This window comes from Nicotiana tabacum, chromosome 19 (assembly GCF_000715075.1).
Source record: "Nicotiana tabacum cultivar K326 chromosome 19, ASM71507v2, whole genome shotgun sequence".
Lineage (NCBI taxonomy): Eukaryota > Viridiplantae > Streptophyta > Magnoliopsida > Solanales > Solanaceae > Nicotiana > Nicotiana tabacum.
This window is the reverse complement of record NC_134098.1, coordinates 78915459-78967563: the sequence shown is the minus strand read 5'-3', so window position 1 is coordinate 78967563 and position 52105 is coordinate 78915459. Positions and strand designations below refer to the sequence as shown.

Genomic DNA, 52105 nt, shown 5'->3' with positions numbered 1-52105 from the left:
AAAAGAAAAATACTTTTTTGTGAAAAAAAATATGTTTGATTTTTCGGAGTATATAATGGTATGTCCATTACCCTTTAATCTAATACCCCTTTTATAAATCTTGTGTACTAAAATGTTAAATACTCATTTTATTAAATACTCTACTATAATTCGATATAATATTACCAATATACATAATTATGATACTTGATAGCTCAACATCAAATTAAAGAAATACTTTCAAAATGACACATAAGAATTGAATGTCAAATCATACTATTTTATAAGTATGAAGCCCCAATATAGAGATTGAATTACAGAAAAATCCTTCAAAAGTTAATTGACTATTATAACCTCTTATTAGATGTTAAATTTTAGATGCATTGCTACCGTGAGATGATCTCAATGTAAGCATTTTTACCTCTTAGCTAAGGACCTTTGGTTTACTTTGTCATCATGCTGTTTTCATCGACTAAGAAACCAATCAGCAACTTATATAAATCGACTTTTAAAAGAAGAAATAACCGAGGAAAGAAGTAAATTTGCAAGTTTAACGTGTAAGTTCATTGTCTCTTCTATGAGTGTTTAGGAAATTGTATATTAGTATTATTTATGTAATTTTTGATTAAGCAACATCGTCTACTGATATTTAGTATGAAATAGTATTTATTTTATATTTTTTCCGAAAATCATATAGACTCTTGTGCCATAAATGAAATATTACGCAGTAGAGTTTTTCTCCCTTCAACTTTCATTTCCTATTTAAATTTTCTTTTCATTTTCCTTTTCAGAATTTTTTATTTTCTGTTATGATAATTTGAGAATTAAGTAGGTTAATTTAATATGACAATTTTATAAATAAAATAATTAAAATATTAGTGTGATTTATTGAATTACTTTATTTATAAGGCACATACTGGCATCGAAGAGATAAGAAAACGAAGCAACTACATTGCAGGATATATGTATCCATTGAGGAATACTTTATACACTAGACTTATATATGTGAATTTCCAAAAAATTTATCATAATTCATATATCTATTGTCACGTCCAATGAGAGCGTGAGCATCCCACTATTCTTTCTTCTCGTAGGGGCATATTTTATTCCATTTTGTTGAAAATTTTGTTAGGTATTGTTCAATTAAACAAACGTTCTTTTATTGGAGGACAGTGTGTGGTAGATAAAATACATATAAATGTTAATATTATGATTTCTTGTTCCTTTTAAATATTAATAAATTATTATTGTTATATGTAAAATTATAAAAAATTTAGATACAAGTTATCTTGCTCGAATAGAATGGTATTTTAAAATTATAACAAGATATCTATATATATCTATATTCGTATCTACACATGTTACCTTACCAACATTATATATATGCCAAATTCAATTATCTTAACAACGTCACGTCAAATTCAACAAATATGAGTCTAGAGGATATTAATGAACTATTATTCCAACCTTACTATTTAGTAAATATTTTTATGTTTAGTATATTGTGCTTGCTAATCACAAAAGAAAGTAGGCAATCAAATAAACGTTTATTTGATTCAAACACATTGTTTGAATCAAAATAAGATACTTTTTTTAAACGTTTATTTTATAATTCAAACACATTGTCTACAAATATATGCGATTTTAAAAAAAAAATGAAGACTAAATTATATGGGATACACGCGCAAAGCGCGTGCCCATAAACTAGTATGGGTATACATGCAAAGTACGCACTCTAAAAGGACGCCCTTCGAAAAGTATTGATCGACATTTTTACCCTTCAAAAATAAAGTTCACATCAAACAATCTAGCTAATTGGGAACAATATTCTATCATTTTTAAAAATTATATTTTATAATATAATTTTATTTTATAACTCAAATACATTATTCAAAAATATTGTTGTAAAATTTTAAATTAATATTCATTAATATAAATATACGAGCAAAGCGCATACCCTAAGGTTAGTGTTACTAATACAAGATAAATTTTCATGTATAACTTGTCTAAAACTTAAGATATAATCATCATCATTATATCATCATACTATATTATAAGTATGAAGCTCAAGGTTGAATTACTAAAATATCCATCAAATGCTGAATGACCATTTTGCCATTCATTTAAACATTACTTCTATAATAATTTTGTATCATAATATAAACTGATCGTTCAGTAAATGTTAATATCCATAAAAATAAATTAAAATAATTGCCTTGGAATTTTAGTGCTTTGCTTTGAAACTCTTAATGTACTTATTAAGTTATTATGATGCATTTAAAATAAATTAATCATGGTACAATGAAGTCTTTACGTTTTTCAAAACAAGCCTTTTAAAATTTATGTAAATGTAACAAACATTTCAAAACTTTTACTAATATTCTTGGCTTCTAAACTATTTCAGGATCATTTTGATAAATATATGGAAATTTTCACAACTTGAAAGTACTTCGGTATAGGTATTTCACTCGTTCTGTTTCATTGTCTTGATTGAACAAACCGGAGAATTTGTGGGAGTTAACAATTTTTTTAGTTCCCCATCCGGTACCCGCATTGGAGCCTGACTATATTCAGATTCGCGCTGCGTAGGGCCCCATTCGGGAGGAAGCGCTCCCTACCAAGTATTTTTCCATATACAGGGCTTGAGCTCCCTACCAAGAATTTTTTCATACCTAGAACTCGAACTCGATACCTCTAATTAAGGGAAAGAACAAACCCATCCACTCCACCGCATCTTTTGGTGGTGTGGGAGTTAACATTAGCACAAGCAAAGAATAACATATAAGACAAGTTATTCTCTTTTCTCTAGATTCAATTTTTTTCCTTATTTTAAATTGTTGGTCGTCTGTTTCTTTTTAGTATATTAATACGATTGGAATAGGGGACCGAGGATTGCTTTGGATGCAGAAAGAGAGGAAAAACTGGGTAGAAGTGTGAGAGAGCTGATATGTATTCATATATTTACTGTTGCAAATATGGTCCTCTTTGCTGCATAGTATATGCATCTGGCAGGAGTGGTACAAGGACACTATTAGCGTCCATACAGACTAACCTTTTCCTCTAGTTTTACTAGCAAGACACTAAAATAGTTCAACACATTGAATCGAAAACTAATACTATATAATTGGTCCAAGTTACGCCAAAAAGTTTAGTAGTTCACTTATTAACATAACTACATTCAACTAAAAAAAGATATAGCTACATTGCCATGATAGTTTATACACAAAAAAGTGTATAGTTGAAAGATAACAGAATGTTTTTAGTTCATCACTCGTACAAAAGGATAAACTATCCAGAGCAGCAGTTGTACAAAGTTACTATTTTCCTTCCACTACAAAGGTTTAAGTTTGAATAATATTTGCCTCCTTTCCACTACAGAGTGTAATTGTGCAGTCAAAGCCTCAATAGGAAGCAGGGTATTGCACTGGCCTTTTCCCTTCTCCATCCCAATAAAGGGATACTGCTCACAGCTCACTATTGTGATGTGAAAGTAATTTCTCAAAGAAGATAACGTCACATTTTCAAGCAAAAAAAAAAACTGGAAGTATCATAAAAATAAACTTATCTCTTAAGCTAATCCAATAGAATAAATAATAACAAAAATGATGGATGGAATATTTGAGCACATCAGCAAGTTCATAACAAATATGAAGTAAAAAAAGGCAACTGACAAACACATTCAAATGCCAAAAAATATACTTCTCATCAATGTTTTCAAACATCATATTGAAAGTAACTTCACTTGGTTTTGCCTTAGGAACAATTCATTTGATGAAAAAGAGTAAATTCACCTTTTCCACTCTACGAAAGGATATAGTCAAGCCATTGAACGATTAAGTCATTCTGTTTTGCAATGTCTCAAGAATTTCTTAGTGTCTTTTGTATTCAGTCTCAAGATATATATAGACATAACTACTTCAGTGTAAATCAAAAAGGATGAAAATAAAACTTAAATTGTGTTGGCATATATATTTAAAAAATTACATTAGCTCGAAAATTTGAACCCAAGAAGGCTAAGATTTGACGATGTTCACAGTCTAAAGTTAGAGGTCTTGAAGGAAAGTCTTAAAAGTGAACAATAGGCTATAAGCTACCCCGAGAAAAATTATACTCCTATATATTATGAGCTTAATATATAGATTTTCTTTTAAAAGAAGTACCAATACCTTAGATGAACGCTTGAATTACCATTTCCACACTCCTTTGTCTATTTCTACTGGCTATGGATTGAGAAATGTGTTCCAGTTGATACATGCTACATTGCCATGAGAATGGTCTCTACCAAGGAAATATCATTGTTGCGATAAGGAAAAAGATAATTTCTGTTTACAGCATGTTTTGTGCTAAAAGAACAAAACAAAAAAAGTACTAAAAGAAATATCTTCCATTTTCTTTCAAAAGAACTATTTTCTAAATTAATTTTGAGCGTTCAGAAACATTTGCTTACGTTTTGGCAGTGTAATAGAATTCCATAAACATGCTGAAGCACCTGCTAATTCATGATTGTCATGAATCCTCTATACAAATTAGTTGTCATGCATGGGAAATGTAAGCAACCTGAAAGCTCAATCTTTTAAACTTAAAAGGTATACAACAAATGGATAACCTTACTGGAAGAGGAAGAGTAAAAGCCACGAAAAAGGTAAACAAAAATATCGATGCAATGACCCTGAAAAAAACAAATCGATAGGAAATAAAAACAAACCTGGTTGCGGAACTGCTTTTCTTCAATATTTTCTCTAAAACACTCCGAAAGTATTTCACTTCAATCTTGCTAAATGGAGAACTGCAATGAGCACAAGTACTACATAAAAAATATAGAAGAAGAATAATCATGTCAAGAGAGCAAATGGTAAAGTCCAATAACACTGCTCCAAGAACGGAACTTTGGCTCCAGTTCAAAGTACCATCTCACTCAACTAAAATTAGAAACAATTATGTATCTCAAGCATGCACCTACATATCTATTTCCAAACATACATGTGGAAATAGAAATAACAATGGCATGCATGTATAAAATCCAGCAAGAGCCTATCCAAGAGAATAGAAAAAATAACAAATATCCATCAAATTCTCATTACCAAGACACAAATGCAAAAATCAAAGAAAGAATCGAGAAACACTAAACCTATCAGAAATAAAGTACACCCATACCGTGTTCCTGTTAAGATGCAAAAATTATTAATTATTAGATGTTAGTGTGTTAAGTCAGTTAGTTGTCAGCTGGCAGTTAGTTATACTAGCCGGAGGTTAGTTAGTGGTTGTTATTTTCTTGTTAAAACTTCTTGTATATAAGTTCTCATTTTACAGAATGAAATTTGAGATTCTTGCTTCAATATTTCTCTTTTTCCTCTCAATATCATTGCTTCTGAGTTTCGAGAACATTCTATGGAATCTCCATTGAAGCTTAGTTCAAGCTCATTCACAGCAGAACACTCGAAATTGTTATGGTATCAGAGCCGGTGGGAATCTTTTCTCCGGTAAGTGTAATTCTGTATTTGATCGATCAATTCACTGATCCTATTTGTTTTTTTGTCACATGCAAACCTAAATTCGAGTCATTTTGGAATTCATTCGAACGATTCACTATTTTTCTTCGACTACAAATCTCAATTGCAGAATTGATAGTTTTGTTTTTCAATACTTAGCTCAATCGAGTCAGTTATGGCGATTTTAGATGAAAACGAACGATCTAATGATTTAGAGGCTGATTTACCAACTGGGAATGGTCAATCCAGTGTGGATCTGAGTAGTCCTTTGTACATGCACCCCTCAGACAATCCCGGTGCAATGTTAGTATCAGTTCCTTTTAATGGTGTTGGATACAGATCATGGAGGAGAAGTGTGGTGTGTGCACTTTCTGTGAAGAACAAGGTAGGTTTTATCAATGGAGAATGTAAGAAGCCAGATCCAGATTCTCAAAAACTTCGATTGTGGGAGAGATGTGATTATATGGTAACATCGTGGATTCTGAATTCATTATCTAAGGAAAATGCAGATAGCGTGGAATATGTGAATGATGCAACATAATTGTGGAAAGAATTGGAAGATCGATATGATCAGACCAATGGTACAAAGCTGTATCAAATTCAGAAGGATATTAATGATCTTTCCCAAGGATCTCTTGACATCACAGGGTACTATACTAAGATGAAGAAATTATGGGAAGAACCGAGTAACCTAAGTGCTAAGAATCAATGCACTTGTCATTGCACGTGTGGAGCAAAAGAGAGTATGCACAAGGCAGAACAAGATAGGCGATTAATACACTTTCTCATGGGACTTAATGAGGTCTACATTGTGGTGCGAGGCAGCATCTTGATGATATTCAATGGCACAAGCTTTTTCACTGTTGGTTCAAGAAGACAAACAGAGGAAAATTAGACCTAATAATCAGTTTGCCTTAGAATCAACTTCTCTGAATGCGAACACTTTCAAGCAGAACAATTATAGAACAAATTACTCTCTTAGCAATAACTACAATGGTACAAACAAGTCAAGACCAATGTGTGAGTATTGTAAGAGGTCGGGACACACTAAGGATAAGTACTACAAACTGCATGGATACCCTCAAAGTTATGGACAAAACTTCAAGAGTAACAATAGCTATAGTCAGCACACTTCAAATCAGAATTTCAAACCTAGTAGTGTAGTGGTTTCAATAGAACAAACAGGATAGTTGCTAATGTACATGGACCTCAATTAGATATGCCATCACATGATGAGTTTGATGTACAAAAGGACAATCAAAATGTCAACCTGATTCAAGAACAGTATGGGCAGATCATGAGCCTACTACAACATTTTCAGATAGGAAATGGAGGAGAAAGTACCAGCAATGTGAATTCAGCCTGTGTAACTGCCAACTTTGCAGGTATTGTTGCATGTACATCCTCAATTGATTTTAGTAAACTGTCATGTAATTGTTTCAAAAATAGAGCTGACTCATGGATATTGGATTCTGGAGCCTCAAATCACATGACCTTCAACAAATCCTTATTGACCAAAATTATAACCTTGCCATATCCTCTCCTTGTCATTCTTCCAAATGGATATAAAGTAAGGGTAACACAAATTGGTAGTGTGACACTCATACCTGATATCATCCTGGAAAAAGTGTTGTTTATACCCTCTTTCAAGTACAATTTAATCTCTGTTCATTCTCTAACAAAACATGAACGTCTAGTTGCCTTCTCTAACAATTCATGTCTGCTGCAGGCCCCTTCAATGAAGAGGCCTCTGGTGATTGGTAAAGCCATGGATGGCTTATACTTCCTATGTCAAAGATGTCTGCAGAACAAACAGTATGGTCCTACAGTCAAAGTTCCCTTTTTGTCAGCTTGTTGTTGTGCTTGCAACACACAGTGTCACCTTCACAGCAATGTAAATAAGCCATCACTCACAAATAAGTGTGTTCCTCTTTCACTTGTAAATAACTCATCTGCAAGCAATAAATGACAGTCTTTTTCTCTGAACTCTCTTGAACTTGTTAGAAATGATGTGAATGTCCTGTGGTATAATAGACTTGAGCATGTGCCTTTTGTTAAGATGAAAAACATTGTTTCAATACCTGCAAGCTTCTCATCCAAACAGCCCTTCCTTTGCTCCATTTGTCCCATGGCCAGACAAGAAAGACTTCCCTTTCCTCAAAAGACCAGTATTACCACCAAAGTGTTTGAATTGTTATATGTTGACTTGTGGGGACCTTACCATGTTACCACACACGACAACTATAGGTACTTCATTACCATAGTAGATGACTACAGTAGATCAACCTGGACTCAACTTCTGTCATGCAACAGTAATGCCCTTCAAACTATTAAGGCTTTTGTAATCTTAATAGAAAACCAATTCAACATTAGAATCAAAATCATTAGATCAGACAATGGGCTGGAGTTCACCAATACAAAAGCCAATCTCTTTTTCCAATCCAAGGGCATAGTACACCAAAGGACTTGTCCCTACACACCCCAGCAAAATGGTATAGTAGAAAGAAAGCACAAATACCTACTAGAAACTGCTAGAGCTCTTTTGTTCCAGTCAAAATTACCAACCAGATACTGGGGCGAGTGTATTATTTGTGCAACTTACATTATAAACAGACTACCTTCTAGCAGCCTAAACAATAGATGCCCTTATGAACTTCTATACAAAAGGAAGCCTAAGTACTCACAAATGAGAAGTTTTGGATGTTTGTGCTATCCTACAGTTCCTAAACCTCACAGAGACAAGTTTGAGCCAAGAACTACCCCTCATGTTTTTGTTGGTTACCCCTTTAACACAAAAGGATACAAGGTCTTGAATTTAGCCACCAAAAAGATACATATCTCCAGAGATGTCGCTTTCAATGAATATATTTTCCCTTTTGCTATGCATGATAACACCACTTCCTTCCCATCAGTCCTCAATTTCATTCCCTTTATTGACCATTTAGAAGTTGAGCCAAAACAACACACTAGTCAGCACAGGTCAAGTGTCACACAGCCTACAGGACCCTTGGAATCTTCTCCTGCCACTACTTCACATGACCAGCTCCCTACACACAGTAGCTCCCCACCAATGGACTCCTATTTTCACACACAAAACAACTCTACTACCAACAATCCTACACCACCAATGGACCTGTATTTTCACACACAGAATGATTCTGTTCCTAACAGTTCTGTACCACTTACATCACATGTTGGCCCTAGAAAATCACTTAGAGAACCTAAGACACCAGTACATTTGAAGGACTACATTCATTCTATTCCTAATCTCAAACCAATAGACAATGCACCCACATGCCATGCTAACTCTTTCTCACTCAATGCATTATTCTCAAATCACAATTCTATATCTACTGAGGCATTAACCCATGACAGTCAAGCTCTTGTGAGAAACATTTGTCATGACAGGTAACCAATTTCATATGAGGAAGTTGTCATCAATCCTGCCTGGCAGGAAGCAATGACTCAAGAATTTGATGCTTTGCACAGCAATCACACATGGGATCTAGTATCTTTGCCTCATGGCAAGAAAGCTATAGGGTGTAAGTGGGTATATAAGATTAAGCACAAGGCAGATGGAAGTGTTGAAAGGTTTAGAGCAAGGCTAGTTGTGAAGGGATACACACAAGAAGCTGGAATTGATTACACCGACATTCTCCCCTGTGGTAAAAATGACCACAGTGAGAGCTTTGATTGCAACTGCAGTAAAGAAGGGATGGTTCATATCCCAGCTTGATGTCAACAACGCATTCCTCCATTGTGATCTTCATGAGGAAGTGCATATGGAGGTCCCACCAGGATTAGAGGTCACTAAGGAAGGACTGGTTTACAAGTTAAACAAGTCCTTATATGGCCTCAAAAAGGCAAGCAGGCAGTGGTATGCCAAGCTGAGTGAGGCATTGTGCTCCAGAGGTTATACACATTCTATGCTTGACTATTCATTATTCCATAAGAAAGAAGGCACTAATGCAGTTTATGTGGCTGTTTATGTAGATGATATAGTTGTGACAGGGACTGATGTAGAAGAATTAGAAAGACTGAAGAGTTTTCTTCATGACAGTTTCAGAATCAAGGACCTTGGCAAATTGCATTATTTCCTGGGAATGGAAGTACTGTATAAGGCAGATGGTGTAGTAATATCACAAAGAAAATTTGCATTAGACTTATTAAAGGAATATGATTGTTTATCTCAGAGTGGCTTCTTTTCTCCCTTAGATCATTCTGTCATGTTGAAGGCCAAGGAAGGCACTCCATTACAAAATCCTACTTACTATAGAAAGCTGGTGGGAAAACTCAGTTTCCTAACCAATAACAGATTAGACATTGCCTATGGAGTTCAACACCTAAGTCAGTTTATGCAAGACCCCAGAGAACCTCATCTTAAGGCAGCCTTTCACTTGCTCAGATATCTGAGAACTGATCCAACATTGGGGATTTTCTTTTCCAAAGATGAAGACTATACTGTAAGAGCCTATTGTGACTCTGATTGGGCATCATGTCCAGATTCTAGAAAATATGTCAGTGGCTATATTGTCTTGCTAGGTCACAGTCCTGTTAGCTGGAAATCCAAAAAGCAAGAAGTTGTCTCACTATCATCTGCAGAGGCAGAGTACAGGTCATTGAGGAAAGTTGTAGGAGAACTAGTTTGGCTGAGCAGGTTATTTGAAGAGTTAACTGTTCCATTCCCTCATCTTATTGACGTCTACTGTGACAGCCAATCTGCATTTCATATAGCCAGGAATCCAGTTTTTCATGAACGAACTAAACACATCGAAGTTGATTGTCACTTTGTACAGGATAAACTTCAGGAAGGTCTCATTTCCTTGCACCATATCACCACCAGTGCTCAACTAGCAGACATACTGACCAAGGCCTTAACAGGCATCAAACATTCTGCTATATTGCACAAGTTGTCTGTGCTTCACTCACTTCCAACTTGAGGGGGGTGTTAAGATGCAAAAATTATTAGTTATTAGATGTTAGTGTGTTAAGTCAGTTAGTTGCCAGCTGGCAGTTAGTTATACTAGCTGGAGGTTAGTTAGTGGTTGTTATTTTCTTGTTAAAACGTCTTGTATATAAGTCCTCATTTTAAAGAATGAAATTTGAGATTCTTGCTTCAATATTTCTCTTCTTCCTCTCAATATCATTGCTTCTGAATTTCGAGAACATTCTATGGAATCTCCATTGAAGCTTGGTTCAAGCTCACTCACAGCAGAACACTCGAAATTGTTACAAATCGCACAAGTCTCTTTTCAATCGAATGCCCTCCACCCCCTCTCCCCTTCCCCCGCCGAAAGGACCCAAATTGCGCATATTTTCATTAAAATTTAAGGAGGAATTTAGGGCTCAAAATAGAGACTCCTGAAATTTCTAAAATCTAGCAACAAACAAAGAAAAGAAAAGAAAATGTAATAATTCTTACCAGAAACCATAGATTCAGTAGAGGCCGTATATAAACAGTAATCACTATAGAGCAATTCAAATAAAAACTAAGAAGTGAGGCATGGAAGAAGTAGGGGTTATTAAGAAAAGAAAAAAAGGTAAAAAACTCACACAAATTGAGAAACAGAGAAATGAAAACTTGGAACCAAATTGAAAAATGTGTAAGAAAACGAATTCAAGGTCTCACAAATAGCGATGATCAGTGATCATAGTAAGTGTTTCTAGATTGTACTATTGGAGAGTGGGAATAGAAAAATAGGCACTGAAAAGTGGAATACACGTGTTCAATGATAAATAGGATAAAGAAACTCAATTACCAATTTTACCCTAAATATAAAATTAATTAATGCTATTGGTCAAGGGTATAATAGACAAATAACCCATGTATTCATTTGATGAAATGGCCCGAGTCAGTGGCGGACCCAGGATTTTGTGCAAGCGGATTCAATCTTATAAGTACATAACTTTAGTCGTAAAATAGTAGTTGTCAAGTGGGTTCAATAAAATATTTATACAAAATTTACGCAGCTTTAATCCTAATTTATACATATACACAGTATTATTTTTTGACGAAACGGGTTCAACCCGCTTGCCATCACGTGCGTCAGCCACTGGCCCAAGTACATGGTACTATTCACATTGAATTTAGTACAATGACATATAGCAGTGTTCGTCCTACCCCAACTCCCATTTCTATATAGTAGACTAGTAAGGGAAACTCGTGCTATGCACGGGCCCAACATGACTAATATATGCAAATAAGTTATTTTAGCAGCATATGCAAAAGGTATCTGAAACTATTTTCTCCAATACATGTGATGGAGATCTTGATGGAGATCTTTGAGGATAAGAAGAGTTCGAATTTTTTCTCCTGTGGTAGAGTAACCTGCAAATATAAGGTTTCGAATGCCAAAGGATATAAAATTTGCTTGTTTGGATAAATGTAAAAGATAAAGTAGCAACACGAAAAGAATTCCCAGTTGAAACATCACTTAGACTGAAAAACTAAGTCAACATATATAACTGAGATTGTTTTCATCTTCTCAAACCAACGCAATCTTTATGAATTATGCAGCACTTCCTAGTATTTGTCTATTATCTCCTTGTCCTATTCTTTCTTTCAATATGGCTCCACCTTCTCCGTGCTTTTGTTTTGCAGCAGCACATCTCTTTACTACAACATTCCTATGCAGTCTATTACTATGTTGCTCTTCAAACTTGTAATGCATTGTCTAAAATTTCCAAATACCTGGTGCAACAAAAATATCCTATTAAACTCATGTGTAGCTTTGTCTAACTTCCTCTTTTTTCAAATAACTTTCTAACTACAGCAATAACATGAGGATTGAGATAAGTTGCCATCTCAACTAAAGCAGTCCATATAATATCACTATTGGGGCATTCACACGTCATTTTAGTCATGATTCCGTCAATTCTTCTTCTTTGCCATACTAAGCACTTCCTGAATTGTACTAATTGCATTCATCTTTTCTCTAGATTATAAAGAGACACCTACAGTGTAAGACAATGCTTTAAGACAGTTCAATATATATTTCCTATGCCTTCTCAAAATTACCAAGAACAACAACTTCTAAGATTACAGCCACCCAGTTATGATTTTCCTAGAAATAGTACAATAAGATCATTATGTTTTCTCCTAGGCAATGACAAATAAGACAACATATCGTCAAAATGAGTCTTGCAAGTTCTCTTTCTGATAAAGGCATATCAAATATACAAGAGCATCATGTCCCTCAAAATTAAGCACCTTTTTACTAATTACATTCCCACACTTTTCAAAAAATTATATTAAAATTTTTTCGGGAAGGTTCAGTGACAGGGACTATAGATTCCAGCAGGAGCAGCTTAGATGTAAGTATCGTTATTCTACATGATAACACAAAACTGTTAGTTTGGGTAAACAAAATACCAAGCCATTTTTTTAAGAATTTAAATTTATTAATAGATTCGAGTGTACCAGTCATTCACACCCTTGACACAGACATCAATTTTCAAACACAATATATGCCACATTGCAGGTAAAACTATTGCAGTTCACATTGCAAGTAAACTTTTGCGGTAGAGATGTTTTTTTTTTTTAAGATTTAAAACTGTGAGAACTATGTTACTTTAAGAAATAGTACATATTTGAAGAGGTTGTCAAGAAGTTGGTGTTATATTCGTAAAAATGCATTCCCCAAGTTCGAAACAGACTTGGAGTTGTTGATCTCTGTAGCACTTCAAAAGGAAAGTGTCTGATTAATATTATGATATGCATATTCTGAAATACAAAAAGAAAGAAATCTGGTAAGATACTTCAAATAAAGTAACGCATTGCTATTTTCGTGCAATTGTGAATGTGAAGTGAGTTCAGACAATGCTCAACATATAGCAAGAGATATATCGCTACCTATACATACGCCCACTTATCATTTATAGATGTAGGTTGCTCAATTTCTGGAGTATGTGCCTGCTTCATCTGCAATCTAGAATAATGAACACTTGACGACACCTCAGTCAACTATTTAATTGCATGTGGATCAATTATAAATTTTAAACTATGCATTTAAATTACCAGCAATCAGGAGACATACTAATTTTTTTTAAAAAGATAAATAAGAATATCATAAGATTATTATCTAAGAGGTCAATGATATAGATTAAAATCTCATTTCAAATTTAACACATAATTGAAAAGGTTCGCAAGCTTGAGCAGTGCACCTAGACTGTTACCTGTACTATGTACAATGATACAAAAAGTTAAATGTGATAGTTTAATACACATCACATCTTTTTTATGCCATCTCATTACAGTCGGTGGCGGATCCAGGATTTTAAAGTCGCGGGTGCTCACTGATAAAAAATATGAAAGAAGAGGATAAAGGAGTTTAGTTATGGGTGCTCACTCAATATTTTTATAAATACCTATACAAATTTACTAAATCTTGTTAAAGATAATGGGTGCTTGAGCACCCAAAAATAACATGTAGATACGCCACTGATTACAGAAGTATTTATCCTATTAAATACCTTATCCTTTTATATATGTTTGAATTATATGTACATGTAAAGTAGAGGGAAAAATAAGCCTCAAGGAGAGAACTTTTTGGGCTTTCTAAATGACATTGAGTTTCCCATTAAAAGAGTATAATCCTTAATAAGATTTCTACACCTATGACACATATATTAACAGTAGTAAAACTAATTAGTGGAATCATGCACTCCTTTCCTAAACAAAACACACCAAATTCTTTACAGGCATCTAGGATAAACAAAAGTAACAATATCAAGGCTCAGACAGTCCTCCGTATGGATGTAGATTAACCTAGTTACCTCTTTACAAGCCCTTTTCAGAATATCCATGTATAATTGACATCAATGAGCCAAGATCCTCGGAAAGCATCTTATCAAACATCAACAGAGCGATCTCCATTATCCTTGTTGTGCAATAACCTGAGTTCATTAAAACTTTAACCTTAAAAGCACAATGATTTAATCTATAATTAGATTCATTAAATAAGCTACAATATTGGCACAAGAAATGAATCCAATAGGTAATAATAAATATATTTTTCTTATTATGTAGAAGAAATTATTTTTTATCCTCGCATAAATCATAATATTATTATACTTCTTGGATCTTTTTCAAAGACCATATGATATTGAGGGGGTTAACACATCGAGCAACAACTTAAGTTGGATACATGTCCCTATGTAATATTTTGACGCTCAATAAAGGTAGAACAACGAAGTAGAAACACACAATGTCATTTATTTGTATAGTCTTAAGCTATCAACTTTCATGACTACCCTATCCGAGGAAAGCTCAAATCTTCTAATGCATTTGCAACTAAGCTAGCACCCTCATCTTTCAATTCAGTCTCAGCAAAGTTTGAAACAATAAAGTTAGAGCAGTAAAAGAAAGGGGAGAAGGAACTGGACTGATAATATCTATGAAATCTTAGACATATGCAAATCAGTGATAAACCAGAACATGCATGTATAAAATGGGTAAGAAAACAGGAAATATATAAAAAATAAAAATCATAAGTACACAAGAAGAAGACACGAACAGAACATGACAAAAGTAGAAATCAAATTGACACTCAATTTCAGCCCCCAAAAAAGTTGAATAAAGCATGTTTATGAGGTTGTCATCTTGGAACCGTTTTCTTATAAATGAAATAGCAATGTGTTTGAAATTCGTAAGTACAATCCATTTTTTCATATATAAGTATGAAATAGCAATTAACGAAAATCATGACAATCGATATGAAAATGAAAATAAACAAAAAAAAGGTTCTTAATAGTTTTCTCAGGAAGAAAGAAGTTCATTTATTACCTCTCAATATGAGCCGCTCAAAGATCACTATAAAAGCAGCTTCTTTGCATCCTTCACCCGTTTATTCCTCTTGCGCTCCAAAAAATCCTATTTGCTATTTAGTTGCTTGGTTACATTGAATTTTTAAAACCCCAACTTCAAATCTTAGGTTAAAATCTAAATTTTTTATTAAGGTAAAAGAAATTACTCACATGCAACACTTCGAAAATCAAAAAGAAAATAACAGCAAAATGAGAAGAGGGAAAACCCAGAGAAGAAGCACATAGCATTTTTTGTAGAAGAAGAAGAAGAAGGAGGAATAACGAAATGGCAGCTAGTGAAGTGGAAAATGGAAAATGAAAGTGGAAGACAAAAATACAAAGAGCAACACGTGTCATGAAAATGAGGAGAATGAAATGGTTGATATTGAAAAGTAAAATACAAAAGTGCCCATGACAAACAATTGTAATTACCATTTTGCCAGTGTTCGTCCCTTTTTAACTCTCACTTCTATATAATGGTAAACAAGAAAAAGGATATGATCAGAACAAAAGCTGCCTTAATGCTAAATAATAATTAAAAATATACCGGAGAAAAAATGTTAGAAACGTACCAGCAAGCAGGTGATTGAGAAGGACAAACCCGGACAGAACAATGAAGAGAGTTTTTGTGATTTCAAACCAAAGAAAAATAAAGAATTTGTGAAGGAATAGAGAAATAATAATGGAAAGTATGGGTAGGCATAGTTTGGGCAAACCCGAAATCCAAATCGAAGTTCGAATTTTTTGGATTTTTAGTTTGGATTTTCAGACTACGAATTGGATTTTAGATTTAATTTTTAAAATTTTTGAATTTCGGATTGGATATTGGATTTGGTACTTCGGATTTTTAGATATCCTAAAATTCAAAAATTTTGTACTTTATATTTAATCTATTATCCATATGCCAATAGTAATAAGTTCAATACCCTGCCCGTTGGATATTATCTCATATATTCAATATTAATTACTTGGTTACTGTCAGAATACTTTTTATTTGGACATGATTTTACTATTGTTACTTCTTATCGGCCGTATTAATATCTTTATTGCATTTCCTTGATAATAATTTCACTATTTGAATACTTTATTTGGATGATTGAGGTAAGAATGAAGAACTTTTCAGGCAATTTAATGAGTAAGTCATTTGTGTATTTATTTTTATAAAAAGAAGAAACATCTCAAGTTATAAGCTAAAAACTGAAAATCCAACATATCCTAACTGATTAATCTGAAATTGAACTTAAAAAATTCTATCCAAACCGAATTTATTTGGATTGGATTTGAATTGTCATTTTTTTCAATTCGAAAATTAAAAAGCCAAATCGAAATTTTCAAATCCAATCTGAACCGCTCGAACACCCACCTCTAGTGGAAAACACATGTCGCACAAAAATACAAAAACCTGCCATGTTTGTGAAATTGAAGAGTAAAACTGAAAATACCCACGACAAACAATTTTTACCCATGTTCGTCCCTTACAGTCATTCCTATATAATAGTAACTAGCAAGTAAAGCCAGTGCAACGGGCCCAACATTGTCAACATGATTATCGAGAATTAGGTAAAGTCTTTTGGTATAAGATTGTGTAAAATGCCTCAGAATGTTATTGTCATTGTCCTATGGATTATATTAAAAAAAGCATTTTCAGTGCCAACACTTTAGTTATAATTATTACATAAACTCGAGCACTTAACTAATACAATTTACTAAAAAAAATTCCATACAAATACCAAATTTATATTAAGAAGAAACGTGTATATATATCTTTTGGTTAACTCAGTTTTCTTGATTCTTTGCGCCTTTTAAACCTCCAATCACATTGGACTTTGAGAAAATACTAAGCATATATTTATTTTACACTCAATAAAATAGACTCTAAGTAAAAGTCTTTTAATGTCTTAAGCTTTTAGGTTCTACGCGAAGTTTTCTTGGCTCTTTTGATTTATACAAGAATTTTTCTTGGCTCTTTTAATTTGATCGTAGCTAGGTGAAGTTCAAACTGTTTGATCACGTACTCATGGCTTCTCTAAGCAGTACTAATTACAGTGACGGGTCCACACATTAAGTTTTATGGGTTTAATTTCTTAGATTTTTGCATTGAATCTATTATATTTTTAAGTCAGGAGTTCATATCTACTATTTTATTATAATTTTAGTACATTTTCATACATAAATTTATGTTCCACGTCGAAAGTATTAGGTTCAGATGAACCCGATACTGCTTAGTTGCATCCGCCCGTGACTAAATATCAAAAAAAAAAATCATGTAAAATTGATTGAACATCTATCAAACTAGATGAACCCGATACTGCTTAGTTGCATCCGCCAGTGACTAAATATCCACCCAAAAAAATAAAATCATGTAAAGTTAATTGAACATCTATCAAACTATTATTAAACTCATTATTTAATATATTTATGTGATGTCTTAAACAATATGGAATATACGCGCGAAACGCGTACCCAAAAACTAGTAAAGATAAGTATACCAATTACTTTATATTGTAGTATTTACTAAGCAGATTCGACATAATCGTTCGACACAAAAAAGAAAGAATATCAAAAAATTGTTTCAGCATGGTTTGTAATCCAAAGGGGCACCAAAAAACTCTTAGAATTAAAATTGGAATACTTTTGACATAGTTTTAAAATTGATAAATATGTCTCTAAGATTGAAATTTCTTCGTCGAAAATCACTTCAAAGCTTTCTTGACTGCATTTTTATTATTATTCTTTATCTTTATATATACGTGAGTATTGCTTGTTCTTTGCTTTATACATCTTTTTTCATGATGTCATTAAATTCATGTTGAAATTTTCATTATATTATTTTTATTAATTACTTTATTATTTATTATTTTACTTGCATTTACCTAGATCACATCAATAGTAGTTTCTGAAATAAAAATAAAAATATACAACATTATTACAATTTTTATACTTTATTATAAAAATATACTACTCCAGTATTAAAGTTAAGCATCTCATTCATTAACTTGGAATAAATGCCACGGTCTCCCAATTTCATATGTTTTTCGCTAGTACATACTAGTTACTAGATAAAAAAAGTTAAAACAAGAGCATCTTTACTGCATAATCTCACAATTTATATCTTTTAAAACTTTTTTAAGATATAGTTTGCTTGTTATTATTGCGAGACAATATACTATATTTGATCATTAAAACTTTTTAAACCGATTTTTACAATCTGATACTAAATTTCTATTATTATCTGTTAGGATTTAAGAAAAATAATTTTTGTATCATTAAAAATCTAACTATTTGTAACAGATCAATTACCCTTCTCAATGGTTAATTGTTGAATAATTTATGATTATGAAAGTTTTATCACCCGCAAATATAAAAAGTATGCACATCCTTTAAATATCATGACTTATATGTTCTTTAAATTTTTGGGTGTGTTTGGTATAACGAAAAATATTTTTTTAAAAAACAAGAAGCAATCTTACTCATTTTTCGGTGTTTTGTACGCAAATCAAGGAAAATAATTTTTCTAGAGTATTCATAAATGATTTAGATACAATAAACATGAAGCCATAAACTTTCGAACCAACAACCTTCTGAACTCACAAATTCCATAAATTTAGGAACCATTAAACTTTCGAATCCGTAAACTCTATAATTTATAAACTAGCAAACTTCCAAACATATAAACCTCCGAACTCATAACTTTGGAACTCGTAAAATTTTGAATCTGTAAATTGAAAAATAAAAGAATCGCTTTTTTTTGGCCACAGGAAGGATGTGTGTGCAGAAAAAGGGGGTGGGGCGGGCGAGGCGAGGGGGTGGCGATGGGGATGGGAATGGGGTGAGGTGGTGCAGAAAAACAAAAAAATAGAAAATTAAAAATACAAAAAAAATATATTGGGGATTAGCAGGGTGGGTTGGTGACGGAAGAAAAAAAACTAAAATTTGAAAAAAAATCTTTTTGGAGCGAGGGGCGGGAGAGGTGGGGTATGGGAGAGAAAGGGGAGGGGTTAGGGTTAGATGTGATCCTAGGTTAAGTTTTTGAAAAATATTTTTCTACCTTTTTCTAGAAAAGTTATTTTACTCAATTTTCAGTAAAATGTAATATCTAAAAAAATATTTTTTAAAATTATTTTGTGCAACCAAATAACAAAATGAAAAAACATTCCGGTCATACCAAACACACCCTTATCCTTTAAAAATAAAATTTGATTTCAATTCAACTAACTCAAGTAAAGGAGATGAAAGTAGTTGACTGCTTATAAAGGATAAAGAAAAAGATCTTAAAGAGTAAATAATTAAGGTATCGCAATGGACGCTAGTGGAATTTTCGGCTAATTATTAGTCCGAGTCCAACAAGGTATTGGAAAAAGAGAGATAATAATAATAGTAATAAAATTGAAGTTAAGGAAAAGAAAGTTTTGTAAAATTGTTGAATTGCCAAGAAGGCGGAAAGACACTCAAAAGAACTCAGTAATCAGCAGCAGACTTGGAGAGCAAGAGATTCCGTTCCGATCACACAAAGCGTATAAGAATTGCTTCTTCATAGACTCATCTCCGTCTCACCTTTTTTCTCTATTTAATTCTAGATTCTTCTATTCGGAAACCCTAGTTTCCTCCGTCCAAACCAGTTTTCCTCAGTCTAGATTACAATGGAGATCGACTCTGCCGAGTATCAGTTAAGGTGTCAGCTTACAGGTCACGAAGACGACGTATAATTCTTCACTCTCTTTATATACTTGCATTACTAGCACTCAAACTTTACAATTGTTGTTTTTTTTTTTTTTTGTGTGTGGATAAATTGCAATTTTACATGTGAATTTCAGCAAAACGTAATGTTTCTCCTTAAGACAGAGGAACTTATTCAGTTTTTTGTTGCTCAATTGATTGGATTCATGAATGCTAATGCTACTGATAATGAAACTTCCATAATTAGTCACTTAAAATCTTCATTGAAGAAATTTGTTGATACTTGATACACATGCGGAGAGAAAATTACCGGTCACGTCTCATTATATACTTGCATTACTAGCACTCAAACTTTACAATTGTTGTTTTTCTTGTTTGTGGATAAATTGCAATTTTACATGTGAATTTCAGCAAAACTTAATGTTTCTCCTTAAGACAGAGTAACGTATCAGCTTTTTGTTGCTCATTTGATTGGATTCATGATTGCTAATGCTACTGATAATGAAAACTTCCGTAATGATTCACTTAAAATATGTTCTCATTGAAGAAATTTGTTGATATATGTTATTGCATATGCGGAGACTTATGTGAAATTTCATCTTGGAATGTGGAAACAATTTTGTGTCTATTACATGAATGATTGCTTTAGTGTCAACTAATTTGTGTTTGAATTCGATAAAAAAGAAGAATCTGTATCAGCTTTTAAGTATTTTTCTTTTTATTTGTACTGATTATACACAACTAGGTTCGGGGGATATGCATATGTGACAATGTTGGTTTTGTGACATCATCTAGAGACAGAACCATTAGGTTTTGGTCTCCAGATGAATCAAACCACCGCAATTATACTACGTCAAAGATATTGCTAGGGCATACAAGTTTCGTTGGGCCACTGGCTTGGGTTTCTCCCGGGAAGGAGTTTCCTGAGGGCGGACTTGTTTCTGGTGGCATGGACACTCTTATCTTGGTGTGGAATTTGGCTACTGGAGAGAAAATTCAGACACTTAAGGGTCATAAGTTGCAAGTTACAGGTGTTGCTTTGGATGGCTCAGACGTTGTATCAACATCTGTTGATTGGTATGTGAGATTTATTACTTTTTACCGAACATGATACGCATCATTCTTTTTGCAGCAGAATTCCTCATCCTTATTCCTGATTAAAAAAAAAAATTCCTCATGCTTGTCAATCTAATCCGATTGACCTTTGTTACTCTAGTTGTACAATTGAAGAAAGAGAATTTGCTCGTCAATTTTTTGAACTGAATTAGCCATTGTTTTACTCTCAGTATATACTAGGTTTCTAATTTGAGTGACAGTGGGCACTAAGTCAATAGTTGAGTATCATGGCAAGTAAATGGAGATAGATCTTAAAGTAGAGGTAGTGTGAGCTTTAGAATGAATTCGAACTTTTGTTAGTGTAAAAGTTATCCGATGTTGTCTATATTACCTCATTTTGGTAATACAAAAAATGTATCATAGAGTGGTAAAAAGATTCTATTTTAGAAACTACTTACTAAAAAAAGATTCTCTTTTGACAATTGGGAACTATGGGTTTTAACAATGGATCAACTACAATTTGGAACCAGGATGTTTCTAGAGTAAGAGAGTCTTAAGTAATTTGGAATGAATTCTAGAGTAAGGGAGATAGAGTGAGCTTTAGAATGAATTACAATTTTTATTAGTGTAAACGTTATCCAATATTGCCTATATTACCATGTAATCGTGGATCGAAAACAACCTCTCTACCTCACACAAGGTAGGGGTAAGGTTGCGTACACCCTACCCTCCCCAGACCCCACTTGTGGGATCACACTGAGTATGTTGTTGTTAAAAAATCTATCATAGAGTGTGGTTAAAAGATTCTCTTTTAGAAACATTAAAAAAAGATTCTCTTTTGACCATTGCGAACTGTGTGTTTTGACAACGAATCAACTAGAATTTGGAACTACGGTGTTTGTAGAGTAAGGGAGTCTCAGTAATTTGGAACTTCTATGTACTAGCATGGTTGACATATCTTTTTGCTCATGCTTGTTGGAGCGTCCTGGGTATTTCCAATTTTGGCATTATGCCAGTTAACTTCTTTACATATGTCAAGGTCTTGTCCTGATAGCATCCTTTCTCGCGATGTGTCAAGGTCGATAGTCGTTAGTTGTTCGCATTTGCATGCCTGTCTAGTATTCCCCTCTTCAAATACCTTACTGGGTGCATGCCTTTCTGATGTTCCTCTTGTTAAATGGTTTGCCTACTGTTCTTTTGCGTCAAGTTCTGGCTGGTTACTGTCCTTTGCATGTTATAGGAGACATGCTTATACTTACATCCACATGTCAGTGAACTTCTTCCACCAACTTACAGGACCATTTTATTATTATCTGATTTTTTTTTTGTTTACATGTTCCCTGACACAGTACATTAAGAAGATGGAGGAAAGGCGAAGAGGTTGAAGTTTTGGAAGCTCATAAAGCAGCTATCCAAGCAATTATTAAACTGCCCTCAGGCGAGCTTGTTACAGGTATGTATTGAAGTTTTGCATTTTTACGCATTTCTACCTTTTCTGTTCATCTCCGGATACCCTCTCTGAATTTTTAAGATCTTAAAACTTTGTTGCGATCGATTCACCCATATTACGAGTTATCTGTGTTTCTATTGCAACTTTTTCAGCTTTTAGCATCGTCAAGATAATGTAGGTTGATACTAAAAAGATCAGTTTTTATATTGATTAGCCTGTGACTGATGCTAATTACGTTGGTATAAGGCTCAAGTGACACAACGCTGAAGCTTTGGAAGGGAGCAGCATGTATACACACTTTTTCTGGGCATACAGGTTTGATGCGTGATTTATTCATGTGAATGTGGCTCTGGGATATTTTTGTGTCTTTTATGTTTTTGTTTGTCTTTGTGATCTCTTTTGAAAGCACGTCTGCTACTTTCTCTTTCATCTATTTAATTTTGGTTAATGTCTCTCTTCAAGTATGGATGTTAAGCAAGTATGCATTAAAAGGAAACAAATATGGGTGGTGTTTGATGACTTATGAATAAAAACATTGTGATTTCCCGAAGTAGCATCTGCCATTTAAGATGATCAGATGGGTCTTTGATCATTCTAACTCTTTGAGGTCATTATCGTTCTATCTTCTTAGCCCCTTTTTGATTATATCTTTCTGTGTAAAAGCATGTTTTTTCCCATTGCTACGGTTGTTTGCAATGCACTCTCATGCAACTCCTTATGCTTGTTTGTCAGCCTTATCCTTTTCAAAGGTTTCATGCTGTGCTTATGATATGTGCCTTATGGATCGTTGCATCGTGCAGATACTGTTCGAGGCCTTGCTGCAGTTCCTGGTCTAGGAATTCTTTCTGCATCCCATGATGGGTAAGGTTTTGCTTTCTATTGTCATTCCTTCTCTTTACAGTTGTTTTTGATCTTTACTGTGCTATGCTTAGTGACCTTTGGTGCAACATACAAGAACTTCTGACTTGGGATATCAGAGGAATTTCATCTGCTTAGTTTAGTAAATAGTCGGGCAAGAGTTGAGAATCAAAGAAATACTCTATCTCTGAACTCGTCAAATGATTTACTTCTGATGTGACCCTATGAGTGCAAATTGTGGAAGAATATCTTGAAGGGGTCAGAAGAGTTCGATGGCAACATTAAGTTCAAATTAGGGAAGAGAAGTAGAATTCATTTCTGGAAGCACAAATGGTGTGGTGACAACTGACAACAGCCTGAGCATTGGCTTTTCCAACCATTTTTAGTGTCTCAAGTCAGTGGAACTTGATAATCCAGTCAAATTCACATATTTGATGACAAAACCTCATGAGGTTTGAGATTCCTGAGGGATTTACAAGATTGAGAGATAGAAAACTACAAAGAACTTTATGGAATTACTCTGTTCAAGAGTATCATATAGTTAGAATAGGACAATTGGAAATGAAAAGAAAAGGTGAGCAATTTATTCTGGATGGAATCCTTTTGTCACATGCTATTAAAGAGAGAGGATGCAGGGTTCCTGTCCTATCAGTTTGGATTCCTAGGATGGCGAGGAAGGTATAATCTTCACATGGTTGACAACAAGGGGTCCTAACTGCGGAATATTTTGGAAAAAAGGATCTTAAATTTGTCAGCTGGTATTTTATTATAAACTTCCAGATGAAGATGTGGGGCATTTTTTTGAGATGGGCGAAGATGTGGTCCATTTTGTCGGTGCATTGCAGTTGCAAGCAAGTTCCATTGGTCTTCGCTGAATGTTTTGGAGTCCGGTGGTCAATTCCAGCAACTGTAAAGCTTGTTATGTTTAGTTGGGCCTTGAAAAGGAGGATCAGGAGATGAAGGGCATGGGATGTAGGTTTGTTGGCTGTTATGCCGAGAGACCGCTTGAAGAGGTTGAAAGTGAGTTTGTACACCTGAGAACATGCTGTTGTTTTCTATTAGCTTTTGCTGCACTCATGAGCAATGGCGAAGCCAGGAACTTCATCTAGGGTGTTCAAACTTGAAAGAAGTAAAAAAAAATTCCTGATAAAGGGTGTTCAATATATGTTATATACCTCTAAATTCTAATATTTTACCTATATATACAGTGTAATTTTTTGACGATGTAGCTTCGTCCCTGCTCATGAGATCCCTGTTAGCACAGATATCTGGGTGTCATCGTGAAGAAACAGATCTTTGTGTAGGTTCTCTACTTTTTGTCAAAAAATGAACCTCTAGGGTTCACTCCACCTGCTTATTAGGTGCATGGTTAAAATTCTAAAGTTACTCTGTTTATCTCACAAAGCCTCTAGTTTAATCTTTTTCCTTTTTGTGCTTTTTCATCTTTAACAATGTGTAATTTCTAATCTGTACATATCTCATTATACAGTTCCATCAGGCTGTGGGAACTTAGTGGTCAAGTTCTGCTAGAGATGGTTGGTCACACTTCTATTGTCTATTCTGTTGATGCTCATGCCTCCGGGCTTATTGTCAGTGGTAGTGAGGATCGTTTTGCAAAGATCTGGAAAGGTGAGAATCCTTTTTTCCTTTTTGGGATTGCTTGTAATTCATCCATTGTAGTTGTGCACATTGTTTTCTTATGAAGTCTCTATATATGCAGCTCTCGCCATTTAACTAGATAAAGTTTTGTTTCAGAAATGAGGACACTGTTGTTGATGAAATGATTTAAACCACTTTTTATAAATTGTGAAGACGGGAGTAGTGCATGCAACTGTTCTGGTAGTTTCCTATAGAAGTGAAGGCTCTTTGGATTTTAGCCTCTGAATCAATGTGTTTGTACTTCAGTGCTTACTCTCTTGGCGAGTGGTATTTGTTCTTTCTTCTTCTTTGCTCTGCTAAAACTGTCATTGGTCTCCTCGATTAGGCACTGATTATTATATAGTAATATCTCGAAGGTCAATTAAATAACTGATGGATAATTGAAAGCCCCTTCTCATTCCTACAGAAAGGGGAAAAATGTATCACGCCCACCTCATCCTTAATTGTGAAATTCCTGTATAAAGAAGAATACTAAGTTCTGAATGGTGAATGCTTGTTGGTGGATATTGAGACTCCACACCCCCTCACTTTTTATTTTGATGAGGTTTCTTTGACAAAGGACAGTTTCAGATAACTGGTCTCTGAAAAGGTTGATTATTTTAAACCCCCAAAAGCTGTAATTTTGAATTCATTGATACCAAACTTGCACAAAACGCAACTCTTTCATTGTTTTACCATTGAGGATTCCATGTAGGCTGCCCTTAGTCATAGTAGCCACTGCTGTATCCTAACTGTAATTTGTTAATGTGCTTGACTACCTTGATTTTCTTACATTATGATATTTCTTATTTGATTGTCTCCCCCTGATCATGGACGTGACATCACTATGTGGCAGATGGAGTTTGTGTCCAAAGCCTAGAGCATCCTGGTTGTGTTTGGGATGCCAAATTCTTAGACAACGGAGACATTGTTACTGCATGCTCTGACGGTGTTGTGCGCATTTGGACAGCCCATCAGGATAAGATTGCTGACCAGCTTGAACTAGAGTCATATGCTGCCCAACTCTCACAGTACAAACTCAGTAGGTTCGGCATCCAGATCCTTCTAATTACTCTTTCTCTGCCATAACTTTGTGGATTCTGATTAGTCCTTGCAATATCCCTTTTGTGTAGCATTAACTTTTCTGTGATTATTAGTGTAAGATAAAATACTTCGCCTTGCTGTGCTCGCTCATGATAATCATGTCGCATCAAGTCTACAGTTACAAAATCTGTTCGAGTGTCCTCTTTATGTTTTTGTTTTCTCCTTTGTTTTTTCCTGTGTTATAAAAGTGCTTGCTATCTTAGGAAATTCTAGAATTTCAGGTCTGGTGTGTACATGAAGTTTGCCGAAATTAAACCTCTTTCTAGCTGTTCTCTCTCTCTTACATGTTGTTCTTGATTTAAAAGGATGCTCCGAGGAGCTTTGCTATTTATTTATCTAATTATATATAGGTTGGTCTGATTCAAGTTTTTATGTCATTTCATCTTTCAGGAAAAAAGTTGGAGGGTTGAAATTGGAAGAGCTTCCTGGGCTAGAGGCCTTACAGACCCCAGGTTTGATTATTATGATATAGCCTGATGCATATTGTTATTGTCCTAATTATTAATGGTTTGAGTTGGCTCATTGTTTTTCATAAGTTGTCTCCCCAATTTACTTTTGGATCAATCAAAGAAAAGTGTCTGTAATTTGAATAGTTGGATATGTGACTGATCATGCCCGACTATGCCTTATAAAAAGGACTAAGCGGTCGTTGCAAATATATTCCGGCTAATAAGTCCGGAGTCGAATCCCACAGGGAATTAACCTATCAAACACAGCTACTAGACTCGCACGAACTCACACAATCAATCTTCAGAAATAATTAAGTAACAATTTGGATGTTTACTAACTAAATATTATGTAATGAAAGTGCAACAATTAATAACTAACTACTACGGTTTGTAGACAAGAATTGGAATGATCTAAGGTTGTGATTTCCCCTATTGTCGGAATCCTTTCCGCTACGTCTTCTATAAATTTGCCTAAGTCTTCTATACCGATCATGAGCACTCTGACTGTCGTAACCCTCTCCCGAGTAATTACCACAATTTACTAGACATATTCTCCCGAATTACACTAGCTGGCCTTAAGTACAACTCACTCAGATCGCACCAAGGTTTCGTTATCCCTAATCCCACCTTTAAACCCTCCGTATTGATCCCTCATATACGTTAGGAGTGATGTTGTTCAACAACTACCTAAATATGCACTCTCTCCCGAGTAATACACACGAAATAGGCACAGCCGATTGAGGGCCCTTCAATCGACAACAATAATAATATAGTTGAACAAATAGAGAAAATACTACGACAAATCTATATTAACGTAACATGAAAATCATCCTCCCATAGGTTCCATCAAAACCCTAGATTAGAAGTTTAGCTACTCATACTCATAGTCACAATATCCAAAGTATTTTGCATAATTAAATTACAAAGTAAGGATAAAGGGATGTAGAAATCGATGAGTCTAACTCGCAACGGTTGTTCCACGAGCTATCCTTGCCTCCGGTTGCAAAAGTCCTCAAAAGTGGCGTTTTTAGGCCTATTTATATGTGTAGGAAAAGACCTAAACGTGTAGGCCAAGTCCTAGTCAAACCATGAGACGAAATAAGTCTTTAAAACTCGGAATGTACACGCCCAGACCTGGCCTCGCGAGGTCTACCGCCAGCTTGAGCTTGCCCCAGGCCTGGCGTCGCCAGCTCCAAAGCCTGGTGGACCTCGTGTTACCCTTCGCCTGGCCTGCTCTAACGCCCACTTTAGGGCTGGCTTCGCCAGCTTCCTCATTCGTAGGCTGCTCACTTCTTTCTTTCTTCTTTTCAGCTGTTTTCGAGCACACTTTAGACTTTAAGTATTTCTTTTTCTCTCCTTTCATCTCCAATTCACCTACACATAAAATAGACTCCGTTACGCACAATTAAAGTGTAGTTTATCATTAAAGCATATAAAATGCAAGGCAAATAATGTACGAAACTATGAAATTATAGCCACACATCAGTGACATATCAAAATTAGAAAAGAAGAAAAACAAGTAGTTACTTATTCATTTATATTCGCTTTTTCCGATATCGAAGTTCTCTCCTCTATCTAATGGTTTGTTTCTTGATGTGTTGAGCAGGTACTAGTGATGGCCAGACTAAAGTTGTCCGTGAAGGGGACAATGGAGTGGCATATGCATGGAATATGATGGAACAAAAGTGGGATAAGGTAATAATAAGATTTATGTTTATATTCTGTTTTCACTGCTATATTCTCCAATTTGATCATATATTCGTTCCTAGTTTTTTTGGGCTTTTTGAGTTTTTTTGTTTTTGTTTTGGGGGCACCTATGGAGGTGCTAGGAGAAGGGGGGGAGGATCCTCTGCTGTGTTTATTTGATAGTTTCTTGTGCTCAATAGCTAAAACTTTTGTTATGAATAGGCATGCCCATCCTATAGCTAATGTGTATTAGCTTATGTTACTGCTCTTGCATTTTACACGGCATGCATTTGTTGTGGATGCATGTTCTTCTCTTTAGTCAAAATCGCGCTTGAGTAGCTTCTGTTACTAGACTGTTTACATACTTGACGCTTTTGTCATATGCGTGCTTTGTTTTCTCATTGATCTGAAATCATGTCATTAAGGTGTCTGTTTCTAATGCTGTTTGTTATCAATTTAGATTGGTGAAGTGGTCGATGGACCTGATGATGGCATGACACGTCCTCTTCATGATGGAATCCAATATGATTATGGTAGGCACTGCTTATTCTGCTCTACCTTTTCTCGCTGGTCTTTTCGAGCTTTTACTTCCAGTCACCATTTAATTTATTTTTTGCATCCAGTGTTTGATGTTGATATTGGAGATGGTGAACCTGTTCGCAAATTGCCCTACAATCGCTCAGGTATTTTTGTTTTTGCTTACCATTCCAGGTTATTGAAGGAGAATGCATCTGTAGTATCTGGAATTATGCTCTGCTTTTTATCAGCATGGTGTTGGGAACTCTTAATGCTTGGCCACTCCTGACTCTGACTTTTCTAAGATTAAGCATCCATGGTCATGCTGGACTATCTTCTGTATCTCTCATGCAGAAAAATGGTCCAAGAGACGGACTTATGCTTTGTTTGCTGCCCCTTCATTTATTGAGTTTGCAGATGTTTTAGAATGTTTCTATGGATACCTAAATTGTATTAACGGGTTTTTGAATAGATATGGGACTTTTATGTTTTTTTTGGTGTGTGTTTTTGTGTGTGTGTTTGGGGGGGGGGGGGAGTGGTTAATATAATCTACATTTTAGTCATGTATTTGTCAATACATTTGCTATCTGGATAGGTTTTGATAATATGTTATCCAGTGTGGGAATGTTTTTCTGATTTGTCATTATTATGTTATCCATATTTATGTGAATTTTTCTAATTGAAATAATTTTGGCATGAAAACTTCAATGGCATGATTTAGGTTTTTATTTTTATGTTGTTGAATTTAAAATTAGAAGGGGAGGCTTGGCGTAACTAGTAAAGTTGTTGCCATGTGACCTAGGTCACGGGTTCAAGCTGTGGAAACAATCTCTTGCAGAAATGCAGGGTAAGACTGCGTACGATAGACCCTTGTGGTCCAGCCCTTCCCCGGACCCGGCGCATAGCGGGAGCTTAGTGCACCGGGCTGCCCTTTGAATTTAAAATTATCAGAACTCTTTAGTTACATTAATTGCTGGAGGAAAGATATGTAAGTAGTATTTTAAGGATGATTTATAAGTAGGTCCTATCACTTACATATAGGTTTAAGTTACATTTTAAAGTGAAGTTGGCACTAAGGAAGCAAACCGAGAGGAGATCAAGCTTGAAAGCTTGGGTAAATATTCTGTTTTGTTTTTTTAGGGTTGTTGCACTTGTTCCTGCATGCCATTTACATGGATTTTTATGTTTTGAAGTTTATGATATGCACAATCTGGACTTATAAATGTTTTCTTTTTTCTGCTATCATTCTGTATCTAATTTCTTTTTTGGGCATCAATTCTCTATTTCTAAGGCAGTCCTTCCTGATCTGATATCCGAACATTTGTTTGACTAATTGACAGATAATCCATATGACGTTGCTGACAAGTGGCTAGTCAAAGAGAATCTGCCTCTTTCATTCCGTGAACAAATTGTAGAGTTCATTCTTCAAAATACTGGTCAGAGACAGTTTACTCCAGATCCATCATTCCGTGATCCCTACACTGGCAGTAAGAAATTTTTATTTGGTTATGGAATAATCTTCACTTTTGATTTCTCTGATGCTTCCACTTTGTTCCTCTGTTTTCATGGTGCAAAAACATGTCTCATAGTTGTTCCCATTTTCTTGCTTGCAGATAGCGCTTATACACCTGGTCAACCTTCGAAGTCAGTTGGTAAGTTTGGAGTATTTCTAAAATGCCTTGTTTCCCAATTGGCCCTTTTTGCTGTCATTATACTATCAACTTACATTTTGTCATTATTACTTGCATAACAGCTACTGCAGCAAAACCTGCTTTCAAGCATATTCCCAAGGTACTGGATTCGATTCTACAGCCAGTCAAATGGCCTCCTTGTTCTGCATATTAATGTATATCCAGTTATATAACTGCAGGCACAGCTGCAGCCAAGTATGTTAAAGATGATCATTTTAGAGTTTGTTCTGTGTGATCATTGGTTTTTAGTGCAGCACATATAAGTTGCTGAAATTTTAAATATTTCAAGAGGATTTTTAGTTATGACTATTAGAATAGTGCCAATTTGTTTTTTGGCACTTCAAAAAAAAAGAAGAGCTCTTTTGGCTTCTATTCATTAATAGCTTTACATTATTGTAGATGTTTTATGATAGGAAATAGCAAATAGATTTGTTTGACTCGCTTTAGCATTCAGTACTCACATAAGTATAATTCAGCATGGCTTGTGATCAGGATTGCATAGTCAGTCCAAGTATACAATAAAAGGTAATTATGGATTATGGTGATGTAAACTTATTGTATACTTAATGAAACTTATGTACATATTACTCCATCTATCTGGATGAATTTGATGGTATGAGAATGGTTTTTCCCCCTATTCTGCTTGACTGGTTTTCTGAAGCTTAGTGCGGAGAAATGAACTGTGTCCAAATATATGAAGCAACCATCATATTTGGCTATTTGATTGTATTACAATTCTGAAAGGAGACCAACCACCTCTATCCAAAAAAAATAAAATAAAAATAAACAAAGCCAACCGCACAATTAAGTCCACTGTTATGCATGCAAAACTATGAAAAATAAAGCCAACTGCACAATTAACAGGCTTTCATTTTCTTTCCAGAAAGGAATGCTTGTCTTTGATGCAGCACAATTTGATGGTATCCTCAAGAAAATTTCAGAGTTCAATAGTACTTTACTGTCTGGCTCGGTAAGTTTTGTATTTGTAATCGATATAAATTTTTTTTGTCCTGCCATTCACAAGGTGTATAGAATTTTTTAATGACTCTTCCACCTTGGTATGTATATAACTAACACTATAAAAACGATAAAAAACTAACATTTTAAAATGGTTGCTCATCTTCTTGCAATTGAGTGATTAAGTATTTAATTTGCTTTGTCCGCAAAATAAGTGTCTGAAGTCTTTATGATCCCTGAAATGGAATGTACCTTTATGCTGTCATGTTCAAAATCTGAAATTTGATAAAGGTCTATTTTCCTTTGTGTGTCTTGTCTCATTACTAACACTTGTTCAATAAATTATGCTGAAGGAGCAAAAACATATGGCGTTGACTGAGGCTCATATGTCCAGACTGGCTTCTATCCTTAATGTTTTGAAGGACACATCACACTATCATAGCACTAAACTTTCAGATGATGATGTTGCAGTGGTGCTGAAGTTGCTAAAAACTTGGCCGTTGACGATGTTATTTCCAGGTGACTCTTCTGAGATATACTATTTGAATTAGAAGCAATGGAACGTTGGCATTGAGTAATGACAGTGAATGCTACGTGTTAGTAGGAATTGATTATCAATTTCAAGGCCTGTTTGGTTTGGATCTCTTAACATGTTTTAATTTGAATTCCCTGCTTTAATAATATTCAAAATGAGGATTAGTGTTTAATTTTTGTAAGTACGCCATGTGCTAGTGATATAGCCACATTTTAATTATCCTTATTTGTATTCACTCAATTATTTAATAATCACTTATTCAACTAGTGAACATCATTTCCTCAATTTAGACGAAACAGGCTGTCAGTGCAGCTAAGTTTTGGGAAAAACTTTAGTTTTATTGTTGGTTCGTGTGTTTTAGGGTAATATATCCATTAAAGGAGTTGTAGAGCCAAAGCTAAGCAATTTCAGGTGGTTGTCAAATGACCTAATAAAAAGTGTATGCTTGCCCTGACTCTCTCTTCCTTATATTTCAGCCTCTCTATCTCTTTTTTTTATTGTTTGCTCCCCCCATCCTTTTTTAAACAGGACATGCTCAGATTTCATCTCTAACTGTGGAATAGATTAGCTTAGTTCATAAGCAAAGACCTTTTGGATTTGGATTACTTTTATTTGATTTTTCTTGTGTGCTTAAAGTTTCCCTAATTTACTAAAATTTGTGTTTATTCAAACTGTTTCAATTCTTCCACCTTTGATCATAGAAATGGAAGTTGTTGAGAAGAAGTAACTCAAAAGAGATTGCATAATTTTCCTGGGTAGCTATATATTGGATATTAGAGTTGTTCCTGTAAAGTGGTTGATGCCATGCTAGTCCTATTGCTATGAAAGAAGAACATAGACATGGCTGTGCTTATGCAAATCCAACTTGATTATTCTTAAAGTTTGTCTTATTCTCTTATTGTTCTGATGTTTGTTCATCTTCCTTGGCAGTAATTGATATTTTGAGGATGATTATGCTGCACGCTGATGGTGCTGCTGTACTTTTCAAGCATGTCAACAATCCCAATGGTATTGAATTTGCAATCTCTTTATGACTACATTGCTTGTTCTTTATGTGGAAGTGTAGTTATGAACCACTTCAACAAAAGGTTCTGTGCAATTGTTTCATAGTTGTAATTGGAAATTTTTCCCTCCCTTTACAATATGAGTGCACTCAAAATCTAGTTACTGTGGCTGTGAGTGAGTTAGGTGGTGAATGCCATCGTCCGCTGCTTGCCTAACATGCAAAAGGGGGTGGGGGTGAATCTTGAATTTACCAGATCTTCTAGAATGGCGATGATTACCAATTTTTCTACCATGTGGGTTTCACAGTGACTCTTGTTTTCTAATTCTACCTAGTGACTCTTGTTTTCTGATTCTACCTAGATGTACTTATGGAGTTGATCAAGAAGGTCACTACCAGTCCTCCATTCCCTGCAAATCTTCTGACAAGTGTTCGGGCTTCGACTAACCTCTTCAAGAATGGATCCTATCATGATTGGTTGTTAAAGCATCGTGGGGAGGTTAGTGATTGTTCCATGTTGAATGCTGTGGTGGCCATACTTGCTAGGAGGTCTCTTTTTAGAAGTTAAATTTGCTCAGTAGTTTTTTTTTTTTTTTTTTTTTTGAGAATGTTTCCCCTTGATCCTTGTGTTTTTGAGTTGTGGTTGTTGGTTAATGCTTGGAGTTATTGGATTGATGAATACCTGCTTAGATGTCTTTTATTGCTTCCTACCAATCGAAAAGAAAAATAATTTGTTGCTTCCTGTTTGATGTAGATCCTCCAGAATTTCATGCGTCCATGCTGAATAGATCTCTGCTGCTCAACTTGAAAACTTGATTGTTATTTGTTAGCATCCTTATTTTCTTCTGGTGAAATTGGATATTAGTGCTATAAACATTCTCTGAAGATGTGCATACACTTGTTCATTTCCATTACTGTTTTTGTTTTTTATGCATTTTTAGGGGCCTTTGTGTGACTTGTACAGATTAACAGTGATTTGTGTTGTTTTTCCTTTTCCTGTCCTTGTAGGTTCTGGATGCCTTTTCCACTTGTTACTTATCTTCCAATAAGAATGTGCAGTTAGCTTATTCGACATTGATACTCAAGTAAGTAGTTGGATAAACATCTGTCTGGATGACTGTCCATTGCATAGTTAATCTGTCTGCTTCATAACATTCACGTTATCTGTTGCATCAATTCATATTTATTGTGGTCGTGTAGTTTTACACTTAAAGCATCCAAAGTCTAGCCCTTTAAGTTGAACTAATGGAAATCTTGTTCTTTTGACTTTTTTGTGCATTTAACTCATCAGAACTGCTTCTTTATTTTTGTTTGCTCTCTTGTAGCTATATCATAAGCCATTTCGCCTCTTCTGGTAGACCCCATAGAAGTGTGATGATTTAATTAGGTAGTAATTTCGGCGAAAAAATGGAGTATAATCAGTGAATTCATCCTTCTAAACGGTAGAACATGCACATAAATTTTGTATCGTGTTTAGGCTTCGAGGGATGAACTGATTATAATCTAATCGATTTGCTTTTTATTCTTTTCTGGCTAATTCACTCATGTACTAGCTGATGTTGTGTGATGTTTTTAGTTTCATATGCATTGAAGTAGAAGCTTCGGCAGACAACATCTCTCTCAAATAGAATCGGGATATTGAAAATTCTTTGTATAAAACTAAAAGCCCCTTTTGGCCTCTCCCTTTGCCTCTCTACTTTCAACATCTTTATTTTAGCCTTTTCTGTTCCAAGTATTCAATTGCCTTAACTCCAACGGACTACGTGCAGTTGACTTGATTGATTTCCAGAAGATTGACGTTTCACTCCCTACTTTTAAAACAGTTGACAACCTAATTTTTTGTTCATTCAAGAATAATGTTCCTACTTGTAGAAGGATAAATTTTCATATGATATTCAACAAATTATTTTTACATAAGACCCTCATCTCCTGTTTTTCTGTTATCAACATAACCTTTATCCTTACAATATGTTTAAGAAAGCAAAAAAATTAACATGTGATCGATATTTGTTCTATCCTATATGGAACTCATTCCTTTTTAATTTGTTTTGGAAAGTATCACAACTTTCTATATTTGGAAACTTTTTAACCATAAACTTCCCATTTTACCCTTAATGACATACTCTTATAGCCATAGAAATTCCATAGCATGTCTATGACTACAAGTTCTAAAGGTACTTATGGTATGTGCCGAAAGTCTTTTTTCTTCAACTTCGTACCCAATCAAACGCTGCCATATAAAATGAACCGGAGCGGGTACATATCTATTGGGACAAAGCAAACAAAACCATTTAGTAGAAATGAACTGAGTGGGCACCCAAGGGTGGGCCTAGTGGTCAATGAAGTCGGGGAGAGCATGAGGTCTTTGGTTCAAATCTTGTGCTTGTGGGAGGTAGCAGGTACCCTGTGGAATTTGTCGAGGTTGCGAATACCACCGTCATATATTAAAAAAAGAAGTGCACTGAGTGCTGTCCAAAGGTCTCCGAAATAGAAATATGTGTGTACTACCTTTTCGAGCAAGTTAATGATCTAGGCCTTCATGTCAATCCTGACTAAATTCTTCGACTTGAATTTTCAATTAGAAGCCTTCTTGGGAAAATCCCAATTTAAAACATTTGTGGAGCCATTTTCATCATTAGAGAGAGAAAGCCATGCCATTAGAGGTATGTAGGAACTGAACACGCTATCTTCCTAAAGGGTGGAGGATAAAACTTCTATTTTTAATGAACAAAAAATGAAATAGGAGGCATGGTGAATGAATTAATGGCCTAGTTAAAGTATTTATGACATTCTGAGTATTAGTGGAAGTAAATGAATACAGACAAATGCAGGCCATGATCGTGAATATGTATTAGTTGCAATAGTTCCCGATCTCTTTTCTGATCACTTAGTTTCAACTTAATCAAGCTAAGACAAGTGGTTACACATTTGCTCGTTGCATTTTGGTTAACCTATTTGCAAAATATTTTACCGCTTTTATTGCTAGGTAAATCAGATGACGATGATGAAAGTAAAAATTATTTTTGTGCATGGTTACATGAATCTATTTCTGCACTGCCCTTATTTCTGATATTATCCAGTTTCAACTATTTTCTTTCACGTTATAATTCTCACCCAGTGATTGATTGAGTTTACAGCTATGCTGTTCTATTGATTGAAAATAAGGATGAGGAGGGGCAGTCTCAAGTTCTTTCGGCTGCGCTTGAGGTATTTACCATTTAGTGATACTTCTTTGACTCTGGAACTATGACCTTCCCTTCCCAATTGTCTCTACCTTCCCCTTCCTGTGTCTTTCACTTCTACTTCTGCGCAACAAAGTATTAATGGTGTTTTTGTGGGAATACCTTTTCTACCTGAAGATTGCAGAAGAGGAAAGTGTTGAAGCCGATGCAAAATTTCGGGCTTTAGTTGCCATAGGATCACTGGTATGTTCGGTACTCTCATAGCTCTGTTCTTGAATTTTAAGTAGGAAGTATGCCTCAAACCTATACCTAAAATTTGTTTGTTTTACTTCGGTTTTTAATTCATAATATCTGAACTGTTGGCTGTTGAGATTTTGTTCTTGCATGTTTGGAACTCCATTACTTAAAAAAAAGTTTTGAAGGGTTCAGGCATGAACCAGTAACTCCAAAATAATGAACAGCGACAGTTGCTATGCTGTGCCCATGATGATTTCACTTTAAAGTTGGCATTTTCTTGTCGATTTCGTCTCTCATCTCTGTTAAATTGATTGCACGAAACATGGAAAGTAGATCCTGTAAATGATTCCAATCTCAGTGCTGCCTTGCTAATCTCAAATCCCAGAACTGATAAACATGTTAGTCCCTACTGGACTCATCAATCTTACTCTAGGAGTTTCATCATTTCTTATATAGCTTTATTGCATCACAGAGAATCTTTTTAGCGATGTCTCTTCCTTTATAATGGTATCCTGCTCCTTATTTTCTCAGTTAAGTGTTGTTGTAAGTTGGAAATCCTAGTAAATTTTTGTTTTTGTTTCATTAATAGATGCTTGAGGGTGTCGTAAAAAGAATTGCAATGGACTTTGACGTTGCAAATATTGCAAAAGCAGCAAAGGCATCTAAAGACACAAAGATTGCTGAAGTTGGAGCAGACATTGAGCTCATAACAAAGCAGAGTTGAGCTTAAGGTAACGCCTAGAACTATGAATCGGACGTCAAAATGCATGAAATTTTCAAAGAAACTTAAGAACTTTCAAATTTGCAATCGGACGTCCGAATCACGTCAAATCAACTTCGTAGCCTCGATTGTGGTTTATGACATTTTTTCCATAGTGAAGTTGGACGAAAGAGAATCATGCTGTAGTTGTTTATAGCTTTGGTCAACAAGAAGGATGCAGATAGTCTCTTCGGCAGCTAGTATGTTTGTAGCTGTAGGAGAGAGTTCCTTTATCTTTTATATACATGAGAGCGGCTCAATATTGTTGGTGGCCTAAAGCCAAATATTAATGAGATGCCTTAATTTTTATTAAAAAAACTTTCATATATTTTACTTGACTTGAAGTTTATTGGTTTGTTCAATTTTTGAGATGCAAAGTTATTAATATTCTTTTATAATTGAGTTATTCTAATAATTTTTCTCAGTCGATAATATCATTTATATACTTAATCTCTAATGAGATATTATACTAGGTAAGGTTTTATCAATTTTAATTTAGAAAAAAACATGTTCTATAAGGAATATACGCATTTGAAAAACAATCAAGTCTTGTTATGTGATTGAGTATATCGATTAGAGTATTCTACTTGTACTATGTTCTCTAATGTTTTTAATATGAAATATAAGTGTGACTTATGTTTTAATTGAGGTTAAGTAAATGTTTCTTTTAGATTCTTATCATCTAGTGATCTTAATTTTTCTCACAAAATAGAAAATTAAAGATATTTTCATATGATTCTAATTATTCAAATCTCAACGGCTAGCATCAACAAATAATCAATTTTTTTCCCTTTTTCTATTAAAACCATATTTTTTAAAAACTTTAATATACTCCAAAATTTGTACAGATTGCTATCATGTAAATCGAGTTAACTTCCCCATCTAATTACACATTAGCAATGAAATAGTTACCTTTCTTCGTACAGACTTTAGAAGGTCAAAGAAAAAAACAAGGTTCTTCCCACTAATTACGGTATATCACTTTAAATGATAGATAATCGCTGGCTACCAAACAATCTTTGAATTTTTTCTCGATAGAATCAATATTTATTTAACTAATAAATTGAGCAACAATTTTAATGAGTATTGAAAAACAAATTATCGGGCTAAGTTCCATATTCAAAAAAAGAAAAAGAAAAAGAAAAAGGAAAAGGAAAGGTTGTTGGTCGGGTTAGTTATAGTGTGAGAGTGACTTGACGGCAGTTTTCCACGTGGCTATACGTGTACATTATTCAATTGTTTGTTATTATAAAATAAATATTTAATAGTTAAGCCAAAACAAAAATTACCTCAAGAAATTATTCTGGTCTCTAGATGAGAAGCATCCGGATAGAAATTTCAAGTTAAACAGAGCGAGCTGCTTTATTAAATTATTAATCATAGTAATCCAATTAAACTCCCTAGTTTAAAATTGACTGTTTCATACTTCCAAAATAGCGCGTTGGATGACTGTTGGTGCGAGGTAGTCTACTTTTTTCTTAGGATCGTTTTGTCATATAATAAATGTTATTAATAATATGTTATGCGATATTATAAAAATAATAATTTTGTATCAAATTTATTTATGTTCAGAACTATAATTTGCGATAATATAATAAATATTATTAATAATGGTATTGTTAGGTATTTGTGATAGTTTTTAGAACTTGTGGGTATAAGTCATATTTTATATTTTTTCAAATCAAATTTCATCCAAAACAGATGTCCAAATACACTTTCATTTTCAAATTAAACTTCACCAAAACTAAATTTTTTAGAATAAATTTAAAAATTTATGATCAAACGCTAGTTTAAACATACATACTAATTAACATTGACAAATATGCATATACTAGTAGACTGAGTGACTGACCAGTAGTTGTAAATAATTAGGTACCTACCGACACTACAGCTGTGACTAAGAGAGAAAAAAACCCTTTTGGGTATACAAGTGTAAAGTTTTAACCAAACCCATTCTTGATTTCCCCTTTTTTCGTTTGGTGTCATCCATTTACCTTTCTCAGCTCCTTTCAAGATTCCTCGTCTTCTAATTCCAGGTGGGTACTCTCCTTTTTTTTTTTTTTTAGCTTACTCTGTTATATATTTTTAATTTGCTATGTGATTTTCTGTGATTGGATCTGTTTTGCTTCTTCTTCTGAAAAACTTGCAACTTTAAATAATTTTTGATAAGATAATTTGAGGGAAAATGAATTAAATGAAGTGGGTATATGTTTGTATTGAGATCCTAGGATTAAATTTTGGTGGGTTTAAGTTCCACTGTGCTAGGATCTTGTTCTGGAATATTGCTTGAAATAAAGGTGACTAATTTTATCTTGTGGGTAGATTTCGTTTGTGAATATTTGATTTTATCATATTTTGGGTTGCTATGGATATATCATTGCTTTCTATTGGTATAAGTATCAGATGCATTTGTTGATAATGAGTGCTTAAGTTCAACAAAATTAGGTAGTCAACATTATGGTCTAAGTTGATTATGAATCATTTGGTACTTTAAAGGGCATTGCACCTAAGATAAGGGAAAATCATGTGAGTTTGCACTTCATGGAAAAAAATCTCTCTTTTTTGGATAAGCAATGTTTCATGACAAAAATAGCTTATAAAGGACAAACCGGTGCACTAAGCTTAGGCAGGTTTGGAGAAGGGCTAGGCTACATTGGATCTATTGTACGCATTCTTACCTTTCATTTCTGCAAGAGGATAAGGGAAACCATGTGAGTTTGCAGTTCATGGAAAAAATCTGTCTTTTTTTGATAAGCAATGTTTCATGACAAAAATAGCTTATAAAGGGCAGGCCGGTGCACTAAGCTTAGGCGGGTTCGTGGATGGGCGAGGCTATATTGGATCTATTATACGCAATCTTATCTTTCATTTCCGCAAGAGGTTATTTCCACGGCTTGAACTTGTGACCTCAATCCTCACACGACAATAACTCTTACCATTGCGCCAAAGACTACCCCAGCTTATACTGAACTAAAATACCACTGTGCCTTTCCCTAACAAACTAATGTCAAGAAAACACCTTCACTTATATGCGGGAATGAGTGTCCTTGGAAGTTACTTTTTACTTAAATTTATGCAAGAAACATTTTCATTTCCTTCCAACTCGGTTCCTAGTCTATGAAACGTGAAAGTTCAGGAGGAAGATTGATGAAGCTGAGGGTAATAAGTTATTTACATTATTTGATGTTCAGGTCTTGGAAAGTAATAATACAGTATGGAAATTTGTCCATATTAGCTTCTTCAATACCCCAAGCTGAATCATCTAATAACTTCTGATAAAAAACATTTAGGCCTTTGGCGAGTAGCATTACGTACTATTATTATTTGATTTTCATTTCTCTTTTTCTCCAGAAGGCCATTTAAGTTATTTTTCATGGTTCCCTGTGTAAATGGACACAAAAATTGTTATCTTTATTTGCTCTATGTTTGGTTCACATTTTCTGATCCCATTGTATACTCTTTCTTTCTTGTTATTCCATTCCATGATGTCACTACATTAATAGAAGTCGGGCCTCCTGTTATCATTTGCTTGCAGGTTTTCAATTCTGGACAGGTGAATCAATGGATGCTTTGCGTTCAGCAGATATGAATTCTGACCCTGGTGATTTTGAATGCAATATCTGCTTTGAGTTAGCTCAAGATCCTATAGTCACTCTTTGTGGCCACCTTTATTGTTGGCCATGTCTTTACGAATGGTTGCAAGTTCATTCACATTCCCACGAGTGCCCAGTATGTAAGGCTCTCGTAGAAGAGCACAAGTTGGTTCCGATATATGGACGAGGCAAATCAAGTTCTGACCCAAGATCTCGGTTAGTACCTGGGATCAATATACCTAAGCGTCCAATGGGACAGAGACCTCAAACCGCTCCATCTGTAGATATGGACTATCTCCGACATGATGAATTGGATCCCATAGGGGGGTTCATGCCCATGCCCATGCCCATGCCCATGCCAAGTGCAAGGTTTGGAAACTCGATGTTATCTGATCTTTTTGGAGCTATTCCAGCTTTTTTTAACCTTCATGTACATGGATTTCATGATGCCACTGTTTATGGGGCGACTACAGGAGTCCCTTACCTCTTTTCCGGTTCATTTCACGGGGGTTATGCTCATGGTTTCCATTACTCTAACCACCTAGACGGAACAAAATTCTTTATGAAGATGCTTTTCTTGATCATCGGTTTCCTCCTAATCATTTCCCTAATTTCATAAGGCCTGAAGTGTTATAGATTAACGATGTGTAATCGTTAATCATACAAGTGTATGTATCCTAGTGTGCTAGACCTACATATGTGTAGTAAACCAGGTGCAACTCTCCAGCACATTTTTATTAGTTAGAATTAGGTATGTACTTAGCACCAGAATCTGCACCAAGTTTTTCTCTTAATAAAAAGCTGGTGGAGCTTCTTCTTCTTCAAATTGTTCTGTAACTATTTAACAAGAGGGTGATGTTTGGGACTGATATTTGAGTGAATTCTTGATTCATATCCATGGTAGTTTCTCTTCTGTCCGTCTGTGAAGAATTAATCCAAATACCCACCCACCCAACATCTTAACCTAAAAATAGCTGGTGGAGGTATGATATATGCATAATTTATATATATTATATGTGTACAATTATGTATAATGAATGTATAATCTATGTATATGGCTAGAAAAGTAAACAATGAATATGGCTGGCTATTTGTGTAAAGATCCCAAATGCAGATCGTTTGCATCGTCTGGCCATTTTAAGGCTGCTCTTTGGATTCTGTCCCGGTCGGCCAAATGTTGGCTAGTTTTGCCGTTAAAACAGCTAGATGAATATCTTTTTTGTTTTTGTGTTTGTGTAGACAAAATTAACGCACTGGATTAGCAAGGGACATAATTAAATAGTGATCTGATAAGGGCCATTTGTGTAAATGCCCCAGTAAATGCTAAGGCGTGACAAGCGGATGGGTCGGGTTGGATATGGGCGGGTTGAATACTGGTAATGCATCCGACGCAACCCATATTTAGTACATATAGAAATTGGGTTAACCGGCGGATAATATAGATATTCATATTATCCATGGCTTCTTGAATATGATCACTTTGGAGAGAGTTTCTAATCTCCCAAAGTTGAGGAACCCCCAATTTGAGTTTTTGTAAATATGAAAGTTAAACCCATTGGTTATTCATTTTTTAAGAGGATAATATGGATCTTATCCATATTTGACCCATTTTTAAAATGTTTATTATCCAGCCTATTTTTTAAAGAATAATATGGATGGATAACTTTTTTTTTTAATCCATTTTGCCACTACTAAGCCTTCTGGTTTTGATTAATTGTTTATTCTTGGTACTACTCCCTTATAATCTCTTGTTTAATAAGAGGAATGATTTGTGTCGAAGCAACTTTCTTATCTAAGAGATGATAATTTTTTTTTAATAATTATTATTACTTACGAATACTAAATGAAAGATAATTAGGATATACCCCACACGCAAAGCAATACTTGAGAATTGTTGGAGTGTATGGGATATATTCCTTGTACGTAAAGTTAAAGGAGGTCCTTATTCTTGCTGTTTTCATGGTTCACTTTCTAAGGTTAGAATCTCCATTTTTCTACACTTTGCATAATAGGGGAAACTGAAATTTCAGCATTAAAGCAAGCAATGCAACAATTGATGTTTGAAGCAGACGCGTGTTGTTTTTTTTGGTCCTAAAGTAAGTAGTTAAGATGGGGGCAAATGTAAACTAAAATATGAAGTTTCCCCCTTATTGGGAAGTAGGGAAAGTGGTTGAAAATGTTTAGATTCCGCAAGAAATGAAACTTTAGATGAAAGGAGTGTAGAAATTAGTTAAGTGTGTAGTCCAATGAAGTCTTACGAAGTCGAAAGCACATGTCATAGGAGATAGTGTGTAGTATAATGCAAGTTGTTGGCTTACGAAAGCACGTCATGCATATATGGTTGTCAATGCCTTGCGCCATTCTTGTACAACAGTATAATACATTACATTGTATAGGATTGGACGACAAACAACAAGTATTTTTCAATAACTATTGATACATCGGTGTATATTGACCCGACTAATTAAGATTTGCTCCGTGCAAGATCTATATTAAAGGAGGAGTAGTCCCCTATCAATGGCTTTTCCATTATCAAGTACGAACTAAAAACATTTAATTAAGGATGAAGGGATCTCACCTGATACACCGGTGTACATTGACCCGACTAATTAGGATTTACTCGTGCAGGATCCATTAAAGGGGGAGTGGTCCCAATCAAAGATTTTTCCATTCTTAGGGCACGAATCAAAGACATTTAATTAAGGGTGGAGGGATATCATCCATACCTTTAATATTGTCCAGCAAGGACAAACAAGAAGTATAATTGGGGTATTATAGTTCCTTTTTTCTTTTTCTTTTTGGTTTGCTTTATTGAAAAAGAAAGAAAAAAAGAATTGGTTGAAAGGACGAGTTATTTAATTTGTGTTAAGTTTTTATGTCTAGGACTAACTTGTCATATATGTATGTAGTTAACTTAGCTAAGAAAAAACAAGATGGAAGCAAAGGACGGCCAATATTAACTATGTTAAAGCTTATTGTTGCACTAACGCCTGTTCTGTTCTCCAACTCCAAGAGTAAAAATAAATAAATATATAGTGTGAACAGAAACTTTAATATAAATGCGTAATTTAATTAGAGAACATTTAGTTATTATACCATTGTCTTTCTAGTATTATTCGAATGCAGTGGAATATATACATGTTACAGTTAATTTAAACTAATCCAGGATTGAAATATAATTCATACTATAATTAGTATTATACGCAATTGGCATGCTTGTGAAAGCACGAGTGAGATCTAGAAATCAAGCAATGCCTATTTGATGAAAACTGAAAATTGAGGGTGCTCAAAAGTACGTGTACTACTCACACCTAATGATACGACCTTTTTTTTTTTTTTTTTTTTTTGCTTTGGGTAAGTTATCAATATGTCATATTTGCATTAATTGAATTAAAAGGGAAGTTGGGTACATAAAATATTTTATATTCGTGCGGATCGAGGAAGAACTGCATTTCAAGGGTGATGTAGGCAACCCGATGTATGATACAATAACAACAACATCATCACTAGTATAATTCTACAAGTGGGGTATGAGAAGATTAATGTGTATGCAGACCTTACTCCTACCCTATTAAGATAGAGAAGTTGTTTCGGAAGACCTCAACATTAATCGGAATTTCGAAACATAACTCTTCATCTTGCTAAGAACTCTAGTCATGCTACCAATTATCAGTTTAAAATACTACTTATTACTACTTAATAGTAGCATCAGCTAAATGCCAAATTTGTTCAAAAGCTAGAATGATATTTAATTTCTTTTTTTAGATTACGGAGATGGTCAAAAACTAAGTCATCTATCCTAAAAAGAATGATACTTATTTTGAGTATTGAGTATCCAAATATTTAATTTTTTGTGTGAACAAAAATATCGATTGTTCAACGTTTGAAGAATTATTTTACATATTTAAAAACTATATAAACGATACTATAACTCCCAAGTTTTAAGGATGAAAACTATTAAAAATTATTATAAAATATGTATTACGAATAAAAACTTCATGACCTCAAATATGAGATAGACGTAGTAGTATTGTTGAGTTTAAAGAAGTGAAGAGGAAGATTGTACATGCAATTTACTCTAATCCATATTATGTTTGCTTAAAATTTTGCTCAAGTATTATAATCTGTATAAATTTGTTGTAGTAAGTACTACGCAATATGTTTGAAGTACTAAGTACACAAGTATAAATAGTTGTAGTACACTGCCTCACCCCTTAAGTTTAGAAAAACTAACAAAACGATCGTTATAACTCCATATAGCTAAATACCTGAACTAAACGAAATTAATTAACCTCTCATCTCTCTGTTTATATTCTTAGTTTATTTTAGAGTCCCACATCGATGGAAATGCTAAAATTTTCAACTAAACCTTTAAGAACACCCCATTTTCAAAATCATTTCTGGGTTCCTCAAAATTCAAGAATTCTTGGTGTTTATAACAAAAAAGACCGCACTTTTTCATTTCCTCTTACTTGTAAGCTCAAGAATTCAAAAGGGAAGAAAAAGATTGTTCCTGGCAATATTTCTTTGCCGGACTCCGGCGGAGCGCCGCCGCTTTTTGAGCGGAAGAAGGCGGCGGAAGGAACCACTAGGAATAATAATGCGGATGGTAAAGTGGTGTTTAAGAAAGTGCCCAAAAGGGTATTGGGAGTTCTCTCTAATTTGCCTTTGGTAATTGGTGAGATGTTTGCTGCTGCTGGCTTAATGGCCTTAGGTAATATTTTCAGTGCATGTATTTATGATTTAACTACAAAGCTAATGCAAGCATTGGTTGCTTCCACGGCTCGAACTCGTGCCCTGTAAGTTACTCATAGATAACTTTATCGTTGCTACAAGTTTCTCCTTCCTTTACTTTAGCCCGTTGCTTTTACTAATTTTTTGTCTTGCTATTGTCTTTGGCTTTTCCTTTCCATAATTTATTTGACAGCAGCAATTTTAACTGCAGTTCTAGGCTGCATAACATGCCTGGTAGGCACATTTGAATTTTTTAGCTATTAGTTGACCTTTGATATCCTTTTTTAGTCCTTCATTATTTGGCTATTTTTAGTTCTAATTACATTCCTAGACTGCAGAACATGCGCAATAGGCATAATTATGTGGTTGTGTTGGAGTTGTCATATTATTTTCCCCTGTGATATCAGTGAAGAGAACGGAAATAGAGCCTGCGTTGTTTCAATGGTGGCAGGGCTTGAGTATATTAGATGTTGCCTCTGTAGTGAACATTGTTGTTCATTTAATCTTCTTACCAAAATTCACCTTGATTATTTGATTTCCTGTCTGCTTAAACTGACGGAAATCATCTATTTATACTTTCTTTTTTATAGTTAACCCTCAAGTATTTCAATGCTTCTAAAAAAAGGGCAGCCCGATGCACTAAGCTCCCGCTATGCGTGGGGTCTGGGGAAGGGCCGGACCACAATGGTCTATCGTACGCAGCCTTACCCTGTATTTCTGCAAGGCTGTTTCCACGGCTCGAATCCGTGACTTTGTATTTCAATGCTTTTCTCTTTTTTATTTTATTTTTTATTTTTTATTTTTATAAATTAGCTATTATGTGTGCCTCTCTCTGTTTGAAGATTTTCTGATAACTGGATTTCTTTCTTTTTTTTTCCATTTTTTCGCTTGCAGGAACTATCATTGACAAAGGCGAGGTTCCAGAATTTTACTTTCAGAATTTTTCTGAATTTACCCTTGGCCTTGATCACATGTGCTCATCGCCTATTTTCCTGGGGTCGCTGGCGATACTAGGTGCATCGTTGATGGCTTGCACAAACACAACACAAATTCCCCTTCTGAAGGTAGCAAGAAGGTCTGCTTTTAATTTCGACATTGACTGAATTTTAATTCGGAGGTCTCTAAAGCAGATTAGAATTAAAATTTATTGATCAAATCTGCAGGCGGTCTTTCTTAAATTCAGCCGAGCCAATTCAAATGCAAGAAGATGCAGACACTCTGCCTAGAGCATCGGTTAAAGACTTGGATGTCACACCGATGGGAGCTGGATATGAGGTATAAAAATAACAATGTCTTCTACTTGATCTATCTATGGTTTATTTTAGTTCGGTGTAGTATTTGAAATATTGCCGAGGAGACCTGTCCTATAACGGAATGAATGAATCAAGATATTTTTAAAAATGCTGAGTACATGAATGGAGAATTATCAACAACGCTGCTAAAGCACTTCCGTTTCTTTTTGGAAAAAATTCTGGAAAAAAAGTTAGTTTTATGCATTACAGCATGCCACACTATATGGAGGTAAAGATGAAGAGTAATTTGGAATTAAGTCATCCCGTGTTTCCTGTTACTATTTTAGAAAAATATTTCTTCTCATGTTTGCCAGTAAATGAGAAACATAGATGGATGAACAATATAGAGTTTTTGGTTTGTCGTAATACAGAACAGTAGTGTTATTCTAAATTTAAAATCAGATTGGTTCAATTGTGGATCCATGCATTACTAGTTGGACAAAACATCTTTCAGTTTCTTAATTTCTTCAACAATAACTTCACATTAACATTTTGGCAAACTTTGCATCTCTAGGTATTCTTTAAAGGGCCATCTCTTCATGCATTTAAGGGATTGGCAAGCCGATTTGCTTCAACTGTAGTACATTTCGCGCTGCTGCTAGCAGTGTCTGGAGGAGGAACTCTCAGTGCAGCAGACAGTTTTGGAGGGGATGTTATTGCACCGCCTGGGGTTCTATCGACTCCTTCTGATGCTTTTAGTACTGAAGTTCATGTCAACCGATCCTACATGGACTATGACGAAAGTGGAGAGGTATGCACATTCATTTTATGTGAGTTAACTTTGCTTTCCCTTTCCACAAACTGCTGAATAACTCTCTCTTTTTTTCTGTTGTATTTAATATGTAATGTAGACCTCACAGTTTCACACTGATATTTCCCTGACTGAACTTAATGGAAAGGAAGTACCGAAGAAAACCACAAGTGTCAATGATCCCTTAAGGTACAGTAGCATTACCATAAATTTTTGCGGAAAATGGAATTCTTTAACTTAACGAGAAGCCTACGTTTTTAGAGCTCTCTTATTATTTCTACTATTCTGATTTTTCCTCCTTTTTTGATTCTAAAATGCAGATCAATACAAGCTGGTGATCTGCAATCAACTATTCTTAACGATAAAGAAGGGAAATTTGCTGGAGTTAAACAACCGAACTCAAAGCTTCAAATTGAGATTGATGGAACAAAAATTGTCATTGTAGACGCAATTGGTAGTACTAGCCTGGACCTAAAGGTACCAAAACAAATCCTCATATGAAGTAGCAGCATCCAAAGAAATTGTTTTATTTTACGGAAAAGGGCCTGATTTGCCCCTCTACTATTGTTTATTGTTCAATCTTGTTGCTCGTTATACTTTCCGTTCAGATATACCCTTGTCGTCCATCAAAGTTGTATATTTGCCCCTATTTTAATGACCAAGACACGTGGCGCCTTCTGAGAGATTGAACCATATGAATAAATAGAGGCAAATATAGAACTTTGATGGACGGCAACGATATATTTGAATGGAAAGTATAACAAGGGAGAAGATTAAACAATAAACAATACTACTAGAGACGCTTATTTTATGTTTGCAATGGTTGTTGAGTGTGTGCTATGTTTTTCTACAGACTGATCCAGGAGTACCAATAGTCTACGCTGGTTTTGGTTCTCTAATGCTTACAACTTGCATTAGTTATTTGTCACATGCACGGGTGAAATTCTGTCCCATAGTCAACAACTGTGTCCTAGTAAATTCAAGAAATTATGATTATCTTAACATTTATTCTGACTTATATGAATCTTTTCAATAGCTCTCAGACTTACAAGATGGAAAAACTGAGGTGGCTGGTGGTAAGAATAATCGAGCCAAAGGCGAGTTTCCTGACACTGAGGATCGCTTCCTCGATCAAGTCCCTGAGTTAGATGAATCATATTCTTCTACAGAGGAATCTGATAGTTTCATTGGCTTCAGAATTCAAGTTGGAATTTGGAACAAGAAAGATTTTGATATGTAAGTAGCTGATGTTAGCTGGAAAACCAGAATGAGAATGCAGAAGTCAAAAGAATTGATCACAAGATCTTGAGTTGACAAAGACACTGATTTTGGATTTAATTCATTTTCATGATAGGACAAGTTATAGATCAAATTCTTGACCATTGTAAAGTTAGTAGTACTAGTCATTCTCATTAGTTTTGGGGGTTGGTATTTGTAGTTAGGGGTATTACTGGTGTATAAACTATATCAGTATGTATAGGATTAGGACCCTTTTGCATGTCTAAAAGTGTTTTGTTGCCTTATATATACTCCCTCCATTCCAATTTATGTGAACTTATTTGACTGAACACGAAATTTAAGAAAAAATAAGACTTTTGGAATTTGTGGTCCTAAATAATTCAAAAAGGGGCCCAGAGTATTTGTGTGGTTATAAAAACTTCTCATTAAGAGTAGAATTGTAAGTTTAAGCAAAATTATTTCCAAATTTAGAAAGGGATCATTCTTTTTGAAACGAATCAAAAAGGAAATAGATTCACATAAACTGGAACGGAGGTAGTAGAAAGAATTGTATATGTACACGTAAATGGTAGTAATAGTTGTTTGTACAGGACACCACTAATGTATTTAATTTTGGCACCTATCTCACTTTGTAAGTTACTAATGACCTTTAATTATTTTTTAAGTGATCTGATACTGAAAAAGTTTGTTTACTCATTAGCGTATAATAATTAAATTCTACCTGTATCAATTTATATGGCATAATTTGATTGAGCACGACATTTAAGAGAGAAAAACTTCTAGAACTTGTGGTCTTAACCATGATGTGAGATTTTTATGGTTATAAAAGTGCCTTATGGATAAAAAAAAAAGTTTAATGCTAAATTATTTTCAAAATATAGAAATATATCATTTTAAAAATGGACTAATAAGTTAATAGTGCCACTAAAATGAAACGAATTGAGTATTTAATTATCTATTGATTGTCATATGCATAGAAAAGTAATTTTCCTCTCTTATAATGTTCTTTAAAGGTAGTGTTTCCAAGTAATGATATAACTGTATAGGTCGAAATTTACCACGGAACATTTATGACAAGGAAGTATTGAAGGAAGAATGAGTCGAGGTCGATCAGGAAATTGTGAAGCTCTTAGCTCAGGGTCGGGACGCTTACAATGGTCGAGTACGAGATCTGCGAAAAGAGTTGTAACGGTTAGTTTTCAGAATAGAATAATAGAGGGAATATTCTGAAGAATATTCTCTGCACATGTACTATTAAGGTTTACTAGGAATATGTCTCATATAAGGATGACAAAAGATAAGGAAAAGGGATATGTAATATTCAAGTGATAAGAACATATTTTGGAAAGAGATTCTCTCTCTAGCAAAGATTCAAACATTACATTTTCGTCAAGATTCTTATTGGTATTATTCCATACTTTTCCATCAGATCCGAGAATAGTTCGAACATTCTAGGATTTATCTGTCACTCATCATTGTGAGGAGGAACAATCATCTAGTTCATTCTTCATTGGGTGAATCACTCTTCTTATTTACTTAAATGTCATTTATTGTTATTTATTGCTAGTTACTCCTCCATTATTGCTCATACTTTTTGGAATATTTAATGCTTGCTATTGTCAATCTATCACAAAATATGTCCCACATTATCCACACTTTCAAGATCCGCATTTAGAGATATTATCATTAACTAGGTTTAACCCTTCATTATATAAATACAATAGTTTAACTGAAAATATGCTTTTTGGTCAAACAATTTGGCGTCGTCTGTGGGGATATCCTAGTTAAATTTTTAGCTTCCTCTAGATCTATAGCTAATATGGATTGCTAACGTAAAAAAAAGAAGAAGGGAGAAAGCAAGAATAATATCCCCTTTCTTTGTATGCACAAATCTAATATGGCAGGTAACAGAGAAGAAAGAACGAGAATAATGAGTGACCTCCCAACCAACCTCATGAATATCATCAATGAGAGCTCTGAAGCAGTGGACGAGGATGCAACACCCAATGCCTCCCCAGGCGAGGTGGGTCACCCCATCCTCACTGTAGCATCACAAAATCTCTTGATAAGGGAGCCTCTGCATCCGTGGCGGAGGAGACACCACCAGCAGTACAAAAGCTCTTTGAGGCTTGGATAACTGACATGCTAACCAGCGTCCTCCATAAGTCCGTTCGGGACACAACTACAGAAAATGCGAGGACTTGCGTTATACCACCAGCGGATGAACAGTATGATCAAATTCATCATCCTCCAATGACAAGTATTACTCACAATGTCGCTAATAGTGCTTGGTGACGACACTCTCGCAGCCATCCTGAAAAGGATGGAAGAAATGGAGAATGAGAACAAAGCACTTCGGGACCAAATGAGAGAACACCAAGAAAGGGTTGATAAGATACCGGGCGCCCCTAAGCTCTTGCCAAAGAGAGATACCGGTCGGTTCGTTGAGCAGCCGTATAGTGATGATGCCGCCCCACATACCATACCAAAGACCTTTAAAATGCCGCCCTATTTGAAAATATACAATGGCACAACCGACCCCGAAGACCATGTGACTCATTACGTCACCGCTGTAAAAGGCAATGATCTCGCCAAGGAACAAATATCCTTCATTTTGTTAAAAAAATTCGGCGAGACCCTCACGAGAGGAGCGTTAACATGGTATTCACAACTGCCTACACGTTCTATTGAAACCTTCGAATAAATGGCCAACAAGTTCGTAACGGCCCATGTTGGGGCCAAAAAGGACGAGGCGAGAGTAAACGATATATTTGTTATTAAACAGTCTCTGGGAGAGGGATTGAGGGACTTCCTCGCTCGGTTCAACAAAGTAAGAATGACCTTGCCGAATGTATCAGAAGGGATGACGGTCGCAACTTTTCAGATCGGGCTGAGCAGAAATGGTTCAAGGGCAACAAGAAAGTTATTAAGTCGGCTTATGAAGTACCCCCAACTACTTGGGATGAAATACACAACGTGTATTGTGCCGAGGTCCGAGCAGACGAGGATGACCTCAACGGGCCGAATCATCGACTGACCTCGGTACAAGCCTAATCCAAAAAAAAGATCGAAGAAATGATATCAGAAGGGACCTCGCAGCTCTGCGACCCAACAGGGAGCGTCATCTTCCATATGTCAGAACTGCCATTGCATCCTCTTCCCGCCACGAAGAGGGCCCACCCCGATCAAGAACAGGGTCTCACCAGAATGAGAGAGGTATGCCCCATTTATTATCCGCTCACACATTTTGTGTGCCACCTACAGAAATAGTCTACGCCTTGGATAAGCTCGGACCAAAGATGAAGTAGTCACAAAATATGAGGCCGGACCCAAGTACCAGAAAGTCGAGCGCCCTATGCGAGTTCCACCAAGAGCACGGGCACAAAACCGAGGATTATATCGCTTTAAGATAGGAGGTCGTAAAC

General features: G+C 35.0%; 3 protein-coding genes and 1 long non-coding RNA gene across 6 annotated transcripts; 3 read left to right on the top strand and 1 right to left on the bottom strand.

The window, feature by feature from the left end:
- Window positions 1-3126: 3126 nt before the first annotated feature.
- LOC107765478 (uncharacterized) lies at window positions 3127-15708 on the bottom strand. Of its 3 annotated transcripts, XR_001643441.2 has the most exons (4): window positions 15253-15682; window positions 14244-14363; window positions 13321-13396; window positions 3127-4765 (listed from the first exon to the last, which is right to left on the bottom strand). It is a non-coding gene; the product is annotated as an uncharacterized LOC107765478 (long non-coding RNA). The 3 variants fall into 3 exon arrangements; XR_001643439.2 differs by having other exon boundaries at window positions 13321-14363; window positions 15253-15708; XR_001643440.2 differs by lacking the exon at window positions 13321-13396 and having other exon boundaries at window positions 15253-15614.
- A 3782-nt stretch (window positions 15709-19490) lies between these two features.
- LOC107765477 (uncharacterized) lies at window positions 19491-37415 on the top strand. The gene is made up of 22 exons (XM_016584131.2): window positions 19491-19972; window positions 20695-21026; window positions 22355-22458; window positions 22702-22770; window positions 23256-23316; window positions 24803-24942; window positions 25808-25997; window positions 26446-26507; window positions 28111-28199; window positions 28651-28723; window positions 28814-28873; window positions 30047-30193; window positions 30320-30358; window positions 30460-30497; window positions 31281-31367; window positions 31708-31873; window positions 32820-32897; window positions 33255-33391; window positions 33901-33977; window positions 36030-36099; window positions 36252-36317; window positions 36901-37415. Exons 1-22 carry the CDS (start codon window positions 19913-19915, stop codon window positions 37033-37035), a joined length of 2280 nt encoding a protein of 759 aa, XP_016439617.1. The 5' UTR covers window positions 19491-19912; the 3' UTR covers window positions 37036-37415.
- Window positions 37416-38968: 1553 nt separating this feature from the next.
- Window positions 38969-41490, top strand: LOC107765475 (E3 ubiquitin-protein ligase RMA3). The gene is made up of 2 exons (XM_016584130.2): window positions 38969-39107; window positions 40607-41490. The coding sequence occupies exon 2, from the start codon at window positions 40633-40635 to the stop codon at window positions 41281-41283; it is 651 nt and encodes a 216-aa protein (XP_016439616.1). The 5' UTR covers window positions 38969-39107; window positions 40607-40632; the 3' UTR covers window positions 41284-41490.
- Window positions 41491-44879: 3389 nt separating this feature from the next.
- LOC107765474 (cytochrome c biogenesis protein CCS1, chloroplastic) lies at window positions 44880-48856 on the top strand. The gene is made up of 8 exons (XM_016584129.2): window positions 44880-45378; window positions 46293-46473; window positions 46562-46673; window positions 47205-47441; window positions 47542-47630; window positions 47762-47918; window positions 48295-48378; window positions 48478-48856. The coding sequence occupies exons 1-8, from the start codon at window positions 45006-45008 to the stop codon at window positions 48679-48681; spliced, it is 1437 nt and encodes a 478-aa protein (XP_016439615.1). The 5' UTR covers window positions 44880-45005; the 3' UTR covers window positions 48682-48856.
- The last annotated feature ends 3249 nt before the right edge of the window (window positions 48857-52105 follow it).

Excerpts from the sequence above, each read along its gene's own strand:
- LOC107765475 (XM_016584130.2), top strand. The coding sequence starts at position 40,633 with ATGGATGCTTTGCGTTCAGCAGATATGAATTCTGACCCTGGTGATTTT.
- LOC107765474 (XM_016584129.2), top strand. The coding sequence starts at position 45,006 with ATGGAAATGCTAAAATTTTCAACTAAACCTTTAAGAACACCCCATTTT. Across the intron at positions 47,442-47,541 it reads ACTATGACGAAAGTGGAGAG|ACCTCACAGTTTCACACTGA; the intron begins GTATGCACATTC and ends TATGTAATGTAG. Across the intron at positions 48,379-48,477 it reads GTTATTTGTCACATGCACGG|CTCTCAGACTTACAAGATGG; the intron begins GTGAAATTCTGT and ends TCTTTTCAATAG.
- LOC107765477 (XM_016584131.2), top strand. The coding sequence starts at position 19,913 with ATGGAGATCGACTCTGCCGAGTATCAGTTAAGGTGTCAGCTTACAGGT. Across the intron at positions 30,498-31,280 it reads CTTTCAAGCATATTCCCAAG|AAAGGAATGCTTGTCTTTGA; the intron begins GTACTGGATTCG and ends TTTTCTTTCCAG. Across the intron at positions 33,978-36,029 it reads TATTCGACATTGATACTCAA|CTATGCTGTTCTATTGATTG; the intron begins GTAAGTAGTTGG and ends TTGAGTTTACAG.